This window comes from Salmo salar, chromosome 03 (assembly GCF_965601325.2).
Source record: "Salmo salar chromosome 03, fSalSal1, whole genome shotgun sequence".
Lineage (NCBI taxonomy): Eukaryota > Metazoa > Chordata > Actinopteri > Salmoniformes > Salmonidae > Salmo > Salmo salar.
Window position 1 is genome coordinate 47553012 of NC_138293.1, and position 72089 is coordinate 47625100.

Consider the following 72089-nt stretch of genomic DNA (forward strand, 5'->3'; position numbering starts at 1 on the left):
ACTGGGGGTCCAAGGCTGGTTAGGAGACACCTCTAGAGACACTGTTATGTAATTGGGATGACCTGAGAGACTATGCTGTCTTCCCTGCTCGTCTGTTCTTATCTCTTTCCCTTTCTGTTTTTTTACACTCTTTCTCACACCTCTCTCGCCACCTCCTCTGTTTTTATAATGCACACCAGATGTGCATTGAAGTACAGATTGAACTTGTACTTATAATATTACAATTCTAATATTTATAATGCATGTAGAATGTAGTTATAACACTTGGATAATGAACTTCTTTCAATAAAGCTTTTCACATTCTCTACTGGTTGATATTATGTCTCTCATTTGATGAAATACTACACCTAGCCTGTGTCCTCCGATCAGTGCAGATGAAGGAAATTAGATATTGAGATAAACCTCAGAGTACTTACACGATGCATAGGAAGTGTGGTGTACTATTTTTTAAAGTTCTGTTTCTGTATATATGAATGACAAATCAGCCTTTAACTAGTTAAATCATGTGTCGTAGTCTATTGCATAGTTACAATGTGTAACTACTGATATCCCAGGACCAGGATTGGTAAACACTGTCGAAGAGTATAATTGTAATACATACATGCAGACACAGCATCATTCAAAGACTGGAGTTTGATACTCCTGGTATTGGATATGACTGAAAAAGAATGTCTCACAGACATTCATACCTGAACCGCACCTTTATTTGCCAAGGTAGAATATATTCAATGTACAGGCTACAATGTGGAGGAACTCATGCTTGGTAACATGTTTTTAATTTAACCTTTATTTAACTAGACAAGTCAGTTATGAACAAATTCTTATTTACAATGACGGCCTACACTGGCCAAACGCAGACGACAATTGTGCACCACCCTATGGGACTCCCAATCACAGCCAGTTATGATACAGCCTGGATTCGAACCAGGGTGTCTGTAGTGAAGATGCAGTGCCTTAGACTGCTGCGCCACTCGGGAGCCCTGACAGAAAGTTATATTATATTCCACTCAACCCATAGGCTTCACTGATGCTATTCAGACTGTTTTGAAGTCAATACAACCGGCTAGGATAGCTGAGGTTCATAGCTAGGTTCATACACTACATGACCATAAGTATATGGACACCTGCTCGGCGAACATCTCATTCCAAAATCATGGGCATAAATATGGAGTTAGTCCCCCCCTTTGCTGCTATAACAGCCTTCATTCTTCTGGGAAGGCTTTCTACTAGATGTTGGAACATTGCTGCGGGGACTTGCTTCCATTCAGCCACAAGAGCATTAGTGAGGTCGGGCACTGATGTTGGGCTATTAGGCCTGGCTCGCTGTCGGCGTTCCAATTCATCCCAAAGGTGTTTGATAGGGTTGAGGTCAAGACTCTGTGCAGGCCAGTCAAGTTCTTCCACACGGATCTTGACAAACCATTTCTGTACGGACCTCACTATGTGCACGGGGGCATTGTCATGCTGAAACAGGAAGGGGCCTTCCCCAAACTGTTGCCAAAAAGTTGGAAGCACAGAATCGTCTAGAATGTCATTGTTTGCTGTAGCGTTAAGATTTCCCTTCAGTGGAACTAAAGGGCCTAGGCCGAATCATGAAACATCCCCCAGACCATTATTCCTCTTCCACCAAACTTTACAGTTGGCACTATGCATTGGGGCAGGTAGCGCTCTCCTGTCATCCACCAAACCCAGATTCGTCCTTCGGACTGCCAGACGGTGAAGCGTGATTCATTACTCGGAACACGCTTCTACTGCTCTAGAGTCCAATGGCGGCGAGCTTTTCACCACTCCGGCCAATGCTTGGCATTTCGCATGGTGATCTTACGCTTGGGTGCGGCGCTTGGCCATGGAAACCCATTTCATGAAGCTCTGAACTAACAGTTCTTGTGCTGATGTTGCTTCCAGAGGCCGTTTGGAACTCGGTAGTGAGTGTTAAAACCGAGGACAGACGATTTCTACGCGCTACGCCCTTCAGCACTAAGCAGACCCATTCTGTAAGCTTGTGTGGCCTACCACTTCGCGGCTGAGCCATTGTTGCTCCTAGACATTTCCACTTCACAATAACAGCACTTACAGTTAACCGGGGCAGCTCTAGCAGGGCAGAAATTTGACGAACTGACTTGTTGGAAAGTGACATCCTATGACAGTGCCACGTTGAAAGTCACTGAGCTCTTCAGTAAGGCCAAAGGCCATTCTATTGCCAATGTTTGTCTATGGAGATTGCATGGCTCTGTGGTCGATTTTATACAACTGTCAGCAATGGGTGTGGCTGAAATAGCCAAATCCACTAACTTGAAAGGTTGTCCACATACTTTTGTATATATAGTTAGGCTAGCTAGCTAATATTGACATTATAATATTGACATGTAACAGCAATTTTCTGCAATTTCTTGGGGATCAATGATTAACTGTGGGAAGCAATTAAAACCACTGTCCATGCACAGATCGGCTACATAACTAGCTACACATCCATAGGTATACAGGTATTTTTATCCTCCATTATACAATAAGCAAGAAAATATTTAGCTATCTATGTTACTTCAGCTACATTGCATGGCAAATATCAGCAAGGCAAGCTTACAAAATTGTACATTAAATTTGCATTAAATGCTTTAGCTAGATTATTTATATCCACTGTTTCACAAGACGACAGCCTGGTTTGCTGGTTTTCTCAGGAGTCCCTAAAACATTAAGCAACATGAATTCCAATTTCATACTCATATCACAACACCCATAAAGATAGCTAGCTACTGTAGCTGGCTAATGTTAGCTAGTCAGCCAGCTTGCTAAATTGTGCTTTTTGTAAATGAACTTCATGACAAAAAAATATGTATAATTGTTTGTTTCTACATTAGCTAACTTATTCCTATCAACATTTTTCGCATGATTCATTATGATGTTATAATTACTTACATTTGCTTCCATCCTAGTATTCTTGTCAGCCATCTTTGCTGAAGTGTTGGGTCACAAATTATTTGTATAAAGTTGGGAAATGCTGAACTTTTTCACCACCTCCCACACCACGTTCGAGCCGCCCGATGGTCCCCCGCCCACTCAGCTTCTCATTTCTTTCCTTCCTTTGAAAATGAATGGGTAGCGGGTTTTCACAGCGCGGTGCCGCTAGTAGTGTACATGGGCCGTAAAAGCTTGTTGCCTGTCTTCCCGCCTTTGGGACAAAGACTCCCACTGTTAGGGCAGAGACATGAGCATCTCATCTTTTTATAGCCTACAGAGCTCTGATTTCAGCCTCTTGCAAATTGGAAAGGAAAGTTGGCAGGTGCACAGTGCACTGTTAAGATGCTGGATTGCCCTAAAGTAAATTGATGTTTTGCCAAAATTGTATAATTCCTCCTGTCTAAATAAAATCATTCAAAATACTTCACCAGGGAGCATGACTTAGCCACAGAGGATCATTAGCTTATTTTTTTTTAAAGAATCGGTGTGGACTGTTTCAAATCACAAGTGTGTTTGGGAAGCCTGCAATTTGGGGTGGCAGGTAGCGGCATGTAGCTTAGTGGTTAGAGGATTGGGCCAGTCAACCGAAAGGTTGCTGGATCGAGTCCCCGAGCTGACAAGGTAAAACTCTGTCGTTCTGCCCCTGAACAAGGCTGTTAACCCACTGTTCCCTGGTAGGATGTCATTGTAAATACAAATTTGTTCAGGATTGGTGGATCCCCCATGGGATGGTTGAGCTAATGTAGGCTAATGTGATTAGCATGAGGTTCTAAGTAATAATAACATTTCCCAAGACATAGATATATCTGATATTGGCAGAAAGCTTAAATTCTTGTTAATCTAACTGCACTGTCCAATTTACAGTAGCTATTACAGTGAAATAATACCATGCTATTGTTTGAGGAGAGTGCACAGTTTTGAACATGAAAAGTTATTAATAAACAAATTAGGCACATTTGGGCAGTCTTGATACCATTTTTTTTACATAAATGCAATGGTTCATTGGATCAGACTAAAACTTTGCACATACACTGCTGACATCTAGTGGCCAATATATAAATTGCACCGGGGCTGGAATAATACATTACGGCATTTCTCTTGCATTTCAAATATGATGGTACAAATAAAATACAAAAAATAGTTGTTTTTGTCTTTGTATTATCTTTTACCAGATCTGTTGTGTTATATTCCTACATTCCTTTCACATTTCCACATACGTCAAAGTGTTTCCTTCAAATGGTATTAAGAATATGCATATCCTCGCTTCAGGTCCTGAGCTACAGGCAGTTAGATTTGGGTATGTCATTTTAGGCAAAAATTTAATAAAACATAAATAAAATACAAATTTGAGTAGCGCGCATGGCAATAGGTCTAGCTGATTTAGTTATGTGTGAAGATAAGTGTGAAGATAATGTGTCTTGAGTATAATTATCAATGTTGCATCAAGAAAAAGGGGGGTGTGGAGAAGATATGGTGTGTCTCCAGAATATATGCATATGTAGGAAAGTGCCCATTTGGCAGTGTCTTATTTCTGATTGTCTTAACTCACCACGTACACCACCCACGTACAACACCTACCACCCATGTTTTTTTAACATTCATTGCAAATGATAGTTCTGCAGTATTTGAAAAGTCTTTCCATCACTCCCGGCCTCGATAATCATCAAGCCTTGTTGGGAAAGAGCAAAATATTATGATCAGATGATCCCATATACTGTATCCAGTGGAAATGTCATAAAAAACTGTTTTTGGTTCCGAGCTCACTGGCACAATAAACGTTGAGGGCCCAGAATAGGCTAGTTGATACAATGTTGTAAGTTCGTTAGTGACAGTTTCGGGCTGGACCCTGTGACTAGTTGATACAATGTTGTAAGTTCGTTAGTGACAGTTTTGGGCTGGACCCTGTGACTATTTGATACAATGTTGTAAGTTCGTTAGTGACAGTTTCGGGCTGGACCCTGTGACTAGTTGATACAATGTTGTAAGTTCGTTAGTGACAGTTTTGGGCTGGACCCTGTGACTATTTGATACAATGTTGTAAGTTCGTTAGTGACAGTTTTGGGCTGGACCCTGTGACTATTTGATACAATGTTGTAAGTTCGTTAGTGACAGTTTTGGGCTGGACCCTGTGACTATTTGATACAATGTTGTAAGTTCGTTAGTGACTGTTTCGGGCAGGACCCTGTGACTATTTGATACAATGTTGTAAGTTCGTTAGTGACAGTTTCGGGCTGGACCCTGTGACTATGTGATACAATGTTGTAAGTTCGTTAGTGACAGTTTGGGGCTGGACCCTGTGACTATTTGATACAATGCTGTAAGTTCGTTAGTGACAGTTTGGGGCTGGACCCTGTGACTATTTGATACAATGTTGTAAGTTCGTTAGTGACAGTTTCGGGCTGGACCCTGTGACTATTTGATACAATGTTGTAAGTTCGTTAGTGACAGTTTCGGGCTGGACCCTGTGACTATTTGATACAATGTTGTAAGTTCGTTAGTGACAGTTTCGGGCTGGACCCTGTGACTATGTGATACAATGTTGTAAGTTCGTTAGTGACAGTTTGGGGCTGGACCCTGTGACTATTTGATACAATGTTGTAAGTTCGTTAGTGACAGTTTGGGGCTGGACCCTGTGACTATTTGATACAATGTTGTAAGTTCGTTAGTGACAGTTTGGGGCTGGACCCTGTGACTATTTGATACAATGTTGTAAGTTCGTTAGTGACAGTTTCGGCCTGGACCCTGTGATTATTTGATACAATGTTGTACTTCACTAGTAATAGCTCAAGTCAAGACAGATAACAAGGGAGGCCGACAGGCGGAGAAGAGATATGATTGTGATTGAAATAATTTTCATCTGAATATTTTCGACTGTTTTTATTTGTCAGCTTTAGGCCTATGTATTTTACTTAGTTGATGATGGAAGTTATAGGCCTACTGCTGCAATGGCCTGAATGCTATCTCAGAGTTCTATGCTCTCTTTTCTTTAGCCGCCAATGGATCACAGCGTATCAACGTGTCTGAAAGTTTATTGGAATCTGTGTGGGTAGCTGGACAGGTAGGATGATTGACAGTGAAGGTGAACAGGTGGTCACGGGTCAGGTGACAGAGGAATGGATGAACTGAGGCAGAAAGTGGTGTATTTACTGGATATTTTTTTGGTGACAACACAATGTCCAGATTAGACGGAGTTGAGGGAGAGAACGCAGCGAGGTCGGGCGGTGGCGATTTAATGTTTTTAATGAGTTGAGATCTGTCGGACATTTCCACCTGACCTAATTAAAGTGCGCTGGCCCAGCTGCACAAGTGGCCATGAATTAAAGGACATGACGACATATTGCACAAATGTACTTTTTCCCTTGTACCAAATGTACCAAATCAACATCGAAAGTTTAATGTGTTTCCATTGCATTTTCAACTCTACTGACAGTTGCTTTAAATATCAAGTGACTACTCTGGTCTTGGCACTTGTGCTCTAGCCAGTGGTGACCTGTCATTCAGGTCAGAGCCCCACTTGTTTTGAGACCCACTTGTTAATTAAGCAAAAAAAGATATATATTTTGTTGTTGTTGCCTGTTATGCATGTTGTTTGGGAGTTAATACGTGTCACATATCAGTTTGCGAACAATAAAAAAAAAAATTAAGTTAATAAAGCCGCATACAAACATGTTCTCTTTTTTGCTTTCTTGAGTAAGGCAGCTCCAAAATGCAGGTGTTTCAGCCTAGCTCAGTGCTTTCTGTGGTGGTGGGGCAGCCAGAGGAAAATACGGAGCGCAGGGGTTGGTAATGTTCTCTAGTTGTGCAGTGATTGGCTCAGTGTTCTGTCGCTCATGGGGACATTACGTCACCGCAAACTATACGGGAAGAACTCGAAAATTCAAGCCCCTTGGGTGCTGCCATAGAGTTACATTAGAAGTGCCCATCCAAGAAGGCTCAAGGTCATTGACACAGATAAATTGACGTCAAATCATGTTATAAATACTGTAGCTTTGATTGGACTGATCATGTCAACATAATACTTTCAAAATCTTAGGTAGCAAGCTAGACAAGCAGTCATCATCATGAATCAAGTTGACCATCTACAGGCAAATCCTTTTCAATCCTTGTTATATTAAGATAAATTATAGATAAAACATATCGCTGCACATTGGCCATTGGACATAAACATTACACAACAAGTTGGAAATCGCAAATTTGGATTGATTTGATTTTGGATTTAGAAATTATAAATAAAACGTATCGGTGCTCATCGGCCATTGGACATAAACATAACACAACAAGTTGGAAATCGCAAATTCAATAATGAGTGGTATGGAAGGAATCAGTGGCTAACTGCAAGCATTGCAAAGCAATCAGTAGCCTACTATTCAGTGGAGTGGGTGTGTGGTCCAAGTCTGGGTTTAAGGGTCTCCTTTCCATGCTTAAAAGGATAAACATTCAACACCATGGGCCAGAAAAGGTTGATTACATTGGCCATGCTGTCAATGCAGCATGACTACTGCCACATTCAAAACAACTGGAAACTTGGAACTGGGAAATCTCAGACTTCAGTGAGTTCAAGACAACTGGGAACTCGAAAAAAATGAGCTCCGACTGGGGAAAATACATTTTGAATGGTCATCCAACTCGGAATTACAAGTCGGGAACTCGGGCCTCTTTCTAGAGCGCCAACTTGAAGATCACTGACATCATGATTCAATCTTTTTTTTCAGAGTTCCCAGGTGTCTTGAAAGCACCATCAATCCAGAGAATGCCAGACTTTGATAACAAAGTTTGATAACAAAATTTACCCACAAGTAGGACCACCGCGCCAAGTGGGCACAGCACAACAAGGTGAGCCCAAAAATGTCTTGTATGCTGCTTCATAAATGATGTAATATGCCAGGGATGTACAGTGCATTCGGAAAGTATTCAGACCCCTTGACTTATTCCACATTTTGTTATGTTACAGCATTATTCTAAAATGTATTAAATAGTTTTTTTTTTCTCCCCCTCATCAGTATACACACAATACCCCATACTGACAAAGCAAAAACAGGTTTTTAGAAATGTTTTCAAATTGATAAAAAAACAAAACCAGAAATAAAACATTTACACAGTATTCAGGCTGTTTACTCAGCACTTTGTTGAAGCACCCTTGGCAGCGATAACAGCCTGTAGTCTTCTTGGGTATGACGCTACAAGCGTGGCACACCTGTATTTGGGATGTTTCTCCCATTCTTCTCTGCAGATCCTTTCAGGCTCTGTCAGGTTGGATGGGAGCGTCGCTGTACAGCTATTTTCAGATCGCTCCAGTGACGTTCGACCGTGTTCAAGTCCGGGCTCTGGCTGGCCCACTCAAAGACATTCAGAGAATTGTCCGGAAGCCACTCCTGTGTTGGCTGTGTGCTTAGGGTCGTTGTCCTGTTGAAGGTGAACCTTCGCCCCCAGTTTGAGGTCCTGAGCGCTCTGGAGCAGGTTTTCATCAAGGATCTCTCTGTACTTTGCTCCGTTCATCTTTCCCTCGATCCTGACTAGTCTCCCAGTCCCTGCTGCTGGAAAACATCCTCACAGCATGATGCTGGCACCACCATGCTTCAACGTAGGGATGATGCCAGGTTTCCTCCAGACGTGACACTTGGCATTCAGGCCAAGCGTTCAATATTGGTTTCATCAGACCAGAGAATCTTGTTTCTCATGGTCAGAGAGGCTTTTGGCAAACTCCAAGCGGGCTGTCATGTGCCTTTTATTGAGGAGTAGCTTCCATCTGGCCACTCCACCATGAAGGCCTGATCGGTAGAGTGCTGCAGAGATGGTTGTCATTCTGGAAGTTTCTTCCATGTCCACAGAGGAACTCTGGAGCTCTGTCAGAGTGACCGTCGTGTTCTTGGTCACCTCCCTGACCAAGGCCCTTCTCCCCCCGATTGCTCAGTTTGGCCGGGCAGCCAGCCCTAGGAAGAATCTTCGTGGTTCCAAACTTCTTCCATTTAAGAATGATGGAGGCCACTGTGTTCTTGGGGACCTTCAATGCTGCAGAAATGTTTTGGTACCCTTCCCCAGATCTGTACCTAGACACAATCCTCTCTCTGAGCTCTATGGACAATTTCTTTGACCTCATGGCTTGCTCTGACATGCACTGTCAACTGTGGGACCAATGGAAACAGGATGCACCTGAGCTCAATTTCGAGTGTGATAGCAAAGGGTCTGAATACTTATGTAAATAAGGTATTTCTGTTTTTAATCTGTAATACATTTGCAAAAAAAAATATATATATTTTTGCTTTGTCATTATGGGGTATTTTGTGTAGACTGATGAGGATTTTTATTTATTTAATCAATTTTAGAACAAGGCTGTAACGTAACAAAATGTGGAAAAAAATAAAGGGTCTGTGTAATGATCGTCTGGAAGAGGGGACCAAGATGCAGCATGGTAAGTGGTCATAATTATATTTAATGAAACACTTTAAAACAAACAAGAAAACAAAAGCCAACAGTTCTGCCAGGTGAACACACACAAGACAGAAAACAACTACCCATAAAACCCCAAAGGAAAACAGACTGCCTAAGTATGACTCCCAATCAGCGACAACGATGTACAGCTGTCCCTGATTGAGAGCCATACCAGGCCAAAACAAAGAAATACAAAAACATAGAAAAAAGGACATAGAATGCCCACCCAAATCACACCCTGACCAAACCTAAATAGAGGCATAAAAAGGCTCTCTCAGGTCAGGGCGTGACAGTCTGAATACTTTCCGAATGCACTGCATACTGTAGCTAAGAAAGTAATACTAAGTGTATATTGTGTAGTAAACTGTTAGTAGCCCAGGTGCCTCACTCTAATAATTTGGTCCCTTTCCCCCTCATAACTTAGTTTACTGTTCTGACTTGGTGGTGGCTGTTTTAGAGAAATGTAATCATCAAATATTTTAAGAGTTTTCATTGTCTGCTTATATGCCCCCTTTATTAATCCTACGGTTCTGACTTGGTGTGTTTATGGACACATTCAATCTCTCCCTATCCCAGTATGCTGTCCCCACATGCTTCAAGATGGCCACCATTGTTCCTGTACCCAAGAAAGCAAAGGTAACTGAACTAAATGGCTATCGCCCCGTAGCACTCACTTCTGTCATCAAGAGGGGCTCTGAGAGACTAATCAAGGATCATATCACCTCTACCTTACCTGTCACCCTAGGCCACTTCAATTTGCTTACCGCCTGTGTGACCAAGCATGCCTCCAACTCAATCATCAAGTTTTCAGACACCACAACCGTAGTAGGCTTGAATACCAACAATGATGAGACAGCCTACTGAGAGGAGGTGAGGGTTCTGGGAGTGTGGTGCCAGGAAAATAACCTCTCACTCAACGTCAACAAAACAAAGGCGATGATTGTGGACTTCAGGAAACAGCAGATGGAGCACCCCCCTATCCACATCGACGGGACCACAGTGGAGAAGGTGAAAAGCTTCAAGTTCCTTGGCGTACACATCACTGACTATCTGCAATGGTCCACCCACACAGACAGTGTGGTGAAGAAGGCACAACAGCTTCTCTTCAACCTCAGGAGGCTGAAGAAATTTGGCTTGACACTTAAAACCCTCACAAACTTTTATAGATACACAATTGAGGGCATCCTGTGGGCTGTATCACCGCCTGGTACGGCAACTGCACCGCCCGCAACCGCAGGGCTTTCCAGAGGGTGGTGCGGTCTGCCCAATGCATCACCGGGGGAAAACTACCTGCCCTCCAGGACACCTACAGCACCCGATGTCACAGGAAGGCCAAAAAGATCATCAAGGACAACAACCACCCGAGCCACTGCCTGTTCACCCCGCTATCATCCAGAAAGCGAGGTCAGTACAGGTGCATCAAAGCTGTGACCGAGAGACTGAAAAACAGCTGTTAAATAGCCATCACTAGCACATAGAGGCTGCTTTCTACATACATAGACTTGAAATCACTGGCCACTTAAATAAATGGAACTCTAGTCACTTTAATAATGTTTACATATCTTGCATTACTCATCTCATATGTATATACTGTATTTTATACAAGTCTACTGTATCTTAGTCTATGCCGCTCTGACATTGCTCGTCCAAATATGCATATATTCTTAATTCCATTCTTTACTTAGATTTGTGTGTATTGGGAATATGTTGGGAAATTGTTAGATATTACTTGTTAGATATTACTGCACTGTCGGAGCTAGAAACACAAGCATTTTGCTACACCTGCAAAAGCATCTGCTAAACAAGTGTATGTAACCAATTAAATTGGATTTGATTTGATTTGTACAGGGAGAATACTGTAAGAATGTTCTGGATTCTGTCACTGCACATTTCAAAAGTGCTGAACAAAGAATTATATTGACTACGTCTGTCCTAGTTCGCTCTTTAATGTCTTAATCAAAATTACAGATAGCCTCTTATCTGCTCTTCGTCCCCTTATGCCATAGTTTGTACATCTCAGTTGTCAGTAGAAACCACGTTTGTTTAACCTGTTATGGATAGGGGGCAGTATTTTCACGGCCGGATAAAAAACATACCTGATTTAATCTGTTTATTACTCCTGCCCAGAAACTATAATATGCATATAATTGTTTGATTTGGATAGAAAACACCCTAAAGTTTCTAAAACTGTTTGAATGGTGTCTGTGAGTATAACAGAACTCATATGGCAGGCCAAAACCTGAGAAGATTCCAAACAGGAAGTGCCCTCTCTGACCATTTCTTGGCCTTCTTTATTCTCTTTATTGAAACAGAGGATCTCTGCTGTAAAGTGACACTTACAAAGGCTCCCATAGGATCTCAGAAGGCGCCACAACGTTGAATGATGACTTTGCAGTCCATGGCTGAAAAACAGTAGCGCATTTGGATAGTGGTCGATCTGAGAACAATGAGACAGGCGCGCGCGTGCACATGAAGAGTCCATTTTAGATTATCAGTCTTTGAACGAAAACAACGACTCCCGGTCGGAATATTATCGCTATTTTACGAGAAAAATCGCATAAAAATAGATTTTAAACAGGGTTTGACATGCTTCGAGGTACGGTAATGGAATATTTTGAATTTTTTTGTCACGATACGCGTCCGCGCGTCACCCTTCGTTACCCTTCGGATAGTGTCTTGAACGCACGAACAAAACACCGCTATTTGGATATAACTATGGATTATTTGGAACCAAACCAACATTTGTTGTTGAAGTAGAAGTCCTGGGAGTGCATTCTGACGAAGAACAGCAAAGGTAATCCAATTTTTCTTATAGTAAATCTGAGTTTGGTGAGTACCAAACTTGGTGGGTGTCAAAATAGCTAGCCCGTGATGGCGAGCTATCTACTCAGAATATTGCAAAATGTGCTTTCACCGAAAAGCTATTTTAAACTCGGACACCGCGATTGCATAAAGGAGTTCTGTATCTATAATTCTTAAAATAATTGTTATGTTTTTTGTGAACGTTTATCGTGAGTAATTTAGTAAATTCACCGGAAGTGTTCGGTGGGAATGCTAGTTCTGAACGTCACATGCTAATGTAAAAAGCTGGTTTTTGATATAAATATGAACTTGATTGAACAAAACATGCATGTATTGTATAACATAATGTCCTAGGAGTGTCATCTGATGAAGATCATCAAAGGTTAGTGCTGCATTTAGCTGTGGTTTTGTTTTTTGTGACATTATATGCTAGCTTGAAAAATGGGTGTCTGATTATTTCTCGCTGGGTACTCTGCTGACATAATCTAATGTTTTGCTTCCATTGTAAAGCCTTTTTGAAATCGGACAGTGTGGTTAGATAAAGGAGAGTCTTGTCTTTAAAATGCTGTAAAATAGTCATGTTTGAAAAATTGAAGTTTTCGGATTTTCGAGGAGTTTGTATTTCGCGCCACGCCTTATCATTGGATATTGGAGCGGTGTTCCGCTAGCGGAACGTCTAGATGTAAGAGGTTTTAAGCAAGTCAGCCATATCAGCTATGGTTTTTAAAGGCAATATATGAGGCTGAATGAATGGTTTTGCTGCCAGATAAGGCTCCGCTGAAAGCCAGGTGTAGAAGTGGTACGGATTCACTCCATGGTGTTGAAAAGAAAGCGCTGCTGTTGAGACAGCTTTATGTAGGCCCTAACAGTTTGTGGGCACAGTTTGTCACCGTTATAGTGCAATTAATGTGTTGTTTAGTCTTGTGTTGTGTTGTGGCTTTGCTGGTATGCATCTAAAAACATTTTTTGTTTCCCCCACCAAGATATACATGCTAAAATCGCCACTTGCTCTATCCAAGAGCTGGCAGATACAGTGCGGTTAGTCTGTGCGGGTTGGCTAGTCTACATGATGAGATCATTATGGGTTAGAGCAAGAATATTTTTATTTGTCAAATAGCAGTCAAGCATCGATCATATCACCAGAATAAGACCACAGATATTTATTGGAAAGGAACATCGAGATCACCATGCACTTTCACCACCCTGTGAAGTTCATCATAATTTATTTCATCTGTAGCCTAGTAAACTGCATGGCTTCCCGAGTCCTAGTGGGAGGACCACACACCATATGCGTGACTCCAAGTTTACTTCGATATGATGGTTATTATATCAATATTTGAGCATAAAGGTGTTTCCACCACCATTTCTCGCATAATTAATTTATAGACAAAAAGATATCACACCATGTAGAATGAACAAATGATGTGTCTGCATTTATAAAATTGATCCGAAAATCCCTGTTTCCGTCACAGCTGTCTTGTTTTTTTTTATACAGTATGATTTTACTCGCATAAAAACTGTGGATGGGAAAAGTGGCTACTCATGTTCATATTTAGAATGAGTGTGATTGTCAAAATACAGAAGATACTCAACATGATTCACATACTAGTCAATTCTGTAGTCTCCAGACACACACTCAGGGTGTCGAATGAATATTTGGAATGGTTTTACATTTCTCTTGTTCGCACAGGGGCGCAACTTTCACTGGGGGGGGGGGGGGGGGGCATGACCTCCCCCCCACATTCTGAAATTGCATTTTTGTCCCCTCCCCCAGTTTAATCATTGCGCTGTGATACAAAACGAAGCCCCGATGTACTTTAGGACCATGCAGATGCCTCAGAGCGGTCGGGTAGACTGTTTTCTGTTTTTAGCAGGCCGGATTTAGGACCACACGGACACCACAGAGCGTGAGGACAGGCTATGTGAAGGCAAAGCTTCTAAAAGGCTGGCGTATAGGACCAGCACGGGAGAGATGAACATAGGCAGTTGCTGTCTGTGCTGCGCATAGTTCAGTGTGTATGTGTTGCACTCTTCCACCGAGGTGTAAAAGCAAGCAAAGCAGAAACTGGTTACTCTTTAGTTGACTGATCTAACTGGCAAGGTAACTGCTGTTTGACAGAAAAAAATTGTGCTGACCTTGTAGTGTAACTGTCATGTGACGTTCGTTAATGTTTCATCCCCTCTCGACGGAAGTGAATGAACTACTAGCAGCTAGTTAGCTAGCTAGTAGCTACCACAACCAGTTCAGCTCTAGTTAGCCTTTAGCTATCTGTCAGGTAGCAGTATCTAAAAGCTGTTGTGTGTATGGAAATGTTTAGAAGGCTTTGTTTTGTCCCATTTCAACAGAAGTAAATTTGATGATGTACGATTAGCTAGAGCTTGGCTAATGTTAGCTAGCTAGTTCATTAGCTATAGCTATTATTTTGTCTCAATCACACTAGACCTGAATCAAATGATGAAACCAGTGGCCAAACGATTTAGTTTTTATGAGTCAGTATAGCAACGTAACCTTATTGATCTGTCCATTTCCCTAGCTAATTCCCTACTTTTCACAGTGACATGGTATATACAGCTCTACATGCTTCACTGCCATTGTGCACAGTCAGTACACAACACTATGCTCATCATGTCAGATGGATCAGGTGGTGACAGGAGTCTCTGCAGGGTTAGACAGCCAGGGAAGACCAGTCTACGGAGCTCAGGTGAATTTTGCAGTGTATTATAACAATCAGTGAATGGATACAACGTTCCATCTTGAATTGATGGGTACAGTCTGGGATCTGGGAATAATGGTCATTTGAATTATGAAAAATGTATATTCTTGGATAATATAATGTATAAATGTACACCAAGGTAATTCTTTGTCATGCCTCATCTGAGCCGGATTAGATGGTGACAGGGGTCTCATCAGGGTCAGGCAGACAGGGAAGACCAGTCTGACGGCGCAGAGGTGAACTTTTGCAGATACAGTGCATTCGGAAAGTATTCAGACCCCTTGACCTTTTCCACATGTTGTTACTTTACAGCCTTATTCTAAAATGGATTAAATAAAACAAAAACAATCTACACACAACACCCCATAATGACAAAGTGAAAACAGGTTTTGTTGAAATTTAAGCAAAACGGAAATACCTTATTTACATAAGTATTGAGACCCTTTGCTTTGAGACTCAAAATTGAGCTCGGGTGCATCCTGTTTCCATTGATCATCCCTGAGATGTTTCTACAACTTGATTGGAGTCCACCTGTGGTAAATTCAATTGATTCGACATGATTTGGAAAGGCACACACCTGTCTATATAAGGTGTCAGAGCAAAAACCAAGCCATGAGGTCGAAGGACTTGTCCGTAGAACTCTGAGACATGGTTGTGTCGAGGCACAGACCTTTGGCAGGGTACCAAAAACATTTCTACAGCATTGAAGGTCCCCCAGAACAAAGGTTTTAAATGGAAGAAGTTTGAAACCACCAAGACTCTTCCTAGAGCTGGTCGCCAAGCCAAACTGAGCAATCGGGGGAGGTGACCAAGAACCCGATGGGCATTCTGACAGAGCTCCAGAGTTCCTCTGTGGAGATGGTAGAACCTTCCAGAAGGACAACAATCTCTGCAGCACTCCACCAATCAGGCCTTTATTGTAGAGTGGCCAGAGGGAAGCCATTCCTCAATAAAAGGTATATAACAGTCCACTTGAAGTTTGCCAAAAGGCACCTAAAGGACCGTGAGAAACCAAGATTGAACGCTTTGGCCTGAATGCTAAGCATCACTTCAGGAGGAAACCTGGCACCATCCCTACGGTGAAGCATGGTGGTGGCAGCTACATGCTATGGGGCTGTTTTTCAGCGGCAGGTCCTGGAAGACTAGTCAGGGGGAAAGATGAACGGAGCAAAATACAGAGAGATCCTTGATGAAAACCTGCTCCAAAGCGCTCAGGACCTCAGACTGGGGCGAAGGTTCACCTTCCAACAGGACAATGACCCTAAGCACACAGCCAAGACAACACAGGAGTGGTTTCGGGACAAGTCTCTGGATGTCCTTGAGTGGCCCAGCCAAAGACCTGAAAACAGTTGTGCAGCGACGCTCCCCATCTAACCTGACAGAGCTTGAGATGATCTGCAGAGGAGAATGGGAGAAACTCCCCAAATACAGGTGTGCCAAGCTTGTAGCGTCGTACCCAAGAAGATTCAAGGCTGTAATTGCTGCCAAAGGTGCTTCAACAAAGTACTTAGTAAAGGTTCTGAATACTTATGTAAATGTGAAATTTCAGTTTCTAAATTTGATACATTTGATAAAACTGATCAAAACCTGTTTTAGCTTCGTTATTATGGGGTATTGTGTGTAGATTGATGAGGGGGGGAAAAGAATTGAATCCGTTATAGAATAAGGCTGTAACGTAACAAAATGTAGAAAAAGTCAAGAGGTCTGAATACTTTCCGAATGCACTGTTCAACACTTTATTCTCTCTGTGTTGTATACACTGGACAAGCAAGAAGCTTCAAAGATTGAAACTATTTTAAAGCAGTCTGACAAACCTCTAAAGTTGATTTCCAAACTGCATCAAGGGTTGATAGAGGCTTTTCCCGATGACACAAAACATGTGAAACAAAAATGTGAGGAAGACCTGAGAGACGCTATTGATGATGATGAATGGATACAGATATGTTAGAATGCCCAGTCATGTTCATATATTCTCAGACATAAATTACTGCAGTTTAAGACCATAGAATGTACTATATGCCAGTGAAACTGAATATCATGCACATAGAAGTTGAATTGTTCTGCTGGAGGCGTAAAACATAAAAGGAGACATATTTGCATATGTTGTGGTCTTGTGAAGGCTGGCTGAATTCTGGCAAAGAGCATGTTCTTTTATCTCAGCATGTCTACAGATTCTCCCGTCTCCCTGTTTTTGTTTCCTTGAAAAATGTTATACTGGAGACTGTTATCTGAAGAAACTGTGTTGCCTAGCATTTATAGCGGCTAAGAAATGTATTTGCCATTAATTGGAAGGTTGGTTATCATCCCACAATGAATGGAAAAAATGGGAAGTTATGTATCACTAGATTTGATTTATTACAAGATTATGGGTATACTGTGCAACTTTCATAAGGTGTGGATGCCTTATATGTAATACTACTGTACAACAAAAGGAGACTGTATTGAAAACATGCCCACATCATGGGAGATATCTATTTAGGCAATCCCTAGCTGCTGGGCTGCGCAGACCTGGCCCTGGTGGTCTGCCGTACTGTTGGTTGTCACGCTGGCCTTGGCCTAACACACCTGAAAATAATGAATGTTTCACTAAGATCCTAAAGATGAGTGGGGTGTGTTGGGTTGGGGAGCTGCCGAGCCGTGGACCCCTAGGGACAGGACGGGGTGACCCAGCTATATTGTGTGCAAGTAAAAATACCTCTACAGTACTATTAGGCCAACGATATGAATTATATGGAGGACGTAGTGTTTCTGCACGTTAATGTGTAGGTGTATGTGGTTTTATTATTAAGCTTTAGTTTTCTAAAACTTTCCCTTGAGACATATAAAAAGAGATGGGAAGGAAGTTGTGTTGGGAGAGAGTTGAGTTATTGACTAGACTGGTGGCGATCGGGTTGGCTGGGCGGTCTGGCTGACATTTGATGTAGAGGGAGTCTTAATAAAGACAATCAAAAGTTGTCTTTGTACTTTATTTGTAAGAGTTGTTCATTTGTTAGGCTATTGGTTAAAGGTGCAACACAATATTACATGATCAAAGATCTAGTTCAGTCTTGTTAACTTTTTAAGGTATAGGGGGCAGTATTTTCATTTTCTGATGAAAAGCGTGCCCAGAGTAAACTGCCTAATACTCGGGCCCAGAGTCAAATATTTGCATATTATTAGTAGATTTGGATAGAAAACACTCTGAAGTGTCTAAAACTGTATGAATGATGTCTGTGAGTATAACAGAACTCATATGGCAGGCAAAAACCTGAGAAAAATCCAACCAAGAAGTGGGAAATCTGAGAATTGTAGTTCTTCTTTTGAATCCCTATCAAAACTACAGTGTCTGTGGGGTCACGTTGCACTTCCTAAGGCTTCCATTGGCTGTCAACAGCCTTTAGAAACGTGTTTCATCCTTCTCCTGTTACTGGGCAGAAAATAGGAGCTCAGTCAATGAGTGGACTGCCTGGGACTAGTGAGTTGTTTACTGCGCGGGCACATTTGGCGCCCCGCTCCTTCTTTTTCCACTGTAATGAATACGCTATTGTCCGGTTGGAATATTATCGACGTTTTATGTTAAAAAGACCCTAAGGATTGATTGTAAACAATGTTTGACATGTTTCTACGAACGGTAATGGAACTATTTTACTTTTCGTGTCTGGATTTACGCTCGTGCGTTATGCCTTTGGATAGTGATCTGAATGCCCGAACAAAACAGAGGTATTTGGACATAAATATGGAGTATTTCGAACAAAAATAACATTTCTTGTGGAAGAAGGAGTCCTCGGAGTGCATTCTGACGAAGATCAGCAATGGTAAGAGAATATTTTTAATACTAATTCTGAGTTTAGTTGACCCCAGGACTTGGCGGGTATCTGTATAGCTTGCTTTGATGGTTGAGCTATGTACTCAGAATATTGAAAAATGTGCTTTCTCCGTAAAGCTATTTTAAAATCTGGCACAGCGGTTGCATTAAGGAGAAGTATATCTATAATTCTTTCAATAACTGTTGTAAATTTTATCAACGTTTATGATGAGTATTTTTGTAAATTGATGTGCTCATTCACCGGCAGTTTTGGTGGGAATACATTTTCTGAACATCACGTGCCAATGTAAAATGGGTTTTTTGGATATAAATATGAACTTTATCGAGCAAAACATACATGTATTGTGTAACATGAAGTCCTATGAGTGCCATCTGATGAAGATCATCAAAGGTTAGTGAATATTTTAGCTGTATTTTTGTTTTTTGTGATGCATGTCCTTGCTTGGAAAATGGCTGTGTGGTTTTTCTTGTGAAGTTTATGTCCTAACATAATCTAATTTTATGCTTTCACCGTAAAGCCTTTTTGAAATCGGACAATGTGGTTAGATTAACGAGAAGTTTATCTTTAAAATGGTGTAAAATAGTTGATTGTTTGAGAAAATGAAATTATGAGATTTTTGCTGTTTTGTATTTCGCGCCATGCTATTTCACTGGCTGTTGATAGTGTGTACCGCGGGTCCTAGCCCATAGAAGTTAACCACTTAAGCATATTTAAACACAATCTCTTACCTAGCTTGATGACTGTGGCCATTTTTGCTTACTTTTTGTTGTTCTAAATAGAGACAGCTAGAAGGGTCATATTATATTTGTGTAGAAATGCAGGAAATAAGCTTTAGATGCCCCCCAAAGTTTGAGGAACCCCAGACACCCGCAAAGTTATGTCCCCCCCACTTCTAAAACCAAAGTTGCACCCATGTGTTCGCACATGATAGGAATTTGCGTCAGCGTCTCGCTAAAGGTCGTAGTACAAGGACTGAGGACACACAGGAACACGTACACACATAGTGATGTATTACATCATATATCTCAGGGTATATAAGCTGTGTTCTTCCTAATGGAGGTTGAACAATTCTTCTGCACTGAAGCAGGTTTTTGTTTCCTTGTTGCGATCTATTTTTGCAACTTGTATTTTACTCTTATTTTCACAGACTACTAGTGGTTGTTTCTGGATAAGTCCACTGACTAGTCTAGACAATACAGTGCTGACCATTTAATTGCACAGGGTTGGAAAGGGATTCATTTTGAATACAGGAGGCAGTTTCTAGCATTCCATTATACTCAGGTATAAATCTGTATTAGATAGTATAGGTTGTATAGGCAATATTGCAGATACCTGTATTATTGAAGATAGCTTATTGAGCAGGTATGGCAGTGAGGTGGTGTTCCTTTGGGTTTGTGTTGTTGGTAGTGTTTGCATGTTGTTCTGATGGACAGCGTAACTTGAGGTTTCCTTCATACAACAACCCCCAACCCCAAATTACAACCTCTACGCCTAGGCTGCCCCAGTGGCCAGAGCCCCAGTGGCCACAGCAGCAGACTCCCCAGAGGCCAGAGCCCCAGTGGCCACAGCAGCAGACTCCCCAAAGACCAGAGCCCCAGAGGCCACAGCTGCAGACTCACCAGAGATCAGAGCCCCAGAGGCCACAGCTGCAGACTCACCAGAGATCAGAGCCCCAGAGGCCACAGCTGCAGACTCCCCAGAGACCAGAGCCCCAAGGGGCACAGCTGCAGACTCCCCAGAGGCCAGAGCCCCAGGGACCACAACTACAGACTCTCCAGAGACCAGAGCCCCAGAGGCCACAGCTGCAGACTCCCCAGATACCACAGCTGCAGACTCCTCAGAGGCCAGAGCCCCAAGGGCCACAGCTGCAGACTTCCCAGAGACCAGAGCCCCAGAGACCACATCAGCAGGCTCCCCAGAGGCCAACACAGCAGACATCCCAGAGACCAGAGCCCCAGTGGCCACAGCTGCAGACTCCCCAGAGGCCAGAGCACCAGTGGCCACAGCTGCAGACTCCCCAGAGGCCAGAGCCCCAGTGGCCACAGCTGCAGACTCCCCAGAGGCCAGAGCCCCAGTGGCCACAGCTACAGATTCCCCATAGGCATGAGCTCCAGTGGCCACAGCTGGAGACTCCTCAGAGGCCAGTGATACAGAGGCCACAGCTGCAGACTCCACAGAGGCCAGATCCCCAGAGGCCACAGCTACAGACTCCCCAGAGACCAGAGCTCCAGCGGCCACAGCAGCAGACTCCTCAGAGGCCAATGATCCAGGGGCCACAGCTGCAGACTCCACAGAGGCCAGATCCCCAGTGGCCACAGCTGCAGACTCCCCAGAGGCCAGAACCCCAGAGGCCACAGCTACAGACTCCCCAAAGGCCAGAGCCCCAGTGGCCACAGCCCCAGACTCCCCAGAGACCACAGCAGCAGACTCCCCAGAGGCCAGTGATCCAGAGGCCACAGCAGCAGACTCCCCAGAGACCAGAGCCCCAGTGGCCACTGTTGCAGACTCCACAGAGGCCAGATCCCCAGTGGCCACAGCTTCAGACTCCCCAAAGGCCAGAAACCCAGGGGCCACAGCTGCAGACTCCCCAGAGGCCAGAACCCCAGAGGCCACAGCTACAGACTCCCCAGAGGCCAGATCCCCAGAGGCCACAGCTACAGACTCCCCAGAGACCAGAGCTCCAGTGGCCACAGCAGCAGACTCCCCAGAGGCCAGAGCTCCAGTGGCCACAGCAGCAGACTCCCCAGAGGCCAGAGCTCCGGTGGCCACAGCAGCAGACTCCTCAGAGGCCAGTGATCCAGGGGCCACAGCTACAGACTCCACAGAGGCCAGAGCCCCAGTGGCCACAGCTGCAGACTCCCCAGAGGTCAGAACCCCAGAGGCCAGCAGTAAACACAACTCCAGATCAGAGATGTCAAGTAAAGGTTCAGGATACAGTGCAATGTGGAACCCCAGATATTACTCCATCTCAATGTCAGGCTATCGACTGCTGCTTCAATGGACAGCAGTGTTACTATGGAAAGGCAGGTGAGTGTCTGATATTGTTTCTGTCTTGTAATGCTCAGATAATATTGTAATGCTCAAAAACATTCACTTTTTCCTCTCTTTCCCCAGTGACTGTGCAGTGTACCAGGGATGGTCAGTTTGTGGTGGTGGTGGCCAGGGATGCCACTTCGCCTAAAATAGACATCGATTCCATCAGTCTGTTGGGGGGGAATGACAGCCCCTGCAGTCCTGTTGGCATCACTTTAGCCTTTGCCATATACCAGTTCCCTGTCACTGCCTGTGGCACCACTCTAAAGGTGAGTAGAGATAATATACATGTTATACACTGGCTCAGTATTAACTGTGGACTCTCCCCTGCAGGAAGAAAGTGGCTATGTGGTTTATGAGAACAGGATGGCATCTTCCTATAACGTGGGGATGGGACCTCGAGGCTCTATCACCAGGGACAGCCATTTTGAGTGAGTCTTCTCTCTGTAAGATTGAATTTACTTTATTGATTCCCCAGAGGGAATTCAGAACATCCCAGGCGTGTAAGGACTTAGATTTAGCCCATAAAGTAGTGATACAGTATGCTTAAAGATCCTATTGTATCACTGCTTTCTTCTCCCTATCTAGGCTGCTGTTCCAGTGTAAGTACTCTGCCACTGCAGTAGAGGCTCTGGTTATTGAGGTGAACACTGTTCCTGCACCCGCTCCTGTTGCTGCTCTAGGACCCCTCAGAGTGGAACTCAGACTGGCCAAAGGAACATGTGACACCAAGGGATGTAATGACGGTAACGTGCATTTCATTTCAGGCTTGTTCTGTGTCAATTTGTAATATTTGAACGCATGAAGTGATACAAAAAAAAAATATATATACTTTTACAAAAGTTTTTCCAATCCTGTCTGACTTCCAGGGTCGAGATCCTTCACATTGTATTACACTGAGGAAGAATACCCTATCACTAAAGTCTTGAGGCAGCCTGTGAACGTTGAGGTTCGCATCCTGGAGATGAAGGATCCCAACCTGTTCCTGATGCTGGAGCACTGCTGGACCACCTCTGCCCCCAGCCCTGTCAGCATGCCCCAGTGGGATCTCATCATTGAAGAGTGAGTAACTACAGTAATATCATCCTGATTTCCATGCTTGCTGCTCCTTGATTATACGTCTTGCTCTTTTTACTAATACTGTATGTAGTTTGAATACTATGTTTGAGATCTCTTCGTTATGTGACCTCAGAAGGCATCATGTACCACTATGTATTTTAAATTATATATACACTGAGTGTACAAAACATTAGGAACACCTTCCTAATATTGATTTGCACCCCCTTTTGCCTTCAGAACAGCCTCAATTCGTCGGCAAGGTGCCGAAAGCGTTCAGCATGGATGCTGGCCCATGTTGACGCCAGTGCTTCCCACAGTTGTGTCAAGTTGAATGTCCTTTGGGTGGTGGAGCATTCTTGATACACACAGGAAACTGTTGAGAGTGAAAAACCCAGCATCGTTACAGTTCATGACACACTAAACCGGTGCACCTGGCACCTACTATATCCCGTTCAAAGGCACTTAAACATTTTCACCCATGGAAGGGAACTATACACAATCCATGTCTCAATTGTTTTAAGGCTTAAAAATCCTTCTTTAACCTGTTCCGTCCCCTCCATCTCCACTGATTGAAGTGGATTTAACAGGTGACATCAATAAGGGATCATAGCTTTCACCTGGTACAGCTCAGCATTTAACACCATTGTACCCTCAAAACTCGTCATTAAGCTCGAGACCCTGGGTCTCGACCCCGCCCTGTGCAACTGGGTCCTGGACTTTGACGAGCCGCCCCCAGGTGGTGAAGGTAGGAAACAACATCTCCACCCCGCAGATCCTCTACACTGGGGCCCCACAAGGGTTCTCAGCCCTCTCATGTACTCCCTGTTCATCCATGACTGTGTGGCCATGCGCGCTTCCAACTCAATCATCAAGTTTGCAGACGACACTACAGTGGTAGGCTTGATTACCAACAACGACGAGACAGCCTACTGAGAGGAGGTGAGGGCCCTCGGAGTGTGGTGTCAGGAAAACAACCTCTCACTCAACGTCAACAAAACAAAGGAGATGATCGTGGACTTCAGGAAACAGCAGAGGGAGCACCCCCCCCCCCCCCCCCCCCCTCCCATCCACATCAACGGGACAGTAGTGGAGAAGGTGGAGAGTTTAAAGTTTCTCGGCGTACACATCACGGACAAACTGAAATGGTCCACCGACACAGACAGCGTGGTGAAGAAGGCGCAGCAGTGACTATTCAACCTCAGGAGGCTGAAGAAATTTGACTTGTCACCTAAAACACTCACAAACTTTTGCAGATGCACAATCGAGAGCATCCTGTCGGTACAGCAACTGCACCGCCCTCAAACACAAGGCTCTCCAGAGGGTAGTGCGATCTGCACAATGCATCACCGGGGGCAAACTACCTGCCCTCCAGGACACCTACACCACCCGATGTCACAGGAAGGCCAAAAAGATCATCAAGGACAACAACCACCCGAGCCACTGTTTTGTTCACCCCGCCACCACCCAGAAGGCGAGATCAGTACAGGTGCATCAAAGCTGGGACCGAGAGACTGAAAAACAGCTTCTATCTCAAGGCCATCAGACTGTTAAACAGCCATCACTAAGATAGGGTGGCTGCTGCCAACACATTGACTCAAATCTCTGGCCACTTTAATAAATGGACTTATTAAAGGTATCATTAGTCACTTTAAATAACGACACTTTAATAATGTTTACATATCCTACATTACTCATCTTAAATGTATATACTGTTCTATACCATCTACTGCATCTTGCCTATGCCGCACGGCCATCGCTCATCCATATATTTATATGCACATGTTCTCATTCACCGCTTTAGATTTGTGTGTATTAGGCAGTTGTTGTGAATTTGTTAGATTACTTGTTAGATATTACTGCATTGTCGGAACTAGAAGCACAAGCATTTCTCTACACTCGCATTAACATCTGCTAACCATGTGTATTTGACCAATAAAATATGATTTGTTTTGGGGTAAGTCTATGTCATGGAAAGAGCGGTTGTTCCTAATGTTTTGTACACTCAGTGTAAAGTGCTTTGGACAGGAAGGGTTGGATGAAATTTTGCAACATGAACTATCTATTTATTCCTCTCTCTCTTCCCAGTTGTTCCTTCCCGAATGATAATTACCTGACCACCATGGTCCCTGTGGAACGTTCCTCTGGCCTTCTGTACCCCAATCACTACAAACGCTTTACCCTCGAGATGTTCACCTTTGTGGATCACACTCTGTCTCCCCAGAAAGATCGGGTAATTGGCTAGCTTTTTTAATAATAAATACTTTATTTGATATACTATTTACTTTTCTCTAACTTATTTTATTCTGTACTCTCTTGACAGATTTTCATCCACTGTAGTACATCTGTGTGTTACCCTACTCCAGGGGTCTCCTGTGAACCTAAATGCAACAGGCAAAGTAGGTAGTGGTTCTCCCTTTATAAAGGCCTTGCTTGGGCACCATGGCCCATATTTAAAGTGTCTTAGAGTAGGAGTGCTGATCTAGAATCCGATCCTCCCTGTCCATAATCTTAATCATTATGATTTAACAGACAACTGATCCTAGATCAACACTTCTGCGTTCAGATGCTTTGTGATTGTGAATATGACCCAGGTTCCGTTGTGTTTTTCAGGGAGAGATGTTGCTGCTGCTCAGAGGAAGACTATACACACTGCTGTGGTCTCCAGTGGAGAAGTGGTCCTGGTTGACAAAAAGCCTGTCTGACCTTCAGACCACTAATTCAACCAGCTACAGTTTGTAATGGGGTATGAAAGAGGTATTGAATAGCATTTTTCTTGCAGATACTTTCTTTGTTCTTGATTTGGAAGAAACTTGTCTCTTATAAACGTCCGTGTCCAGTTGCCGGTGGTACTCCAAAAATCTAAGAATATTCATAAAGATATTAAATCCAGTTTTTGCACCAAGTGAGGAATTGCCTCCCGATTTTAGCTGCCAGACATCTTGCAATTCCCAACATCTTTGCAGGAACTAGTCGTTTCTATGCGCCGTGGCCTCGGCTGACAGCATGTCACAAAGTGCGACAAAGATCTACACACGTGCAAGAGGCGTTTCTCAATCTATGCAAAGGTGGATATATTATTTTTCTGAATATTCTCTGGGTTTTTTAGTTCCACTAGACACAGAAGTGTGTTAACCTACTCCAGGGGTCTCCTGTGACACTCCAGGCATTTCCTACATACACTGGAACCTTTCAAACCAATAACAAAGAAAGTATCACCAAGTCAAGGTTCGTTGAAAATATCCCGATTACAGCATGACCTCAGACACAAACTTTAACTCTATATGGTTATAATACAACATGGGCTCCTGATTTTGCTATGTGTTTATTGTTTCTAATAAACAGTTGTACCACAAAGTTGGCAATTCATAAAAATGTCCTACTCTCTCGCCATAAAAATGTGCATATAGGACCTGTAAATCTGGTCAGGTTTGTTATGTGAAGGCATTGTCTAATTCTTGGAACACCTTGATAGCAGTGGTCAAGGTTGTGTAGAACTATCATTCTCTGGGCCAAAACAGTCAGAAGTAGTTTTACTATATAAGGTCTGTAGATCAACATTGAATTGCCTCAATGACCACGTTTATATGCACACAGTATTTTATGTAGTAGCGCATACCCCGCTTAAGGTCTTATTCGGGAAACGCTTTTTACATACACCTTTGATATCCTGCTCATGAGTATCCCTGTATCCTTGAATAAAAATAATATACCTCATTTGAGTTCATATGGGTTAAATGGAATAGTAATGGAAAAATGGACACTGACTATAGGCCTATAACCTCTCACATGTTGCTTAATATAGTAATCTAGCTTAATATAATATTAACTCCTACATAATTAGGCATTTCTTGCAGTAAAATGATACCAATGTTAATTTTGTCTTGGGAACAGGAGCGGAGAAATATGATTCTTTTTTTCAACATTTCTTGAGAAAAAGCAAGTGTAATGTGCTATGACACTGTTATGCAAGCAGACAGTATTTCAACCACATAAAATATGCACTCAAGACAAACTGAAGTCAGCTTTTAATTTCCTTAAAACCAGTCAAACTGATGACATTTGGACATTTTGCACAGGACCAATCTTTTCACTGTTTTGGAGTTATTGCATTTTCTCCTCGGTCCCTAAATGAAACAGACAAATGTACAAGTGTCCCCTAGATTACTAATGCATTCATTCTATCAATGTAAGTTGATATTCTGGTGAGCAGTACTTTATTTAGTGTTATAGAGCAACAAGTCATGATAGAAGAGAAGCTGCATGTATCCAGTGGTGGAAAAAGTACCCAAATTGTCACGGCTGTCGTAAGGAGAAGCCGACAAAAGTGCAGTGTGTGTCGTTCCACATTTTATTTACACTGTGAAACTATGCAATACATAAACATAAACTAAAGACCAAAACAAAGTGTGACGCAGAGGTGAAACATACACTACTCAAAAACAATCTCCCACAAACCCAGGTGGAAAAAACCCCCTACTTAAGTATGATCTCCAATTAGAGACAATGAGGACCAGCTGCCTCTAATTGGAGATCATCCCAAACAAAACCCAACATAGAAATACAAAACTAGAACCTGACAACATAGAAAAACTAAACTAGAAAACCCCCGTCACGCCCTGACCTACTCTACCATAGAAAATAACAGCTTTCTAAGGTCAGGACGTGACACAATTGTGATACTTGAGTAAAAGTATAAATACCCTAATAGAAAGTTACTCAAGTAAAAGTAAAAGTCACCCATTAAAATACTACTTGAGTAAAAGTCTAAAAGTATTTGATTCTAAATATAATTAAGTTTCAAAAGTAAATGTAATTGCTAAAATATACTTTAGTATTAAAAGTAAAAGTATAAATCACTTCAAATTCCTTATATTAAGCAAAGCAGACTGCACCATTTTATTGTTTTTAACATTTCTGGATAGCCAGGGGAACACTCCAAAACTCAGACATCATTTACAGATAGCCAGGGGAACACTCCAAAACTCAGACATCATTTACAGATAGCCAGGGGAACACTCCAACACTCAGACATAATTTACAGATAGCCAGGGGGACACTCCAACACTCAGACATAATTTACAGATAGCCAGGTGAACACTCTAACACTCAGACATCATTTACAGATAGCCAGGGGGACACTCCAACACTCAGACATCATTTACAGATAGCCAGGGGAACACTCCAACACTCAGACATTATTTACAGATAGCCAGGACACACTCCAACACTCAGACATTATTTACAGATAGCCAGGGGCACACTCCAACACTCAGACATCATTTACAGATAGCCAGGGGCACACTCCAACACTCAGACATCATTTACAGATAGCCAGGGGAACACTCCAACACTCAGACATAACTTACAGATAGCCAGGGACACACTCCAACACTCAGACATCATTTACAGATAGCCAGGGGAACACTCCAACACTCAGACATAATTTACAGATAGCCAGGGGAACACTCCAACACTCAGACATAATTTACAGATAGCCAGGGGAACACTCCAACACTCAGACATCATTTACAGATAGCCAGGGACACACTCCAACACTCAGACATTATTTACAGATAGCCAGGGACACACTCCAACACTCAGACATCATTTACAGATAGCCAGGGGCACACTCCAACACTCAGACATCATTTACAGATAGCCAGGGGAACACTCCAACACTCAGACATTATTTACAGGTAGCCAGGGGCACACTCCAACACTCAGACATCATTTACAGATAGCCAGGGGCACACTCCAACACTCAGACATAATTTACAGATAGCCAGGGGCACACTCCAAGACTCAGACATTATTTATAGATAGCCAGGGGCACACTCCAACACTCAGACATTATTTACAGATAGCCAGGGGCACACTCCAACACTCAGACATTATTTACAGATAGCCAGGGGCACACTCCAACACTCAGACATTATTTACAGATAGCCAGGGACACACTCCAACACTCAGACATTATTTACAAAAGATGCATTTCTGTTTAGTGAGTCCGCCAGATCAGATGCAGTAGGGATGACCACGTGTTCTCTTGATAAGTGCGTGACATGGTCCATTTTCCTGTCCTGCTAAGCATTCAAAATTAGTACTTTTGGGTGTCAGGGAAAATGTATGGAGTAAAAAGCACAATATTTTCTTTAGAAATGTAGTGAAGTAAAAGTAAAAGTAAAGAAAAATGTATAGTAAAGTACAGATAGCCCAAAAAACGACTTAAGTAGTACTTGAAAGTATTTTTACTTAAGTACTTTACAGCACTGCATGTATCCAACTATAGTTGACAAACAAATGGCCTACCAAATGTCGGAAACTGTAATATGGCCTACCAAATATTGGAAATTATAATATGGCTTACCACATGTTGGAAATTATAAGCAGAAAGTTATCTAAATGAGTGGTAAAAATAGTCAGTAGGCTATATGGTCAAGTACGACACACAAGCAAAATACATTTGTATGGAATTATGGTGGATCAATGCAAGTAGCCACATTTTTTAAGTGATTTGTTTGACAATCAGATGAAAACATCACACAGCACCCATGATATATGAAACGTAGCCTGCGCAGACTGCAAAAACAACAGTAAATGGGATGAGATGTTTACATGCCACAGTATCCCATCTAAGATCAGTATATCCCAGGCATCTTATCCGGGTTTCTCATAACCGGGATACAAGCTTTTACATGCCACAGTATCCCATCTAAGATCAGTATATCCCAGGCATCTTATCCGGGTTTCTCATAACCGGGATACAAGCTTTTTGGGGTTATTGTAAACAGGACATGACGTTTATAGGCGTCAACTCAAAAACAGAATACTTGAGTATCCCGAATAATAATGGGATATTGGTGTGCATGTAAATATGGTCAATGATACATACTATTATTCAAGTGAGCATATTGACAGGAATAATTGGGGAGTTGGGAGATATTCCAGTGTCACAGAAGGCTGCAGGTAGAAATGTTATACTGTAGATAACAATCCCCAACCTATTACTAAGGGCCTAATCACAGATTTATTATGCACCCATTTCCCTCCTTGTTGGTAATCACTGATCTAATATGTTTTTGCACTTACCATACCTTCAATGGTTGATATATTACAGGGACTGACAGCTAAAAGTATTTGAAGTGGAACAGGGCTACAGATTGTGCCTGCACTATACCCACTGCATAAGATGAGGGTTGAAGGTGCTACATGGTCAATATGACGTCTGCATTGGCTGTGCAGTATTTATGGTGATACGGCCTCTGCAGATGTCAGGGCATTCATACTGCTGTTGTGTTTATACAACAGGAAATCCCACCCCTACCTACCGTCAATCAATCATGTCAGTGCAGAGCTATACGGAGCCCTGCGCTTTGTTAAAACATTTGGGAGAGTCCGCAACTGAATCACATTTGCGGATCAAGCATAAGTTGGCTTTTATGTAGGGTGCAGCGGCAGTCCATATGCAACATAAAACATTGCCGATAGAAATACAATATATGGAATTGACACAATTCTTTATACTATACTGAACAAAAATATAAACGCAACATGCAAGAATTTCATTGATTTTACTGAGTTACAGTGCATATGAGGAAATCAGTTGATTGAATAAAATTCATTAGGCCCTAATCTATGGATTATACATGACTGGAAACACAGATATGCATCTGTTTGTCACAGATACCTTAATAAAATGGGTATCACAATGGCATCAGAATCTCTTCACTGTATTTTTGTGCATTCAAATTGCCATCGATAAAATGCAATTCTGTTTGTTGCCCGTATCTTATGCCTGCCTATACCATAACCCCACCGCCACCACGGGGCTCTCTGTTCACAATGTTGACATCAGCAAACCGCTCACCCACACAACGCCATCCATGTGGTCTGCGGTTGTGAGGCCAGTTGGACGTACTGCCAAATTCTCTAAAATGACGTTGGAGGTGGCCAATTGCACACTCCCTCAAAACTTAAGACGTCTGTGGCAACACTTTACATGTTGGTACTGAGGAGTATTTCTGTCTGTAATAAAGCTTTTTTGTGGCAAAAAACTCATTCTGATTGGTTGGACCTGGCTCCCCAGTGGGTGGGCCTGGCTGCCAAGTGGGTGGGCCTATGCCCTCCAAGGCCCATAGCTGCACCCCTGCCCAGTCATGTTAAATCCATAGATTAGGGCCTAATTTATTTATTTCAATCGACTGATTTCCTCATATGAACTGTAACTCAGTAAAATCTTTGAAATTGTTGCATGTTGCGTTTATATTTTTGTTCAGTAAATTATCCAAGAACAGAATCAATGGTTCAATAATTGAAATGACCATTATTCCCAGATCCCAGACTGTAGCTTTAAGCTTCAACTGGTGTCCTGTAGCTACTGTGGGTCTAGCCATCAATTCAAGATGGAACTTTGTATCATTCACTGATATTGTTACTATACTGCAAAATTCACCTGAGCTCTGAAGACTGGTCTTCCTTGGCTGTCTGAGCCTGCTGGGACCTCTTTCACTCAGTGTTGCCAGCTCCTCAGTAAGGAATGTAGCTATTGGCTATCCTAAAAGTCGCTAGAAGTCGCTAAATGATGTCATCACCTAATTTACATAATTGGCCATGTGCATGTAATTGTGATGGACGCTGTAGGAGAGGAATAACGTCGTGGGAGAGACAAAAAGTGAGTAAAAAACACCCTAAATATGTTTAGAACTAGAAATGAACTTTCTTTTGTCGATTCTTGTTTTTCTTATGTCACAATTCCAACCGTCCTCCTTTATCCGGGCTTGGGACCGACAAAAGTGACCCAAAAGAGACACTCTGGCAGAGTTACTTAGTTTTTAATTTTATTTTTTATTTTATTAAATGTTTTTGTTTTTTAGTTTAGTTTTCTTAATTTGGTTTGATTTTTAACCTTATGGTCCACTTAGGAGCCTACAACAAGTCACAGTAAAATATGAAATTTTTAACCATAATATTTTTTACATGTTTTTGTATACAATCTACATTAACGATCTAAATGGACCAAAAAGAGACAATAGAAAAAACTGTCAATGGCAACGTGAGAAAATTATGGTAACTAGTCTGGCCCTAATTCAGGTTAATTGTTTTTTTTTTCCAGACCCCCCTCCACACACACACAGGCTGTGCTGGCTCACAGAAAGAGTGGGTCATCGTCATTTTGGTCAAGACTCTCTATGGCAGGTTCAGCAACTGAGAGAGCTGACTTAAATGAGTAAGCTGCAAAACATTATCAGGCAGCTGGTGCTCATAGCATACCTCACCAGAAAGCTTCAGTCTATATCATATCATATATATATATATCCATACCTTCAGGCTCTGATTAGGCCCTACACCCAAACAAGGGCACTGCGTTCATCCACCTCTGGCCTGCTGGCCCCCCTACCTCTGAGGAAGCACAGTTCCCGCTCAGCCCAGTCAAAACTGTTCGCTGCTCTGGCACCCCAATGGTGGAACAAGCTCCCTCACGACGCCAGGACAGCGGAGTCAATCACCACCTTCCGGAGACACCTGAAACCCCACCTCTTTAAGGAATACCTAGGATAGGATAAAGTAATCCTTCTAACCCCCCCCCCCCCCCCCCTTAAAAGATTTAGATGCACTATTGTAAAGTAGTTGTTCCACTGGATATCATAAGGTGAATGCACCAATTTGTCAGTCGCTCTGGATAAGAGCGTCTGCTAAATGACTTAAATGTAAATATCAAATATACAGGATGGAGTTAAGGGTCTGCAAGGACATCCGATTTCTAAGTTTGCTTTTTACCACACTCATCTGGCTGAATACTCTCTTGACTTCAGCATTCGAGTGTGGCAAGGACAACACAGACACAGCACCCATGGCAAGTTCTTGAAACGGGTTGATATCAGCTGCATCCCTGAACTTCCAAATCTCACTCCAGAAGCCCAGTGTGTTTTTTGTCTCATTCCATTTACTAAGATGGATGGCACGCCATTGCTAGACAATCTTGTCTATCTCTGCAGGGGAGTAGCCAAGGAGCTTGGCTATTTTTCTATTTCTCCAGGGCTCTTATTGTGCTTTAGAGTTTCCTCCAAATTGAAAACTGACATGTACTGCAATGCTTCAATGTTGACCGGCAGTCTCACCCTCAACTCATTAGTGAGGGAGGTGGTGAAAGCTACAAACCGCTTTTGGACATTGTTTTCATCCTCAGGCGCAAGGTGGAGCTCAGCTGCCTTTGACTCAAAAAGGTAACCAAGGTACAGTTTGGGACTGAGGTATCCATCTATTGGCCCTTTGAGTACATCAACATTTGCCAGTGGATTCAGCACCCTGCTGCTCACAGACTTGATCAGGCTAACCAAGCTGTCAAGTAGCTTAATAAGAGGATCTACTTGCTCTCCCTCAAAAGCCTTGATGGCCAACTGTACCTCACCCAGCACTGATTTCAAAAAAGTCAGAGACAATATGTTTTGAGGATCACTGTACATGGGTATAAAACCTCAGCCATGTAGCAGTGTTCACTGGACTTGGTGACTGCGAAATGCAGCCTAAGCTCCTCCCACTGGTCCAAAATTGTACATTTACATTTAAGTCATTTAGCAGACGCTCTTATCCAGAGCGACTTACAAATTGGTGGATTCACCTTATGATATCCAGTGGAACAACCACTTTAAAATAGTGCATAAAACCGCGGGTTCAATGGAGAGCCAACGTGTGGCACACACCTTGGTTATCTGTAAAGGTTTCTCCCCACAGTTGATGGTCTCATATATGGCCTTGTAGGCCTCCCTGCGCTTTGGAGACACTGAAAACAAGTTATAAGTCTATCATACTAAGTACTCCACACTACGAGGGATGGTGTCATTGGAAACATGACTTACAGCAAGCTGCAGAGAGTGGCACAAACAGCGAATTAGAACCAGATATTTGAGGCCATACTCCTCCTTCAGCACTTTATGGACTCCATTGTTAATCCCCTTCATAACAGAGGCATTGTCAGTCCCTATCCCCAGGAGTTTCTCTTTTTTAAGACAACACTTCTCGAGGAAAGCCACAACAGCACGGGCTATAGATTTGGCATCTCCTCCCTCCCACTCAACAAGCCCCAGAAATGTTGATACAATTGTCTGCTTGGTGTCACTAAAGTACCTTATCACAACCCCCAGGTACTTAGAAACACTTACATTCGTGGATTCATCAAGGAGGAGGCTGAAACGCTGGTCACCCACATCTGCAACCAATTTTTTCAGAAAGTATGGTGCTAGAACACTATTAATCATTTCTGTGCACTTTGTCCTGTGCATTTTGAAGTGGGTAGCAGCAGTGGAGTCTGAGAAAGCAGCTCTACATGCTTCTCCAATGTGATCACATGCCAGCATGGAACAGTGTTCAGCGATAGCTAATGCCATGGTGGCCTCAGCCTTCTTTGCAGAGTCACTTTTTTTAACCATAAATGGCAGCTTGTTTTGGGTGGAACTGTTATAAAGCTTTGCCTTTTGAGTATGTTTTTGAGTTGTCATGTGTTTTTTTACATCACTAAGTTTGGCGTAGAAATCAGCCTTACAATACAGGCAGTATTGTCACGACTTCCGCCGAAGTCGGTCCCTCTCCTTGTTTGGGCGGCGTTCGGCGGTCGACGTCACCGACCTCCTAGCCATCGCCAATCCACTTTTCATTTTCCATTGGTTTTGTCTTGTCTTCCATCACACCTGGTTCCAATTCCATCAATTACATGTTGTGTATTTAACCCTCTGTTCCCCCCATGTCCTTGTCTGTTATTGTTTGTCGTCAGTGCTTGTGCACGTTATGTTCTGGTGTGCGTCAGGTTATGTACCCATTTATTTTCATTGTTCTGTATCCGGTGGGTTTTGATGATTAAACTGAGCCGTTGGAAACACAATTTTGCTCTCCTGCATCTGACTTCTCTGCAGCCAGTACGCACCCCTGACAGAATTATGGACCACTACGATGGAGTCAGCAGGAGCAGGTACCCCGGTATTAGGGGTGGAGGAGGGTGTCCAGGAGCACGCAGCAATGCTCCAACATCTTGGCACCATCATGGACCGCGTTGTCCAGACAATGGACCGCTGGGAGAGACAGGGAGTTCTTCCAACACCTCCACCAGCACAACCGGGGTCTCCACTGAGTGCCCCTCTTCATCCTGGTTCCAGTGGGATTCGTCTCTCCCTGCCCCAGAAATACGACGGGAAGGCTGCGAACTGCCAGGGGTTCCTTCTCCAACTGGACCTATACCTGGCCACCATCCACCCAGCTCTGTCGGATCATGAGAGGGTGTCCGCCCTCGTCTCGTGCCTCACCGGGAAAGCCCTGGAGTGGACCAACACCGTATGGAAAGAGGGAGATGCGGCGTTGGACCAGTTTGAGGAGTTCGACAATCCGCCCAAGGGTGAGCGCCTCTTCTATCTGAGGCAGGAGACGAGGAGCGCCCAGGAGTTCGCCCTGGAGTTTAGAACCCTGGCTCCCTGGCTGCTGGCGCGGGATGGAACAACAGGGCCCAGCATAAGGCGCTCGTCGATTCAGGCGCGGCTGGGAACTTCATAGATAGAGCGTTCGCTTATAGTTTAGGGATCCCCATTGTCCCCGTGACTATGCCCTTCCCCGTTCACGCCTTAGATAGTCAACCATTAGGGTCAGGTTTGATGAGGGAGGCCACCGCTCCTCTGGGCATGGTGACGCGGGGGGGGGGGGGGGGGGGCACAAGGAGAGAATTAGTCTCTACCTTATTGACTCTCCTGCATTTCCCAAGGTGCTAGGCCTACCCTGGTTAGTTTGTCATGAACCCACTGTTTCTTGGCCACAGAGGGCTCTCACGGAGTGGTCGCGGGAGTGCTCGGGGAGGTATTTAGGGGTTTCCATTGGTGTTACTATGGTGGAGAGTCCAGACCAGGTCTCCACCATGCGCATTCCCCCTGAATATGCCGATTTGGCTCTCGCCTTCTCTTAATAGATGGCGACTCAATTACCACCCCATCGACGGGGCGATTGTGCGATAAATCTCCTGGTAGACGCTACACTTCCCAGGAGTCACGTGTATCCCCTCTCACAGGCGGAGATGGAGGCTATGGAAACATATGTCGCCGAATCCCTGTGTCAGGGGTACATTCGGTCCTCCACTTCACCCGTCTCCTCGAGTTTCTTTTTTGTGAAGAAGAAGGAGGGAGGTCTACGCCCGTGTATTGACTATCGGGGTCTGAATCAGATCACTGTGAGGTATAGCTACCCACTACCACTCATAGCCACAGCGATTGAGTCAATGCACGGGGTGCGCTTCTTCACCAAAATAGATCTCAGGAGCGCTTACAACCTGGTGCGTATCCGAGAGGGAGACGAGTGGAAGACTGCTTTCAGTACCACCTCAGGGCACTATGAGTATCTCGTCATGCCGTACAGGTTGATGAATGCGCCATCAGTCTTCCAAGCCTTTGTAGACAAGATTTTACGGGACCTACACGGGCAGGGTGTAGTCGTGTATATTGATGACATTCTGATATACTCCACTACACTCGCCGAGCATGTGTCCCTGGTGCGCAAGGTGCATGGTCGACTGTTGGAGCATGACCTGTATATCAAGGCTGAGAAATGCTTGTTTTTCCAGCAATCCATCTCCTTCCTAGGATATCGCATTTCCACCGCAGGGGTGGAGATGGAGAGTGACCGCATTTCAGCCGTGCGTAATTGGCCGACTCCCACCTTTGTAAAGGAGGTGCAGCGGTTCTTAGGGTTTGCCAACTACTACCGGAGGTTTATCCGAGGTTTTGGTCAGGTAGCGGCTTCCATTACCTCACTGCTGAAGGGGGGCCCGGTGCGTTTGCAGTGGTCGGCTGAGGCAGACTGGGCTTTTGGTCACCTGAGGGCTCTGTTTACCTCGGCTCCCATGCTGGCCCATCCGGATCCCTCTTTGGCGTTCAAAGTGGAGATGGATGCGTCCGAGGCTGGGATAGGAGCGGTGCTCTCTCAGCGCTCGGGTACGCCACCGAAGCTTCGCCCCTGTGCCTTCTATGACGTGGGGACCGGGAGCTGTTGGCTGTCGTTAAGGCCTTGAAGGCGTGGAGACACTGGCTTGAGGGGGCTAGACACCCTTTTCTCACCTGGACTGACCACCTCAATCTGGAGTACATCCGGGCAGCGAGGAGACTGAACCCTCGCCAGGCAAGGTGGGCCATGTTTTTCACCCGTTTTGTGTTTACCCTGTCTTACAGACCAGGCTCCCAGAACGTGAAGGCAGATGCATTGTCCCGGCTGTATGAGGAGCAGCCCATGGATCCCACTCCCATACTCCCCACCTCCTGCCTGGTGGCGCCGGTAGTGTGGGAGCTGGACACGGACATTGAGCTGGCGCTACGTGCAGAGCCCGCTCCCGTCCAGTGTCCCACTGGGTGTCTGTACGTCCCGTCTGCTGTTCGTGACCGGTTGATCTATTGGGCCCACACGTCACCCTCCTCTGGTCATCCTGGGATTGGTCGGACAGTGCGCTGTTTGAGCGGGAGGCACTGGTGGCCTACCTTGGCTAAGGACGTAAGGCTCCTAGGCACCTGCCCAGAGGTGCCTAGGAGCCTTACGTCCTTAGCCAAGGTAGGCCACCAGTTAAGTTACACCCCTTACCCGTTCCACAGCGGCCTTGGTCGCACTTGTCGGTGGATTTTCTAACTGATCTTCCACTCTCAGAGGGTAACATCGCGATCCTGGTCGTTGTGGATCATTTCTCTAAGTCCTGTCGTCTCTTTCCTCTGCCCGGTCTCCCTACGGCCCTACAGACTGCGGAAGCCCTGTTTACACACGTCTTCCGGCACTACGGGGTGCCTGAGGATATAGTGTCTGATCGGGGTCCCCAGTTCACGTCTAGGGTCTGGAAGGCGTTCATGGAGCGTCTGGGGGTCTCGATCAGCCTTACTTCAGGTTTTCACCCCGAGAGTAATGGGCAGGTGGAGAGAGTGAACCAGGATGTGGGTAGGTTTCTGCGGTCCTATTGCCAGGACTGGCCGGGGGAGTGGGCGGTGTATGTGCCCTGGGCCGAGATGGCACAGAACTCACTCCGCCACTCCTCCACTAACCTCTCTCCCTTCCAGTGCGTACTGGGGTACCAGCCGGTTCTGGCACCTTGGCATCAGGGTCAGACCGAGGTTCCTACGGTGGACGACTGGTTCAGGCGCGCGGAGGAGACATGGGAAGTCGTCCGTGTCTCCCTTCAGCAGGCCGTGACGTGTCAAAAGAAGAACGCAGATCACCACTGCAGTGAGACCCGGGGGACCGGGTCTGGCTCTCAAACCGAAACCTGCCCCTCCGTGCCGGAAGCTGGGCCTGCAGTTTGTGGGGCCATTTAAAGTCCTGAGGAGAGTGAACAAGGTTTGTTATAGGTTACAGCTTCCACCCGATTACCGTATTAACCCCTCGTTCCATGTGTCTCTCCTCAGGCCGGTGGTGGCTGGCCTGCTCCAGGAGTCTGAGGTGCGGGAGGTTCCTCCGCCCCCTCTGAACATTGGGGGGGCCCCGGCGTACTCCGTTCGCTCCATACTGGATTCGAGGCGTCGGGCGAGGGGCCTTCAGTATCTCGTGGAGTGGGAGGGGTATGGTTCGGAGGAGAGGTGCTGGGTTCCGGTCGAGGACGTGTTGGACCCTTCTATGCTGCGGGAGTTCCACCGTCTTTGTCCGGATCGCCCTGCACCTCGCCCTCCGGGTCGTCCCGAGGCTAGATGTTTAGCTTAAGCTAGATGTTTATTCACAGAGAGGCACACACACAGTGGACAAGGTGAGTAAGTGACTGAGGCTTTGTGAGTCAAATGCAGTGATTTATTTTTGTGCAGTGATTTATTTTAGACAAAGAACATTTTCAATTTACATCCCGCCCTGAATGTATGCCAAATCATATGTGAAGAATGCAACAAAGACGCAGAATCATCCAGCCAAGAGCATAAAGTTCCCTCAGCGCTCACAACAAGAAACCTCTGACAAAAGTCCCTCTACTTCTATTTGAAAATGATGAATCAAACACCTTATCGATAGCAAGAGCTCATGGTCCTCCTGGAATCAGACATTTTTTTGACTCAATGGAGGAACGTAGTCAGATAAATGCTGATGAATGTCTTTCTCAAGCTGTGTATGTAACTGGTTCACCTCTGATGCTCACAGGCAATGTGTATTGGAAGAGATTTCTGAATGTTCTTCGCCCAGCATACACCCCTCCAACCAGACATGCTTTATCTACTCATTTGCTGAATGCAGAGTTCAACAGAGTTCAAGTGAAGATCAAGCAAATTACAGAGAAAGCAGACTGTATTGCAATCATCTCTGATGGGTGGTCGAATGTTCGTGGGCAAGGAATAATTAACTACATCATCTCCACCCCTCAACCAGTATTCAACAAGAGCACAGACACAAGGGACAACAGACACACCAGTCTCTACATTGCAGATGAGCTGAAGGCAGTCATCAATGACCTGGGACCACAGAAGATATTTGTACTGGTGACAGACAATGCTGCAAACATGAAGGTTGATTTGTCTAAAGTGGAGGAGTCCTACCCTCACATCACACCCATTGGCTGTGCCGCTCATGCATTGAATCTGCTCCTCAAGGACATTATGGCACTGAAAACAATGGATACACTCTACAAGAGAGCCAAGGAAATGCTTAGGTATGTGAAGGGTCATCAAGTTATAGCAGCAATCTACCTCACCAAGCAAAGTGAGAAGAATAAGAGCACCACATTGAAGCTGCCCAGCAACACCTGTTGGGGTGGTGTTGTCATCATGTTTGACAGTCTCCTGGAGGGGAAGGAGTCTCTCCAAGAAATGGCCATATCACAGTCTGCTGATATGGACAGCCCCATCAAGAGGATCCTCCTGGATGATGTATTTTGGGAGAGAGTGGTAAGTAGCCTGAAACTCCTGAAACCTATAGCAGTAGCCATTGCACGGATTGAGGGAGACAATACCATCCTGTCTGATGTTGAGAAGAAATCCGTACTGCCCTGCCCACTTCACTGTTGATCCAAGCAGAGGAAACTGCAGTTCATAAATACATCAAAAAGCGTGAAGACTTCTGCCTGATGCCCATACTCACCATAGCGTACATGTTGGGCCGTAAGTATGCTGGCAAGAGTATCCTGTCTGGTGCAGAGATCAACAAGGCCTATGGTGTCATCACTACCGTGTCTCGTCACCTTGGCCTGGATAAGGGCAAGGTTCTTGGCAGTCTGGCGAAGTACACTTCCAAGCAAGGGCTTTGGGATGGAGATGCAATATGGCAGTCGTGCCAAAATATCTCATCAGCCACCTGGTGGAAGGGACTTTGTGGATCTGAGGCTCTTTCCCCTGTTGCCTCCATCATCCTCCAAATCCCACCAACATCAGCCGCCTCAGAGCGCAACTGGTCCTTGTTTGGGAACACACACACCAAAGCATGCAACAGGCTGACCAATACATGGGTTAGGCTTTTTGAGCCTGACAATGAGCCTTCCTAAACAAGGTTGGAAAATGACAGTGAAGATGAGGTGAGTCTGATGTTCAAGGGGTGGACATTGAGGAGGTCCAGGGAGAAGACGTGTAAGCCAGAGAGGAAGACAACCAAAGCTTTAGTTTCTAGACTATCATTTTACAGGTGTATGTTGAAAACGTTTTTGGGAGATGCGATGGATCATTGGGTGATCATTCAATATTCCCTTTCTTTTGTTGTTCAGTGAAATCATCCCATGTAAAGAGTCAATTCATGTAATTAAAGTTCAATTCGTAACTAAAGTTTATTTCTATTGGAAGGATTTAATCATTTGCAATTATGTCCACTTATGATAAGGTAAAAGGTTTATGGTTCTGTCTCCATATCATATGGTAAATGTATCCAATGCAACAAAAAAAAAATCTAAATTTAAATGTTATTAATATTAATTTGCATGTATTTCCATTAATTGCCATATATTCTCGTTAATTCCCATATATTCCCGTTAATTCCCATGGAAAGTTTCCATTAATATTTCCACAAACAAGGTCTAAAAACATGTTTGACGCAATTTCTAAGTAAAAACTGTTGCACTAAGTGTAGTAGAGATGATAGGAACGCTATGAGACAATTTTCAGCATGTTGCAACTGCGAAATATAGTTATAAACAGATTTCAATAATCAAGGTCTAAAAACACGTTTGACGCAATTTGGAAGTAAAAACTAGAGCAGTACTGGTAGTTGAGATGATAGGAACACTATGAGACAATTTTCAGATTGTTGCAACTGTGAAATATAGTTATAAACAGATTTCAATAAACAAGGTCTAAAAACACATTTAGATCTGGTAAAAGAAAATACAAATACAACCTTTTTTTGTATTGTTTTTGTACCATCATCTTTGAAATGCAAGAGACAAGCCATAATGCATTATTCCAGCCCAGGCACAATTTAGATTTTGGCCACTAGATGGCTGCAGTGTACGTGCAAAGTTTTAGACTGATCCAATGAACCATTGGATTTCTGTTCAAAATGTTGTATCAAGACTGCCCAAATGTGCCTAATTGGTTTATTAATAACTTTTCAAGTTCATAACTGTGCAGTCTTCTCAAACAATAGCATGGTATTCTTTCACTGTAATAGCTACTTACTTATTTTTTACTTAACAAGGTCTAAAAACATGTTTGATGCAATTTGTAAGTAAACACTAGTGCAGTACTGGTAGTTGAGAAGATAGGAACAATATGAGACAATTTTCAGCATGTTGCAACTGCGAAATATAGTTATAAACAGATTTCAATAAACAAGGTCTAAAAACACGTTTGACGCAATTTGGAAGTAAAAACTAGAGCAGTACTGGTAGTTGAGATGATAGGAACACTATGAGACAATTTTCACCATGTTGCAACTGTGAAATATAGTTATAAACAGTTTTCCAGAAACAAGGTCTAAAAACGTTTGACGCATTTTGGAAGTAAAAACGAATGCACTAAGTGTAGTAGAGATGATAGGAACACTATGAGACAATTTTCAGCATTTTGCAACTGGATCGTGTTTCATGCAAAGTTCAATCTTATACAAGAACAGAACTGGTAGGAGATATGTTGTGTTTCAACAGTGAACAATGTCTGTAAACAGTGTTCCATGGTCATTGTCGTGAATCTTGTTTCATGCAAAGTTCAATCTAATACTGGAACAGATCTGGTAGGAGATATGATGAGAAACAATTTTGATGTGTTTCAACATTGAACTATGTTTGTACACAATGTTCCATAATCACTGTCTACAATTTTGTTTAATGCAAAGTTCAATCTAAAACTAGTATTAGAGATGAGACTCAATTCGGTTGTTTTTGAACAGTGAACCTTGTTTGTAAACAGCTTTCCATTGTCACAGTCTTCATTCATGTTTAATGCAAAGTTCAACTAAACCAGTAGGAGAGAGATGAGACACAATTTGGTAGTGTTTCAACAGTGAACTACATTTGTAAACAGTTTTCCATGTTCTATGCCTAGAATTGTGTTTCATGCAAAGTTCATTCTAATACTAGAACAGAACTGGTAGGATAGATGATGATAAACTATTTTATTGTGTTTCACATGTGAACTATGTTTGTAAACAATGTTCTATAGTTACAAGTTACAATCTTGTTTAATGTAAAGTTCAAGCTAACACTAGTAGGAGAGATGATGAGACACAATTAGGTTGTATTTCAACATTGAACTATGTTTGTCAAACACTTTTCCATAGTCACAGCCTACAATCATGTTTAATGTAAAGTTCAAGCTAAAACTTGCAAGAGAGACGATGAGATACAATTTGGTTGTGTTTCAACAGTAAACTATGTTTGTAAACAGTTTTCCATGGTCATTGTCTTGAATGATGTTTCATGCAAAGTTCAATCTAATTCTAGAATAGAACTGGTAGGAGAGAATGAGACACAATTTGGTTGTTTTTGAACAGTGAACTATGTTTGTAAACAATTATCCATATTCTAAGTCTACAATCATGTTTAATGCAAAGTTCAAGCTAAAACTAGTGCAGAATAGGTAGGAGATATGGTGAGACACAAATAGGTTGTATTTCAACATTGAACTATGTTTGTCAAACAATTTTCCATAGTCACAGCCTACAATCTTGTTTAATGTAAAGTTCAATCTTAAACTAGTAGGAGAGACGATGAGACACAATTTGGTTTGTGAGCGGACCAAGTAATTTGGTGTCACTCTAAAGCGGAAAGGTGGAATAAACGAGTCAGGAGTAGGTTTTGTTGATTGAACCCAGTTCTCGATTGAGAGATTTCTGACAATACAAACACTCCAACACAGTCAATGAGAATCTCCAAAGGAACAACATACATCTTCTTCTTTAGATGACACAGGATCACATTACGATTATCTTTAAACTATAACAACAATCACATATTCGTCACCGTCTTAATGGATCTTCTTGGATAGGACCTCTCTCTCCGTAGCCATTCTCCAGAGCTAGTTTATCTTCCTCCCTTCTTGCTGGTTCCATCGTCTCTCTTATAGGGGAAAGAGAATGTCATTCGTACTGTCAGCTGTGCTTAATTGCCTCTGGTTACCTTGTCTCACATGCCTTGTTGGGCTACTATCCGTGAGCCCAGCCTGCCCTCTGGTGGTCCTTCCACATTATACAAAGTTCTTGCAACCAATAGAATGTTATACATATCGGGGATATAATCTTCCGAGCTCTGCAGATTTTGCCCTCGAGGAGGCAGATCATTAGATCATTTATTTTGGTATTGTCCATATGTAGCTCGTTTTTGGTCACAGGTCCAGGAATGGCTGAAGAATTGCAACATTTACCTAGAACTAGCGCTGCAGATAGCAATACTGGGTAATGTGAAAAGTCATAGCCAATCATTCAATAATGTAATAATTATTTTAGCAATTTGCAATCTGTAGAAACTATGAGAATAGAAAGGTTCAGTACATTCGTGAAGCATCACAGCACAGTTGAAAAAGATATGGCAAATAGAAATCCAACATGGATGGTGTTAAGAGATAGATGGGAGGGGTTGAGTGGAGCTGAAGGGTGGGACTAATAACAACAAGATAAACAATGTAAAACATACAGGGTCTGTAAAATGTATATAGGTTCAGAACTTTTGTGAAATAGCACAGTTACAAATATATGGCAAATAGAAATCAAACTGGATGGACATCAGAATTAGAGGAAGGCCAGGACTAAAAACAAACAAAATATAACTATTGTAAAATAGATTGTGTCTGTAAAATGTATATAGTATGTATAAGCTGTAGTAGGGTTTGCAGGGAATAATATGTTTTATTTTATTTAACCTTTATTTAACTCGCCAAGTCAGTTAAGAACAAATTCTTATTTACAATGATGGCCTATCAAAAGGCAAAAAGACTCCTTCGGGGATGGGGGCTGGGATTAAATATGTATTAAATAAAAATATAGGACACACATCACGACAAGAGAGACAACACAACACTACATAAAGAGAGACCTTAGACGACAACATAGCATGGCAGCAGAACATGACAACACAGCATGTTAGCAACACAACATGACAACAACATGGTAGCAGCACAACATGGCAGCAGCACAACATGGTAGCAGCACAAAACCGGGTACAAATATTGTTGGGCACAGACAACAGCACGAAGGGCAAGAAGGTAGAGACAACAATACATCATACAAAGCAGCCACAACTGTCAGTAAGTGTCCGTGATTGAGTCTTTGAATGAAGATAGATATTGAGATTAAACTGTCCAGTTTGAGTGTTTGTTACAGCTCGTTCCAGTCGCTGGCTGCAGCGAACTGGAAAGAGGAGCGACCCAGGGACGTGTGCGCTTTGGGGACCTTTAACAGAATGTGACTGGCAGAACGTGTGTTGTATGTGGAGAATGAGGGCTGCAGTAGATATCTCAGATGGGGGGGAGTGAGGCCTAAGAGGGTTTTATAAATAAGCAACAACCAGTGGGTCTTGCAACAGGTATACAGAGACGACCAGTTTACAGAAGAGCATAGAGTGCAGTAATGGGTCCTATAAGGAGCATTGGTGGCAAATCTGATGGCCGAATGATAAAGAACATCTATATACGTATATATGCCTTGCTTCAGTCATGTGTTCTCTTATGGGTCAATGATTTTATTGACAATATTTAGGAATTATGTTCTCGCCTCAATTACTTAGAAGTTCATGTTGTCCCACCCCTCCCATGTGTGCCCAGGTGCATATTTGATAGCCCATATACAGTAAGGATGTAAGGCTTACTAGTTATGGCAAATGTTAGGAAGACCTGGTTGTTGTAAAGAAAAATACAAACAATTATTAAAAACAGCAAAGCTTTACATTGACCACATCTTTTCACATATGTTTTATTTGGGTCTTTTTCATTTACCATGTTGATTAGCTCCAGCCAATGGAAGCTCGGTGCATGTACAAAGAAAAATAATGCAATTCATCCATTGATGGACGGTGACAAAAATAATGACATTGCCAGTATTTCAATGTTTTATTTTTAGAGTTTATGGATTTGCATGTGGCTGTGCATTATATGATGTCTGAATAGGAAAGAGGATCTGAATCAAGCCTATTGGTATTCTGGATCAATTCTTGATCCAAAAAGACACTGTTTTGGCATTAAATCCACATCCGCTTGCATTGCTTGGTAGTGTATTAGCATGGTATGAGACAAGATAAATAATACAATTTAAGTAAAATAAAAATAAACTGTATTATTCTAAATTGAGACATGAATAAAAATTGCTATCACATCAACAAAAATAAAAATCTTTCAGAATGTACTTGTTTTCAGTATAGAATGACATGTATACAGATTATATTACACCTTTTTTTGTTTTGTCTCAATGACTGTTCTTTAGTAAATAGGAAACTCAACTGTGTGTTAGTCTGAGAAACATTAACTATATAGTTGTTTTATGTTTGTGAAACATTGAAATGTACACAATGAGAAGTGATTTTGTAACAACAGTTTTGAAAGGGTAATTGTATCAAATATAAATCATTTATATCAAAATGTATATCAAATGTATATCATTAGCGCTAATATAAACTACTTTCATCACTGCCATGTAAAACTTGTAAGTTGGACAGACTGTACATGATTGTCTGGGGCTGCTGTACAGAGAAGTTGTAGAGCATATTTTAATTTAAAGTTTTATCCATGAGGCCCGGGTTTGAACACTTGACAAGACGTTGACATTTCTGAGTATGTCTCACTTGTAACATAATATTGTTATTATTTTTATAATAATACAAATCTGTCAATCAACCAAATGTATTTCTTAAAAACCCCTTTTTGCATCAGCAGTTGTCACAAAGGTTTTACAGATACCCAGTCTAAAAACCTAAGACCAATCAAATCATATGCCAAAGCACAGCATCTAGGAAACACTAGCGAGAAGTCATAAAGCTAGGATTAAAACTAGAGAGGAACCATGCTCCGAGGGCTGTGCTGAGTGCACATTTAAGAGTACATGGCCCCTTATTGTTATTCAAGCTGTTCCAACGTTGTAGGTGACCAGCAGTGTCAAATAATAACCAGGGTGGCTATAGAGTGGGCAGAAGTTCAACACTCAGGAGTCAATGTCATGTAATTTGTATTTTTCATAGCCTGAGAGAGAGAGAGAGAGAGAGAGAGAGAGAGAGAGAGAGAGGATCAATGACAAAGTTCTCACAGAGGTACACTGTAACACATTATATTAATAATTACCCCCCAAAAATATATCATTGTCTTTCAGAGCTGTTGCAATAGAAAACATTGAAACGTTGTTAAATATTTGTTACTTTGGTATACATTGAGAGAGGTAGTAGAAAGAGAGAGAGAGTAATATATCACTCACACACACAGACATGGCTTCAAAGTTGGTCATAGTTTCATATCATAGTTTCTAGTCTGAGAGGTTTGATACAATAAGAGGGTTAAATAGAACCTAAGAGGGTAGGAGCTATTGTCTACAAACAGTATGAATAAAAACAATGGCTACTGCTCAATGGATAAATAGCCTTCATTTTTTACATGTCAATGAAAACAATTAATACATATCAGTCTTAAATAATATATATCTATATAAAAACATATAGGGAGGGGCAGTTGAGTGAGCTGGGGCCTTTTATGTATTTAAAGTGTCATTTTGTTTTCATAAAAAATGAAAATATTTAATCTATATCTGACATGTTAATGTTGTCTTCTTTTATTAAATCAATAACCATGTGTGTGAGGTGTATACTTTTGTTTAAGACCACCAAGAAACACTCTGTATGCCCCTGATTTAGCCCACTGCAGTAAAAGTTTATTAAGGGGGTAAAATGGATCTGGTTAGGTCAGCATTAAAAGAGGCCCATTTTAAAAAATACAAATGAACCTTTTCGGGGGGGGGGGGGGGGGGGGTTGACTATGACATACGCTGGACACTCCATCCCCAGACATCCTAGGATGCCCCCCCTGAGAACTATTTTTAAAAGGTTAAAGGTTAGACAGGTTTAAAACAGTTGTTTCAAAGACACTAGGGGACACCTTTTGTGCACATATAATTCCCTTGTGTGTAAGAGACGTAGATGAGCAACATGTTGACCATTAAAACATGGATGGCTGAGAACTCTTTTTAAAAAGTTTAAAGGTTAAACAGGTTTAAAAAAACAGTTGTTTCAATGACACACCACACACAGACATACATACACACCCCAATGAACCCATTTCTCTTGTGTAAAGAGAGAGAGAGAGATAAACAGATCGGGGAGACAAACAGAGACATCATTAAAGGTAAATTACATTTTCTTTTCAAATCCTTTTCTTTTCTTCTAAATCTTTAGTACAGAAATGCATACAGATTACAATTATTAAACGTTTACTATGCAATATTAAACTATACCACTAATGTTTGTTTTACTAAACCTTTATATAAATCATACAAGTTATTATTACACAATACAACATATTACTACACAATATGTTTATATGTATAATAATTTTTTGTATGAAAAACTGTTTATTACTTTCTTAGAGAAAAAGAAGAGTCAGCATTTTCATCCTTTTCAGGGGCCTATTGTAATCAGTCTCCAAATCCCTGTATTCAAGCTGTAAGGGCCTCAGACATTGCCTCTTCCACTCCATGGCCTTCCAGGTTTCGTATGTTTTATTTTCGATGATAGATCAACCTTGTTGCCGTTAAGCCCAAGTTTTGTGTTGAGGACAGAAGGGACCATCTTCGTAAATGTTCCCGATGGTGGAAAAACTGTTGCACTTGTTTCATCAAATCAAGTACCTTAATTAAACCAATCTCGCCACTTGAAGCTAAAGACGAGCACAAAATAGTTCACCCCTGTGCAAGCGTTTGAAAATACATACGAACGAACAGATTTGGTTTTCACCTAGCCGACTAGAGGAAAAATCTGTTGATGTGCCCTTGAGCAAGGCACTTAACCCTAATTGCTCTGGATAAGAGAATCTGCTAAATAAGTGAAATTTAAAGTGTGAGATCAGTGTCTTCAACAGGTAGCGTGACCCCTTTGTCTGCACTCCATAGGTCATAGCAAGTTGTAGTTATCTACCTTTAATTATTCAATGGAATGATATCAGCAAGTTCTATATCTATACTGTGTATTATTTTGTCATTATCTTACCAAGGAGGGAGAATGGCAGAGCGGTAACTATGTGGGCCAAAAGGAGGAGGTATCAGAAGAAAACGGTGCAAGGTATGTCACCGGAGTATGAAATGTATACGTGTCGTGATTCACCAACCCTTCAACTAGAAGTGTGCACTTGTTCACTCCCCCTCATGTATTTGAAAGTGTTGGATTGAGGCAAGAACATCTCTAGGAATGTTCCACCATTTTCCTTACACCACTCCATTCCTTTTAAATCATAAGGTGGAGTGTATGAGCATACAGTTCGGGAGAAGGATAGAGAATCGAAAAGCAACATCTGTCTCAGTATTCAATCTTGTTTGGTTGTAAATTAGAGTGGTGTTGTGCCCTCGGTTGTGATTTTGAAGTTGTAATTGTGAGATGCTGTTGCTCTTAAGTTAAATATGCATCTTGTTTACAAAAGTTTAAAATGTACTGTTAATGTTCACCCATGCTGGCCTTCTTTGGAATGCTTTTAAACTTTTGAGTGAGAATGTTTTCTTCTTAATTTATGCCCATTTTTAGTTATCCTTGTCTTTAATCTGAACCCAATTTATGCTGTCAAAGGACTTGGAAACTGGTTGTCCTCAAAGTTTCTTTATGACTGCCCTCAATGTTCATTTTGAACCATTCATGTACGTCAGTTGATATGTGGGTAATGTGTGTGAATTGAATCTCCTAAATTCAGTGTCAGCCTACAGCAAATAAGAGACTATAGCTAATATTATATGAGACATATTTATCCTTTGCTTTGATATTAGGCTACAGATTGTAGGGGACTTCTCTATTGAGGGATTTTCTAAAACCAGAGAGAAAAGTTAGCAGTTTAGGGGGGTAAATTGTTGTAGAGACGATACAATATACTTTATTGTCCATTAACACTGAGTATAAGAAACACAAGGAACACCTTGCTAATATTGAGTTGCACCCCCCCCTCAGTTCGTCGGGACATGAACTCTACAAGGTGTTGAAAGCTTTTCACAGGAACGCTGGCCCATGTTGACTCCAATGCTTCCCACAGTTGTGTGAAGTTGGCTGGATGTCCTTTGGGTGGTGGACCATTTTTGATTCGCACAGGAAACTGTAGTTGCAGTTCTCTACACAAACGGGTGCGCCTAGCACCTACTATCATACCCCATTGAAAGGCACTTACATTTTTTGTCTTTCCCAATCTATGGTACACATACACAATCCATGTCTCAAGGCTTAAATATCTTTCTGTAACCTACCTCCTCCCCTTGATCTAAAATGATTCAAGTGAATTTAACAAGTGACATCAATAAGGGATCAGAACTTTCCCCTGGTCAGTCTGTCATGGAAAGAGCAGGTGTTCTTAATGTTTTGTAAACTCTGTACATGGAAATTGATTTCATGATGCCAGCATACAAATACACAAACACAACACATTATAATACATACAGTATGGAAAAAGTCACACATATTCAAAGTCTCTGCGGCCTACTGTCCGACCATATATTTGTATATGGCTGTACTTTTAAAGAAGTACAAAGGAGTAAATGGATCTACACCACAACCATAAAATTAAATATCCTTAAATTGTCCCAGACAAGGATTAATCTCATGACCTTTACATTAACAGTATTTAGGCAGTGATGTCAACGTTGCAGGGCCGTAAATGAGTTGTAGGTTCAATGCACTTACACTTACACTTTTCTCCAGCCAACTTTACAGTTGGTGCTATGCATTCGGGCAGGTAGCGTTCCCCTGGCATCCGTCAAACCAGATTAGTCCGTCGGACTAACAGATGGTGAAGCGTGATTCACCACTCCAGAGTCCAATGGCAGTGAGCGTTACACCACTCTAGCCTACACTTGGCATAGCGCATGGTGATCTTAGGCTTGTGTACGGCTGCTCGGCCATAGAAACCCATTTCATGAAGCTCCCAACGAACAGTTCTTGTGCTGACGTTGCTTCCTGAGCCAGTTTGGAACTTGGCAGTGAGTTGCAACCGAGGACAGACGATTTTTACACACTACACGTTTCAGCACTCGGCGGTCCCGTTCTGTGAGCTTGTGTGGCCGACCACTTTGTGGCTGAGCCTTTGTTTCCACTTCACAATAACAGCACTTACAGATGACCGGGGCATCTCTAGCAGGGCAGAAATTTGACAAACTGACTTGTTGGAAAGGTGGCATCTGATGACGGTGCCACGTTGAAAGTCACTGAGCTCTTCACTAAGGCCATTCTACTGGCAACGTTTATTTATGGAGATTGGTGGCTGTGTACTCGATTTTATATACCTGTCAGCAACAGGTGTGTCTGAAATACGTGAAACCACTACTTTGAAGGCGTGTCGACATACTTTTGTATATATAGTGTAAATAATATAGTAGATCTAATAGATTCACTGTGTTTTCTTCATTATGAATTACTTCAGTGGTTACAAACACTGTCCTCCAGGTACCTTTGGGTAGCATGTATGGAAAGTGAAGCAGCAATGGTGCATTATTTAAGAAACTGTATGGATTACAGCCATCAAGTCCCCATATAATGGAACATTTTATGAGCAGCCAACCAAGCTAGCTAGCATTAGCTCACTGTTTTGTGAACAAATAAACTTGTGAGCATCGCCTTTCAGCTTTGCTTTCTTTTACTTAGCAAAACTAGAAAACTGACTATCTACACTACCAGTCAAAAGTTTTAGAACACCTACTCATTCAAGGGTTTTTCTTTATTTTCTACATTATAGAATAACAGTGAAGACATCAAAACTATGAAATAACACAAATGGAATCATGGAGTAAGCAAAAAAGTGTTAAACAAAATAAAATATTTTATATTTCAGATTCTTCAAAGTAGCCACTCTTTGCCTTGATGACAGCTTTGCACACTCTTGGCATTCTCTCAACCAGCTTCACCTGGAATGCTTTTCCAACAGTCTTGAAGGAGTTCCCACATATGCTGAACACTTGTTGGCTGCTTTTCCTTCACTCTGTGGTCCAACTCATCCCAAACCATCTCAATTGGGTTGAGGTCAGGTGATTGGAGAGGCCAGGTCATCTGATGCAGCACTCCATCACGCTCCTTCTTGATCAAATAGCCTTTACACAGCCTGGAGGTGTGTTGGGTCATTGTCCTGTTGAAAAACAAATGATAGTCCCACTAAGCGTAAACCAGATGGGTTTAGTCTCTTCTTATTATTGCTGTCCTTTAGTAGTGGTTTCTTTGCAGCAATTCGACCTTGAAGGCCTGATTCACGCAGTCTCCTCTGAACAGTTGATGTTGAGATGTGTCTGTTACTTGAACACTGTGAAGCATTTATTTGGGCTGCAATCTGAGGTGCAGTTAACTCTAATGAACTTATCCTCTGCAGCAGAGGTAACTCTGGGTCTTCCTTTCCTGTGTCGGTCCTCATGAGAGCCAGTTTCATCACAGAACTTGATGTTTTTTGCGACTGTAGTTCAAGAAACTTTAAAAGTTCTTGACATTTTCCAGGATTGACTGACCTTCATGTCTTAAAGTAATGATGGGTTGTTGTTTATCTTTGCTTATTTGAGCTGTTCCTGCCATAATATGGACTTGGTCTTTTACCAAATAGGGCTATCTTCTGTATACCAGCCCTACCTTGTCACAAGCTCAAATGCATTAAGGAAAGTTAACTTTTAACAAGGCACACCTGTAAATGGAAATTCCAGGTGCCTACCTCATGAAGCTGGTTAAGACAATGCCAAGCGTGTGCAAAGCTGTCAACAAGGCAAAAGGTGGCTACTTTGAAGAATCTCAAATATAAAATATATTTTGTTTAACTCTTTTTTGCTTACTACATGATTCCATATTTGATGGTTTTGATGTCGTCACTATTATTCCACAATGTAGAAAATAGTAAAAATAAAGAAAAACCCTTGAGTAGGTGTGTCCAAACTTTTGACTGGTACTGTACATTGTAATAATGTTGTATGGTGGTATTATAAATGTTGTATTGTAGATATGGAGCGGTGTAATAATGTTGTACGGTGGTATTATAAATGTTGTATTGTAGATATGGAGCGGTGTGATAATGTTGTACGGTGGTATTATAAATGTTGTATTGTAGATATGGAGCGGTGTGATAATGTTGTACGGTGGTATTATAAATGTTGTATTGTAGATATGGAGCGGTGTAATAATGTTGTACGGTGGTATTATAAATGTTGTATTGTAGATATGGAGCGGTGTGATAATGTTGTACGGTGGTATTATAAATGTCGTATTGTAGATATGGAGCGGTGTAATAATGTTGTACAGTGGTATTATAAATGTTGTATTGTAGATATGGAGCGGTGTAATAATGTTATATGATGTCCAGTTTTATATTTTGTTTTATGTGTAATGTAAGTGCCTTAATATTTTTGGACTCAAGGAAGAGTAATGGGGATCTCGAATAATTACAAATGTCTTGAGGTCTGTTTCGCTCTAGCAAAAACGTAAACAAATTGTTAGGACCAATGAGAAAAGAGTTACTAACTTCGGATGTCAACGTGCCCTAATATTATTAATATTCTTCTTTGCGAGGCTTCCAGATCCATAACAAATTGACATTATAGGCCACGTTTAAATACATTGGATGAAAATGTTGTGTGGGTGGATTTGATGGGGGGGGGACTGTTTATGATGGTAGGTGATTAACTTACTTAAAATAAAATGTCCCTCTCTGAATGGCACACATGCACAATCCATGTCTCAATTGTCTCAAGACTTAAAAATCCTTTGTCAACCTGTCTCCTCCCCTTCATGTACAGTGGATATAGAAAGTCACCACCCCCTTTCAATATGTTCACCTTTGGTTGCCTTACAGCCTGAAATGAAAACACAAAATCTGACCTTTTGCGGCGTTATTTGCACACAGTAACTCACAATATCCAAGTTAAAAAAAGTTGAATACCCTATTTGGATAAGTGAACACCCCTGTAGGTTAATACTTGGTTAACCACCTTTTGCTTGAATTACAGCCATGATTCTCTTTGAATACGTCTCTACTAACTTTGCACACCTAGACTGTGCAATATTTGCCCATTCTTCCTTGCAGAATTGTTCAAGCTCAGTCAAACTGCATGGTGACCACTCATGGACTGCACTCTTCAAGTCAGTCCACAGATTCTCAATGGGATTTAGGTCGGGGCTCTGACTAGGCGACTCAAGGACATTCACCTTCTTGTCCTTCAGCCACTGTACGGTTGCTTTGGAGGTGTGCTTTGGGTTATGTCATGTTGAAACATGAACCATCTTCCCATTTTCAACTTCCTGGCAGAGGACTGCAGGTTCTCCTCAAGTATCTGTTGGTATTTTGCACTGTCCATTTTCCCTTCTATCCTGACAAGTGCTCGAGTCCCTGCTGAAGAGAAACGCCCCCACAACAGGATGCTGCCACCGCCGTGCTTTACTGTAGGCATGGTGTTCTTTGGGTGGAAAGATGTATTGGGTTTTCGCCAGACATATCATTTTGAGTTCAGTCCAAAAAGTTAAATTTTGTTCTCATCTGACCACAGCATCTCTTGGCCTCAGCTTTTTGCCAAAGCTCAAACAATACTTTTTTTTTCTTTCCACCCCCCCATAGAGGCCAGATTTGTGGAGCACTTGTGATATAGTGGTCACATGCACACATTGACCAGTCTTTACCATAAAGGCTTGAAGCTCCTCCAAAGTCACCTTTGTCTTCCTGGTAAGTAGCCTCTCTGATCAGTCTCCTCCTTGCCCGGCCTGATCTATGCAGGGTCTGGGTGGTGCCATGCGCCTTCCACTTCTTAATAATGGTCTTAACTGTGCTCCGAGGGACAAAGCCTTTGAAATCTTTTTATATCCATCCCCTGACTTGTGCCTTTCCACAACTTTATCTCGTACCTTTCCGCCCGTATTGGATTCGTTGCTTTGAATTGCACTACTGAGCAGTGGAGTCCTCTATGAACAACTGCTTTTATTCTGAACTCATCAGTCACTACAATGGATCACAGATGGAAGCCAATTAGCTTGTTTTGTGATCTGGAAGGTGGTTGTTTATACCTCAGCAAGCATGCAATTGCAATTCTTAGGGGGTGTTTAACTGTTTAACTTGTAATTCATTTTCAGAGTTTTATTTAGTTGTTTGGTCAGTAGTTGTATGGTCAGTAATTGTGGGGTTGTGGTCAGTAGTTGTGGGGTTGTGGTCAGTAATTGTGGGGTTGTGGTCAGTAGTTGTGGGGTTGTGGTCAGTAGTTGTGGGGTTGTGGTCAGTAGTTGTGTGGTTGAGGTCAGTAGTTGTGTGGTCAGTAATTGTGTGGTTGAGGTCAGTAGTTGTGTGGTCAGTAATTGTGTGGTTGTGGTCGGTAGTTGTGTGGTTGTGGTCAGTAGTTGTGTGGTTGAGGTCAGTAGTTGTGTGGTCAGTAGTTGTGTGGTCAGTCGTTGTGTGGTTGTGGTCAGTAGTTGTGTGGTCAGTAGTTGTGTGGTTGTGGTCAGTAGTTGTGTGGTCAGTAGTTGTGTGGTCAGTAGTTGTGTGGTCAATAGTTGTGTGGTTGTGGTCAGTAGTTGTGTGGTCAGTAGTTGTATGGTTGTGGTCAGTAGTTGTGTGGTCAGTAGTTGTGTGGTTGTGGTCAGTAGTTGTGTGGTTGTGGTCAGTAGTTGTGTGGTTGAGGTCAGTAGTTGTGTGGTCAGTAGTTGTGTGGTCAGTAGTTGTGTGGTCAGTAGTTGTGTGGCCAGGAGTTGTGTGGTTGTGGTCAGTAGTTGTGTGGTTGTGGTCAGTAGTTGTGTGGTTGTGGTCAGTAGTTGTGTGGTTGAGGTCAGTAGTTGTGTGGTCAGTAGTTGTGTGGTCAGTAGTTGTGTGGCCAGGAGTTGTGTGGTTGTGGTCAGTAGTTGTGTGGTTGTTGTCAGGTAGTTGTGTGGTTGTGGTCAGTAGTTGTGTGGTCAGTAGTTGTGTGGTCAGAAGTTGTGTGGTCAGTAGTTGTGTGGCCAGTAGTTGTATGGTTGTGGTCAGTAGTTGTGTGGTTGTTGTCAGGTAGTTGTGTGGTCAGTAGTTGTGTGGTCAGTCGTTGTGTGGTTGTGGTCAGTAGTTGTGTGGTTGTGGTCAGTAGTTGTGTGGTTGTGGTCAGTAGTTGTGTGGTCAGTCGTTGTGTGGTTGTGGTCAGTAGTTGTGTGGTTGTGGTCAGTAGTTGTGTTGTTGTGGTCAGTAGTTGTGTTGTTGTGGTCAGTAGTCATGTGGTTCAGAAGTTCTGTGGTCAGTGGTTGTTGTCAGTAGTTTAGTGGATGTGCTCAGTAGCTGTGGTCAGTAGTTGTGGCCGGAAGTTGTGTTTTCAGTAGTTGTGGTCAGATGTTGTGGTCAGTAGTTGTGTTAATTAGTTGCCTGGTTCAGTAGTTGTGTCGTCGGTAGTTGTGGTGAGTAGTTTTTTGTATTTGTATTTTGTAAGGATCACCATTAGCAGCTTCCAAGGCAGCAGCTATTCTTCCTGGCGTCCAGCAACATTAAGGCAGTTATATACAATTTCAAATAAACATGACTACATTTCAAAACAAGTGTGTTCCCTCAGGCCAATACAATGACCCAAGTCCAGCTCATTTAATCAATACCATTGTGTCGCTGAGTTGTCAAAAAGCTTCAGCAAATGTACATTATCCTAGGGACATTGGAAGACACAATGTAAATAACCTAATTGTATGTCCCTCTTTCTGCCCGGAATGTCTCTGCTGATCCTACAGCTATTGTATGCAGTAATCACGAGCCTATGAACCACTGAGGTGGTGTGCCCTAGTAGGAAGTCCACCGTGTGCAGCTCACCCTGCACTAATAAAATAACCTGAGTATGTCTACCTCTGCTAAGCTTCCCAGTAAAGCAAGAAAAATGATCAACTATCCCAGAAAAGTGTAAACATATGTAGCTTAGAAACAAGGTTCATGAAGTCAATAACTTGCTAGTAACAGATGACATTCATATTCTGACATTCTGTGAAACTCACTTAGATAATGCCTTACTTAGATGATACAGTGGTAGCAATACATGGTTATCAGATCTACAGAAAAGAAAGGTGGAGGTGTGGCTGTTTATATTTAGAACCACATTCCTGTAAAGCATAGAGAGGATCTCATGTTAAATACTGTTGAAGTAATATGGCTACAGGTTTATCTGCCTCACCTAAAGCCCATTCTGGTGGGAAGCTGCTACAGACCACCAAGTACTAACAGTCACTATCTGGATAATATGTGTAAAATGCTTGATGAAAGCATTGTATGTGAGATGAATAGAGAGGTATACTTTCTGGATTATTTAAATATTGACTGGCTTTCATCAGGCCGCCCACACAAGAGAAAGCTTCAAACTGTAACTTGTGCCTGCAACCTGGTTCAGGTTATCAATCAACCTACCAGGGTAGTTACAAACAGTACATGAATAAAACCATCAACATGTATTGATCATATCTTTACTAATGCTTAAGAAATTTGTTTAAAAGCAGTATCCGAATCCATCGGATGTAGTGATCAGAATATAGTAGCCATATCTAGGAAAACCAAAGTTCCAAAGGCTGGGCCTAATATAGTGTATAAGAGATCATACAAGAGGTTTGGTAGTGATTCCTATGCTGAAGATGTAAAGAACATTTGCTGGTCTGTGGTGTGTAATGAGGAGCAACCAGACGCTGCGCTGGACACATTTATGAAATTGCTTATCACAGTTACTAATAAGCACCCATTAATTAAGAAAATTACTGTAAAAACTGTTAAATCCCCTTGGATTGATGAGGAATTGAAACATTGTATGGTTGAGAGGGATGAGGCAAAAGAAATGGCAAATAGGTCTGGCTGTACAACAGATTGGCAAACATACTGCAAATTGAAGAATCATGTGACTAAACTGAATAAAAAGAATTAACTACACAATGAAACAAAGATAAATTACATAAAGAATGATAGTAAAAAGCTTTGGAGCACCTTAAATAAAATATTGTGCAAATAGGCAAACTCGGCTCCATCATTCATTGAATCAGATGGCTCATTCATCACAAAACCCACTGATATTGCCAACTACTTTAATGATTTCTTTATTGGCAAGATTATCAATCTTAGGCATGACATGCCAGCATCAAACGCTGACACTACACATTCAAGTATATCTGACCAAATGATGAAAGACCAGCGTTGTACTTTAGAGTATGGAAGAGGTGAAGAAATGACTGTTGTCCATAAACAATGACAAACCACTGGGACATAAGATATGACTGGCAGTTAAGAAAGAGCACATTTATCATCACATTGCTGTCAAGTCAGTCCTTCAAACAGATGCTGGAATATGGAGTGATAGTAGTGTGATCCATCAGATAACATTTCTGATGGCACTAATATCACCCCATAACGGATCCCTGTTGGCTGTTTCACTGTTCCTAATGGATTCCAGCCCTAATGGATTTTAGGGTAATAATAACTGAAAACATCATTTCTCTCATGTCAAATAGTGCAACTTTCGTGTGGTGTCGCAAATCTAAGAATGTCGCTGAAAGAAAGACGGTTCTGCCGAGTTATTCGAGGAAGGCTCCACACCTCTTTCTTGCTTGAGTATCTAACCAAATTATTTTCAGATCTTATTTTTGCTATTTTTGTAGCTTTAGCTACTATGCGTGTGTTTTCTATCCCTGTTCGCTTCTCTCCCTGTAGGATTTACAGACGCTCCCCACCCCTTGACTGCATCCCTTCTAATAGTGTACACTGCACACACAATTCATGTGGAATTACGGGTCTCTGGCAGCATTTTTCCAACTCTCTCTTTCCCCTCCTTGTCTCTTTTGACCTCACCCTTTCCCAATCCACTCCAACTCAAAGGCAGGCAATACACTTGACCTCATTTTTACAAGAGGCTACTTTCTTACTAATCTCATTGCAACCCCTCTCCGTTTAGTCAATTAATGATTAATTAGGCTTCTCTAAGTTCCGATCCTGCTGATGGTCATTAGTAGCCTACCAAACTTGCTAACTGCCTGGTACTCAGCACTCTATTGTCCCTCTAATCACTCTGACGTCAATGCAAATGTCATCGAAAATCTAATCAAACACCTCATGACAGCCCATGAGCTCATGTTGCGCAACATTTCTATAGGCTATGCAATCGCATAGGCTATGCAATCGCGCAAGATTTAAAAAGAGAATCCCATCAGCTTTCTATATGTTAGGCCTACTATATTTATTTCTCAACATTCCTAATATTAAGCACATTGCTTCTCTTTACAACTGAAGTATAGCCAACCTGGCTGGTATGAAAATTAACCATGGGAAAAGCGTCCTTCATTCGCTATTTAAGTGCATAGATTACATACAATTCTTCCAACATTTTCAATATGCGCTTCGGAATTCGATAAGGACGCGAACAGTTGCGTCCCCGATGTGTAGCCTGTGAGAAGTACCCGATCACGTGACGGGCATTGGCTAATAAGAATTGAGATATCTGAGAGAGCCATGTGAGTTAGAGGTGCTTCGGAGCACGCAGCTGAGAGAAAGGATTTATAATTATTATTTTCAGCCCAAGGGCACAATGGCCACTGCCCGCAAAAGGCATTCATTTTTTTAGGGGGCATTACAGCCTCACAAAGGGGATGCCGCAGGGAAATTCGAGGCATTATCAAGTGCTTGTGAAATTGTGAATGAGAGACTGATGAAGTGTGTGCAGCCTACGCAAAAAACAAAGCAGAGCTCATGCCTTTCATGCAACTTTTTTCAAATCATCATTAGTCACATCATGCAGCCTTAGAATGTACAGTGGCAAGAAAAAGTATGTGAACCCTTTAGAATTACATGGATTTCTGCATAAATTTGTCACAGATGAAGATCAGATTACATTTTAAGTCACAACAATAGACCAACACAGTGTGCTTAAACTAATAACACAAACAATTATACTTTTTAATGTCTTTGTTGAACACACTGTAAACATTCACAGTGCAGGGTGGAAAAGGTATGTGAACCCTTGGATTTAATAACTGGTTGACCCTCCTTTTTGTAGCAATAACCTCAACCAAACATTTTCTGTGGTTACGGATCAGACCTGCACAACGGTCAGGAGGAACTTTGGAACATTCCTCTTAACAAAACTGTATCAGTTCAGCAATATTCTTGGGATGTCTGGTGTGAACTGCTCTCGAGGTCATGCCACAGCATCTCAATCGGGTTGAGGTCTGGACTCTGACTGGGCCACTCCAGAAGGTGTATTTTCTTCTGTTGAAGCCATTCTGTTGCTGATTTACTTCTGTTTTTTGTCGTTGTCCTGTTGCATCATCCAACTTCTGTTGAGCTTCGATTGGCAGACAGATAGCCTTACATTCGCCTGCAAAATGTCTTGATAAACTTGGGAATTCATTTTTCCGTTGATGATAGCAAACTGTCCAGGCACTGAGGCAGCAAAGCAGCCCAAACCATGATGCTCCCTCCACCATACTTTACAGTGGGGATGAGGTTTTGATGTTGGTGTGCTGTGCCATTTTTTCTCTCCACACATAGTGTTGTGTGTTCCTTCCAAACAACACAACTTTAGTTTCATCTGTCCACAGAATATTTTGCCAGAAGCGCTGTGGAACATTCAGGTGCTCTTTTGTGAACCTCACATGTGCAGCAATGTTTTTTTTGGACAGCAGTGGCTTCTTCCGTGGTGTTCTCCCATGAACACCATCCTTGTTTAGTGTTTTATGTATTGTAGACTCGTCAACAGAGATGTTTGCATGTTCCAGAGATTTCTGTAAGTCTTTAGCTGACACTCTAGGATTCTTCTTAACCTCATTGAGCATTTTGCGCTGTGCTCTTGCAGTCATCTTTGCAGGACGGACACTCCTACCAAGAGTTGCAACAGTGCTGAACTTTCTCCATTTATAGACAGTTTGTATTACCGTGGACTGATGAACATCAAGGCTTTTAGAGAAACTTTTGTAACCATTTCCAGCTTTAACCTCTCTGGGGTATGTGGGACGATAGCATCCCACCAGCGGGACACACTCCCAACAGCCAGTGAAATAGCAGGGCGCCAAATTCAAAACAACAAAAATCTCATAATTCAAATTTCACAAACATACAACTATTATATCCCATTTTAAAGATACACTTCTCGTTAATCCAACCACATTGTACGATTTCAAAAAGGCTTTACGGCGAAAGCATAACATTAGATTATGTTAGGACAGCACCTAAACAAGAAAAACCACACAGCCATTTTCCAAGCAAGGAGAGGCGTCACAAAAACCAGAAATACAGCTAAAATGAATCACTAACCTTTGATGATCTTCATCAGATGGCACTCATAGGACTTCATGTTACACAATACATGTATGTTTTGCTCGATAAAGTTCATATTTATATCCAAAAACCCCATTTTACATTGGCGTGTAATGTTCAGAAATGTTTTGCCTCCCAAAACTTCCGGTGAATGAGCACATCAATTTACAGAAATACTCATCATAAACATTGATAAAATATTAAACTGTTATTCAAAGAATTATAGATACACTTCTCCTGGCCGTGCTGCTGGCCGTGCTGCTGCTCCAGTTTCAACTGTTCTGCCTGCGGCTATGGAACCCTGACCTGTTCACCGGACGTGCTTGTTGCACCCTCGACAACTACTATGATTATTATTATTTGACCATGCTGGTCATTTATGAACATTTTAACATTTTAACATTTTGACCATGTTCTGTTTTAATATCCACCCTGCACAGCCAGAAGAGGACTGGCCACCCCTCATAGCCTGGTTCCTCTCTAGGTTTCTTCCTAGGTTTTTGGCCTTTCTAGGGAGTTTTTCCTAGGGAGTTTTTCCTAGCCACCGTGCTTCTTTCACATGCTTTGCTTGCTGTTTGGGGTTTTAGGCTGGGTTTCTGTACAGCACTTTGAGAATATCAGCTGATGTACGAAGGGCTATATAAAAATAAATTTGATTTGACTTAATGCAACCGCTGTGTCAGATTTAAAAAAAACTTTACAGCGAAAGCACACTTTGCAATAATCTGAGAACAGTGTTCAGACACGAAACCAAACCCGCCATTTTGTGGAGTCAACAAAACTCAGAAATAATATTATAAATATTCACTTACCTTTGATGATCTTCATCAGAATGCACTCCCAGGAATCCCAGGTCCACAATAAATGTTGGTTTTGTTCGATAAAGTCCATAATTTATGTCCAAATACCTCCTTTTTGATAGCGAGTTCAGTCCACTACTCCAAATGCAGGAAGCGCGTGCAAAATGTCACAAAAAAAGTCAAAAAAAGTTCTATTTACGTTTGTAGAAATATGGCAAACGATGTATAGCATCAATCTTTAGGATGTTTTTAACATAAATCTTCAGTAATATTCCAACTGGACAATTCCAATGTCTTCAGAAAAGAAAAGTATCACAGCTAACTCTCACGTGAGCGTGCGACTCTGAACTCATGTCATTTTCTCACTCATCAACTTCCAAGCCCTCTTGTTCGCTCCATATTCACAGTAGAAGCATGAAACAACATTCTAAAGACTGTTGACATCTAGTGGAAGCCTTAGGAAGTGCAAAATGAACCCTAAGTCACTGTATACTGTATAGGCGATCACTTGAAAAACTACAAACCTCAGATTTCTACACTTCCTGGTTGGATTTTTATCAGGTTTTTGCCTGCCATATGAGTTCTGTTATACTCTCAGACATCATTCAAACAGGTTTAGAAACTTCAGAGTGTTTTCTATCCAAATCGACTAATAATATGCATATCCTACCTTCTGAGCCTGAGTAGCAGGCAGTTTAATTTGGGCACGCCTTTCATCCGGACGTCAAAATACTGCCCCCTACCCTAGAGAAGTTAATCAAGTCAATAATTCTTAATCTTAGGTATTTTAAAATCTCTTTTGTTCAAAGCATGGTTCACATCAGGCAATGCTTCTTGTGAATAGCAAACTCACATTTTCTCCAATCTCATCTCATTGATTGGACTCAAGGTTAGCCGACTCCTGACTCCAATTAGCTTTTGGAGAAGTAATTAGCCTAGGGGTTCACATACTTTTTCTAACCTACACTGGGAAAGCTTAAATTAAGTATTCAATATAGACAAGAAAAATACAATAATTTGTGTGTTATTACTTTAAGCACACTGTTTGTCTGATGTCACTTAGACGAAGATCAGATCACATTTTATGACCAATTTATGCAGAAATACAGGTAATTCCAAAGTGGCTCACATACCTTTTCTTGCCACTGTATTAAAAATCAAAACATATAAGCCAACGTTTGTATCATAACTTAAGTTGCATAAACAACTAAATTAAGCATATAGGAGGACCTGTTTCTTTGTTAACCACTCAACACAGAATAGAACACAGAATGCTCACTCCCTCAAATCGTTTGGAGAGAAAATCCTTTCCATTTTATTCAGCTATGTTCAATTATATTCTTCAAACGATAAAATAATGCCACAGAATTCTAAGCAAATCTTGTCTGCTAAATGAACTAGTGTAGCCCACAGCCATATGGCATAGCCAGATGTAGTCGGTCTAAAATAAATAATGGATTTATTGTGATGGTGTAGGCTATATTAAATGGATTTCTTTGACTTTATATTTATTATACCCCTTTTTCTATGGCATCCCATTGGTAGTTACAGTCTTGTCCCATCACTGCAACTCCCGTACGGACTCGTTGAGAGCAGTACGTCCTCCAGCCAAGCCGCACTGCTTCTTGAAACAATGCCCGCTTAACCCAGAAGCCAACCAATGTATCGGAGGAAACATCGTACACCTGGCGACCGTGTCAGCGTGCACTGCGCCCAGCCCGCCACAGGATTCGGACGACGTTGGGGCATGGGCCTCCCGGTCGCGGCCGGCTGTGACAGAGCCTGGACACTAACCAGGATCTCTAAGTGGCACAGCTAGCACTGCGATGCAGTACCTTAGACCAATGCGCCACTCGGGAGGCCTTATTTGACTTTCTAAAACATAGATGTTCCAAAGGTTTGCATCAGTGGCTGGTAGGCTATGTGGGGAAGCAAGGAGATGCTACATGTGTTTGATAATTAGCGGTCAATTGCCATGAGACCGGCAGTTATTTGCTTGACAATCACCGGCTGATGAAATGTAATGACCACCACAGACCTAGCCATGCGCGTCGCAAACCTCTCTCTCTCGCTCTCTATTATCACCATCATCATCATTTCTCCCTTTTGCTAAATCCTTCTCCCTCCCGTCTCCTGATTCTGCCTCTTCGCCCTAATGTCTTCCCTTTCCGCATCCTATGACTCGCACTGTCCCCTTTCTTTCCGGCCGGCTCGGGTCTCCCCTCCTGCTCTGTGGCTGAGTGACTCATTGCGAGCTTAAAGAACAGGGCTGTGGGCAGCTGAGAGAAAATGGAAAACTAAACGTACGGAGGACCTACAGTGGGGGGAAAAAGTATTTGATCCGATGCTGATTTTGTACATTTGCCCACTTACAAAGAAATGATCAGTCTATAATTTTAATAGTAGGTTTATTTGAACAGTGAGAAACAGAATAACAACAAAAAAATCCTGAAAAACGCATGTCAAAAATGTTATAAAATGATTTACATTTTACTGAGGGAAATAAGTATTTGACCCCTCTGCAAAACATGACTTAGAACTTGGTGGCAAAACCCTTGTTGGCAATCACAGAGGTCAGACGTTTCTTGTAGTTGGCCACCAGGTTTGCACACATCTCAGGAGGGATTTTGTCCTACTCCTCTTTGCAGATCTTCTCCAAGTCATTAAGATTTCAAGGCTGATGTTTGGCAACTCGAACCTTCAACTCCCTCCACAGATTTTCTATGGGATTAAGGTCTGGAGACTGGCTAGGCCACTCCAGGACCTTAATGTGCTTCTTCTTGAGCCACTCCTTTGTTGCCTTGACCGTGTGTTTTGGGTCATTGTCATACTGGAATACCCATCCACGACCCATTTTCAATGCCCTGGCTGAGGGAAAGAGGTTCTCACCCAAGATTTGACGGTACATGGCCCCGTCCATCGTCCCTTTGATGCGGTGAAGTTGTCCTGTCCCCTTAGCAGAAAAACACCCCCAAAGCATAATGGTTCCACCTCGATGTTTGACGGTGGAGATGGTGTTCTTGGGGTCATAGGCAGCATTCCTCCTCCTCCAAACACGGCGAGTTGAGTTGATGTCAAAGTGCTCCATTTTGGTCTCATCTGACCACAACACTTTCACCAGTTGTCCTCTGAGCCATTCAGATGTTCATTGGCAAACTTCAGACGGGCATGTATATGTGCTTTCTTGAGCAGGGGGACCTTGCGGGCGCTGCAGGATTTCAGTCCTTCACGGCGTAGTGTGTTACCAATTGTTTTCTTGGTGACTATGGTCCCAGCTGCCTTGAGATCATTGACAAGATCCTCCCGTGTAGTTCTGGGCTGATTCCTCACCGTTCTCATGATCATTGCAACTCCACGAGGTGAGATCTTGCATGGAGCCCCAGGCCGAGGGATATTGAACCGTTGTCATAAGAAACTAGCTCCCTGGTATACAGAAAGTACACAAGCTCTGAAGCAAGCTTCCAGAAAATTGGAACGGAAATGGCGCCACACCAAACTGGAAGTCTTCCGACTAGCTTGGAAAGACAGTACCGTGCAGTATAGAAGAGCCCTCACTGCTGCTCGATCATCCTATTTTTCCAACTTAATTGAGGAAAATAAGAACAATCCAAAATTTATTTTTGATACTGTCGCAAAGTTAACTAAAAAGCAGCATTCCCCAAGAGAGGATGGCTCTCACTTCAGCAGTGATGATGAATTCATTAACTTCTTTGAGGAAAAGATCATGATCATTAGAAATCAAATTACGGACTCCTCTTTAAATCTGCGTATTCCTCCAAAGCTCCGTTGTCCTGAGTCTGCACAACCCTGCCAGGACCTAGGATCAAGGGAGACACTAAAGGGTTTTAGTACTATATCTCTTGACACAATGATGAAAATAATCATGGCCTCTAAACCTTCAAGCTGCATACTGGACCCTATTCCAACTAAACTACTGAAAGAGCTGCTTTCTGTGCTTGGCCCTCCTATGTTGAACATAATAAACGGCTCTCTATCCACCGGATGTGTACCAAACTCGAAAAAGCCAAATCTTGACCCAGAAATTATAAAAAACTATCGGCCTATATCGAATCTTCCATTCCTCTCAACATTTTTAGAAAAAGCTGTTGCGCAGCAACTCACTGCCTTCCTGAAGACAAACAATGTACACGAAACGCTTCAGTCTGGTTTTAGACCCCATCATAGCATTGAGACTGCACTTGTGAAGGTGGTAAAGGACCTTTTTATGACGTTAGACCGAGGTTCTGCGTCTGTCCTCATGCTCCTAGATCTTAGTGCTGCTTTTGATACCATCGATCACCACATTCTTTTGGAGAGATTGGAAACCCAAATTGGTCTACATGGACAAGTTCTGGCCTGGTTTAGGTCTTATCTGTCGGAAAGATATGTTTGTCTCTGTGAATGGTTTGTCCTCTGACAAATCAACTGTACATTTCGGTGTTCCTCAAGGTTCCGTTTTAGGACCACTATTGTTTTCACTATATATTTTACCTCTTGGGGATGTCATTCGAAAACATAATGTTACATTTCACTGCTATGTGGATGACACACAGCTGTACATTTCAATGAAACATGGTGAAGCCCCAAAATTGCCCTCTACTCTTAAACTCGGACAAAACAGAGATGCTTGTTCTAGGTCCCAAGAAACAAAGAGATCTTCTGTTGAATCTGACAATTAATCTGGATGGTTGTACAGTCGTCTCAAATAAAACTGTGAAGGACCTCGGCGTTATTCTGGACCCTGATCTCTCTTTTGAAGAACATATCAAGACTGTTTCAAGGACAGCTTTTTTCCATCTACGTAACATTGCAAAAACCAGAAACTTTCTGTCCAGAAATGACGCAGAAAAATTAATCCATGCCTTTGTTACTTCTAGGTTGGACTACTGCAATGCTCTACTTTCCGACTACCCAGATAAAGCACTAAATAAACTTCAGTTAGTGCTAAATACGGCTGCTAGAATCCTGACGAGAACCAAAAAATGTTATCATATTACTCCAGTGCTAGCCTCCCGACACTGGCTTCCTGTTAAGGCAAGGGCTGATTTCAAGGTTTTACTGCTAACCTACAAAGCATTACATGGGCTTGCTCCTACCTATCTTTCCGATTTGGTCCTGCCGTCCATACCTACACGTACGCTATGGTCACAAGACGCGGGCCTCCTAATTGTTCCTAGAATTTCTAAGCAAACAGCTGGAGGCAGGGCTTTCTCCTATAGAGCTCCATTTTTATGGAATAGTCTGCCTACCCATGTGAGAGACGCAGACTCAGTCTCAACCTTTAAGTCTTTACTGAAGACATATTTCTTCAGTAGGTCCTATGATTAAGTGTAGTCTGGCCCAGGGGTGTGAAGGTGAACGGAAAGGCTGGAGCAACGAACCGCCCTTGCTGTCTCTGCCTGGCCGGTTTCCCCTCTTTCCACTGGGATTCTCTGCCTCTACCCCTATTACGGGGGCTGAGTCACTGGCTTACTGGTGTTCTTCCATGCCGTCCCTGGGAGGGGTGCGTCACTTGAGTGGGTTGAGTCACTGACGTGGTCTTCCTGTCTGGGTTGGCCCCCCCTTGGGCTGTGCCGTGGCGGAGATCTTTGTGGGCTATACTCGGCCTTGTCCCGGGATGGTATGTTGGTGGTTGGAGATATCCCTCCAGTGGTGTGGAGGCTGTGCTTTGGCAAAGTGGGTGGGTTTATATCCTACCTGTTTGGCCCTGTCCGGGGGTTTCATCCGATGGGGCCACAGTGTCTCCTGACCCCTCCTGTCTCAGCCTCCAGTATTTATGCTGCAGTAGTTTATGTGTCGGGGGGCTAGGGTCAGACTGTCACATCTGGAGTATTTCTCTTGTCTTTTCCGGTGTCCTGTGTGAATTTAAATATGCTCTCTCTAATTCTCTCTTTCTTTCTTTCTTTCTTTCTCTCTCTCTCTCTCTCTCGGAGGACCTGAGCACTAGGACCATGCCTCAGGACTACCTGGCTTGATGACTCCTTGCTGTCCCCAGTTCACCTGGCCGTGCTGCTGCTCCAGTTCCAACTGTTCTGCCTGCAGCTATGGAACCCTGACCTGTTCACCGGACGTGCTACCTGTCCCAGACCTGTTGTCCCAGACCTGCTGGAACCCTGACCTATTCAACGGACGTGCTACCTGTCCCAGACCTGCTGTTTTCAACTCTCTAGAGACAGCAGGAGCGGTAGAGATACTCTCAAAGATCGGCTATGAAAAAGCCAACTGACACTTACTCTTGTGTTACTGACTTGTTGCACCCTCGACAACTACTATGATTATTATTATTTGACAATGCTGGTCATTTATGAACATTTGAACATCTAGGCCATGTGCTGTTATAATCTCCACCCGGCACAGCCAGAAGAGGACTGGCCACCCCTCATAGCCTGGTTCCTCTCTAGGTTTCTTCCTAGGTTTTGGCCTTTCTAGGGAGTTTTTCCTAGCCACCGTGCTTCTACACCATGGTGTTTATCTACAGAACAGCAAGAGGAACTGTCCCTCCCTACCTTCAGGCTATGCTCAAACCCTACACAAGCACTCCGTTCTGCCACCTCAGGTCTCTTGGCCCTCCCACCCCTACGAGAGGGCAGCACCCGCTCAGCCCAGTCCAAGCTCTTCTCTGTCCTGGCACCCCAAAGGTGGAACCAGCTTTCTCCTGAAACTAGGACAGCAGAGTCCCTGCCCATCTTCCAAAGACATCTGAAACCCTACCTCTTCAAACAGTATCTTAAATAATCCTGCTCTTCACCTCAACCCCCCCCCCCCAAAAATGTAAATTATGAACTAGCACTTGACCTCCCTTTTCTAGAGCTGACTCTAATGATAGCTACTTTAATGAGGAAACATGTATTTTCTATACCTGTGATATGTGGTTGTCCCAACCAGCCATTCATAGATGAAAGCACTAAGTCGCTCTGGAGCATTTTCTAAATGAGTAAACATTTTTTTTTTATAAATAACTATTTTCCTGGAATTCTACACATTTTGCCAGGACAATATTGTATCTGAGTAACAAAATAAATTGGGGCACGTGTCCTTCATGCACGGTCGGTAATTCGGTCATGATTACTAAACAGTGCATTCGCAAAGTATTCTGACCCCTTAACTTTTTCCACATTATATTTCGTTAAACTGAAATATAACATTTACATAAGTACTCAGACCATTTAAAATCAGTACTTTGTTGAAGCACCTTTGGCAGCGATTATAGCCTTGAGTTCTCTTGGGTATGACATTACAAGCTTGGCACACCTTTATTTGGGGAGATTCTCCCCTTCTCTGCAGATCCTCTCAAGCTCTATCAGGTTGGATGGGGAGCGCCACTGCACAGCTATTTTCAGGTCTCTCCAGAGATGTTAGATCGGGTTCAAGTCCGGGCTCTGGCTGGGCCAATCAAGAATATTTAGAGACTTGTCCCGAAGCCACTCCAGCGTTGTCTTCGCTGTGCACTTATGGTCGTTGTCCTGTTGGAAGGTGAACCTTCGCCCCAGTCTGAGGTCCTGAGCGCTCTGGTGCAGGTTTAATCAACAAACTATCTGTACTTTGCTCCGTTCATCTTTCCCTCGATCCTGACTAGTCTTCCAGTCCCTGCCGCTGAAAAACATCCCCATAGCATGATGCTGCCACCACCATGCTTCACCATAGGGATCGTGCCTAATTTCCTCCAGACGTGACGCTTGGCATTCAGGTCAAACAGTTCAATCTTGTTTCTCATGGTCTGAGTCCTTTATGTGCGTATTGGCAAATTCCAAATGGGCTGTCATGTGCCTTTTCCTGAGGAGTGGCTTCCGTCTGGCCACTGTGGTACCTTATATAGATAGGTGTGTGCATTTTCAAATCATGTCCAATCAATTGAATTTACCACAGGTGGACTCCAATCAAGTTGTAGAAACATCTCAAGGATGATCAAAGGAAACAAGATGCACTTCAGCTCAATTTTCAGTCTCATAGCAAAGGGTTTGAATACTTATGTGAATAATGTATTTCTAAAAAACAGTTTTTGCTTTGTCATTATGAATTGTGGGAAAAAAGTCAATGGGTCTGAATTCTTTCCGAATGCACTGTATATACACAAAAGTATATGGACACCCCTTCAAATTAGTGGATTCGGCTGCCACGAGCCACACTCATTGCTGACAGGTGTATAAAATAGAGCACCCAGCCATGCAATGTTCATAGACACACATTGGCAGTAGAATAGCGTTACTGAAGAGCTCAGTGACTTTCAAATTGGATAGGATGCCAACTTTCCAACAAGTCAGTTTATCACATTTCTGCCCTGCGAGAGCTGCCCCGGTCAACTGTAAGTGCTGTTGTTGTGAAGTGGAAACCTCTGGTGCAACAACAGCTCAGCCGAGAAGTGGTAGGCCATACAAACTCACAGAAAGAGACCGCTGAAGCTTGTAAAAATAGTCTATCCTCAGTTGCAACACTCACTACCGAGTTCCAAACTACCTCTGGAAGCAACGTCTGCACAAGAACTGTTCATTGGGAGCTACATGAAATGGGTGCACACGGCCAAACAGCCACACACAAGCATAAGATGACCACGCGCAATGCCAAGCGTCTGCTGGAGTGGTGTAAAGCTCACCGTTCTCTGAAGTGATGAATCTGGGTTTGGCAGATACCAGGAAAACGCTACATGCCCAAATGCATAGTGCTAACTGTAAAGTTTGGTGGAGGAGGAATAATGGTCTGGGGCTGTTTTTCATGGTTCAGGCTATGCTCCTTAGTTCCAGTAAAGGGAAAATGTAATACAGCATACAATGACATTCTAGACGATTCTGTGCTTCCGTTTGAGGAATGCCATCTCCAGTTTCAGCATGACAGTGCCCACTTGCACAAAACGCGGTCGATACAGAAATGGTTTGTCTAGATCGTTGTGGAAGAACTTGACTGGCCTGCACAAAGCCCTGACCTCAATTCCATTGAACACCATTTGAAATTAATGAACAATTTTATGCTGAAATGTCTTGAGTCAGCAAGTATTCAACCCCTTCGTTGCATGGACTCACTCTGTGTGTAATAGTGTTTATTAAGACACATGCGTCCTTCCTAAAAAAGGCATCCTGGCTCAGTCTACTTTCCACCAGGCACCAGGCACAAATTAACCTTTCAGCAGGACAATAACAGCTAGACAATCTGGAACCTCTTTCTAAAATGATCTGCCAAAATTGTTGCAACCCCTATTACTAGCCTGTCAACCTCTCTTTTGTATCGTTTGAGATCCCTAAAGATTGGAAAGCTGCCACGGTCATCCCTCTCTTCAAAGGGGGAGACACTCTAGACCCAAAATCTTACAGACCTATATCCATCCTGCCCTGCCTTTCTAAAGTCTTCGAAAGCCAAGTTAACAAACAGATCACCGACCATTTCGAATCTCACCGTACCTTCTCCGCTATGCAACCTGGTTTCCGAGCTGGTCATGGGTGCACCTCAACCACACTCAAGGTCCTAAACGATATTATAACCGCCATCGATAAAAGACAGTACTGTGCAGCCGTCTTCCTCGACCTGGCAAAGGCTTTCGACTCTGTCAATCACCGCATTCTTATTGGCAGACTCAACAGCCTTGGTTTCTCAAATGATTGCCTCGCCTGGTTCACTAACTGCTTCTCAGACAGAGTTCAGTGTGTCAAATTGGAGGGCCTGTTGTCCGGACCTCTGGCAGTCTCTATGGGGGTGCTACACGGTTCAATTGTTGGGCCGACTCTTTTCTCTGCATACATCAATGATATCCCTCTTGCTGCTGGTGATTCTCTGATCCACCTCCACGCAGACGACACCATTCTGTATACATCTGGCCCTTCTTTGGACACTATGTTAACAAATCTCCAAACGAGTTTCAATGTCATACAACTCCTTCCGTGGCCTCCAACTGCTCTTAAATGCTAGTAAAACTAAATGCATGCTCTTCAACCGATTGCTACCCGCACCCGCCCGCCCGACTAGCATCACTACTCTGGACGGTTCTGACTTAGAATATGTGGACAACTACAAATACCTAGGTGTCTGGTTAGACTGTAAACTCTCCTTCCAGACTCACATTAAGCATCTACAATCCAAAATTAAATCTAGAATCTGCTTCCTATTTCGCAACAAAGCCTCCTTCACTCATGCTGCCAAACATGGTCCCGTATGGCTCAGTTGGTAGAGCATGGTGTTTGCAACACCAGGGTTGTGGGTTCAATTCCCACGGGGGACCAGTACGGAGAAAAAAAAATGAAATATATGCATTCACTACTGTAAGTCGCTCTGGATAAGAGCGTCTGCTAAATGACTAAAATGTAAATGTAAACATACCCTTGTAAAACTAACTATCCTACTGATCCTCGACTTTGGCGATGTCATTTACAAAATAGCCTCCAGACTACATCCAGCAAACTGGACGCAGTCTATCACAGTGCCATCCGTTTTGTCACCAAAGCCCCATATACTACCCACCACTGCGACCTGTATGCTCTCGTTGGCTGGCCCTCGGTACATATTCGTCACCAAACCCACTGGCTCCAGGACATATAAGTCTTTGCTAGGTAAAGCCCCGCCTTATCTCAGATTACTGGTCACCATAGCAACACCCACCAGTAGCACGCGCTCCAGCAGGTATATTTCACTGGTCTCTGCTGCCATGACTGGAACGAATTGCAAAAATCACTGAAGCTGGACTCATATCTCCATCACTAACTTTAAGCATCAGCTGTCAGAGCAGCT

General features: G+C 42.8%; 2 protein-coding genes across 4 annotated transcripts in view; one reads left to right on the forward strand and one right to left on the reverse strand.

The window, feature by feature from the left end:
* The first annotated feature begins 19783 nt into the window (after positions 1–19783).
* LOC106600553 (uncharacterized) lies at positions 19784–25500 on the forward strand. The gene is made up of 8 exons (XM_014191996.3): positions 19784–21733; positions 21821–22008; positions 22073–22170; positions 22328–22485; positions 22609–22801; positions 24884–25028; positions 25119–25194; positions 25409–25500. Exons 1-8 carry the CDS (start codon positions 20071–20073, stop codon positions 25498–25500), a joined length of 2613 nt encoding a protein of 870 aa, XP_014047471.1. The 5' UTR covers positions 19784–20070.
* A 19584-nt stretch (positions 25501–45084) lies between these two features.
* LOC100196681 (far upstream element-binding protein 3) overlaps positions 45085–72089 on the reverse strand; it is a 131014-nt gene continuing 104009 nt past the window's right edge. For all 3 annotated transcript variants that reach the window (XM_045714895.2, XM_014191992.3, XM_014191990.3), the window contains one exon: positions 45085–46359. In XM_045714895.2, the coding sequence (XP_045570851.1) occupies positions 46315–46359 (45 nt within the window). In that variant the 3' untranslated portion in view covers positions 45085–46314. The remainder of the gene's footprint in view (positions 46360–72089) is intronic.

Bases quoted from the DNA above. Each gene is read 5' to 3' on its own strand.
- LOC106600553 (XM_014191996.3), top strand. From the start codon at position 20,071: ATGGCAGTGAGGTGGTGTTCCTTTGGGTTTGTGTTGTTGGTAGTGTTT. The intron at 22,009-22,072 runs GTGAGTAGAGAT...TCTCCCCTGCAG, and splicing joins CCTGTGGCACCACTCTAAAG to GAAGAAAGTGGCTATGTGGT. The intron at 25,029-25,118 runs GTAATTGGCTAG...CTCTCTTGACAG, and splicing joins TGTCTCCCCAGAAAGATCGG to ATTTTCATCCACTGTAGTAC.